Below are 72,089 nucleotides of genomic sequence, written 5' to 3'. Positions count from 1 at the left end.
ATCAGTCCCCCGAGCCGTACCTGACAAGGAAATGGGGGCACCTCGTCTTGACAACCCAGTCAAGAATTACATGTCCTCCATGGTCAAGGGGATGGAATTTCCCCTAATCTGGAATACTTGGTTAACAGGATCCCAAGCATCAAGCATATACTGCAGTAAAGAAATCTGTTCTCTCATGCTAGAGATACGGAAGAACTTCAGCAGGCCACAGTTCCGCAGCGCGTTCACCGTGACCGGGTCATGGAGGGCAATCATGTCCTCCTCTTCATGTTCTCGTTCTCGCCACGTAAGGGACATTTTGTTCAAAGTTCCCTGCAAAGCAAACAAGAGAAGGAGTAAGTTCCTGATTTTGATGAAGAACTGGCGAAAAATCATCAAAAAATGACCTGAAAAACTCAGTTTTCTGAGCCCAACGCAGGCAGAGAGTGTCCCTCCTGCGCTGAAGGTCAGGCTGCCCTAAGGCAGCTTGACATTCAGCGTAGGTTTCGAAAGGGGAACCTGCGCTGAAGTTAGGGCGATTTTGCAAAACCCTTGGGGCTCAGAAACAATGAAAAACAGGCCTAAAACTGGAAAATGAAACCATGAAAAGAAAGAGCTAGGATTTAGCTCCTACCTGGTCTAGACGGCGCCGAAAATCGTCCGCAGAATCTCCCGGAATCAGCTGGTGAAAATCAAGGGGGAAGAGGCACCTCCAGAGCTCCAACAAACCAAATGCAAATGAAATGGTAAATGAGAGGTAAAAACACCTTTTAATGGCTTTTTACGCAGTTTAAAGTAAAATATTAGGGTTATAATCTCATTTTCATGCAAATATTATTCATTTCTAATAAAGTTTGTTGCAGCAATTGAAAATACAGTACTATACTTGAAAAGAGAAAAGCTAGTAATGGTAAAAAATCAAAATTTGACCATATAATCGAGCAGTTTTACCGCGGAATTTATGCTCGTTAAAAAATAGAAAAGCGAGATCTGAGCAGTTTTAATACATAGTTCATGCTCGTTAAAAAATAAACATAAGATTGAGCAAAAATTTCCTCCAGAGTTTAAGCTCATTAGAAAATGAACCTATTCCGGTAAATAACCATTGTGATCGTAAATTTATTAGCCATAAAAAGCCTTGGTCATGTTTGCACCTGCCACCTCCATTCCATTTGGCCGATCGTTCACCCCATATGATTGTTTACCCATTTTGAGGAACAGCTGCAAAGAGTGATTTCACTTAGCCATCCTTGTGACACTGCCGTGATTGGAAAATTCCAACCTGTACCTGGAATCTGCTGCTATCCCTGTTTATCACTCGTTCCTCAAAAGACGAGTCTTCTTTGAGCTCTTTTCTCCTGACTCGTAAAATATGAAAAGTTTGCCGAGTTTTGGCCTTCCAGTTCGTTAAAAGGACCGGAAGAGCTATCCCTCCTCTAGATTTTAATCTTTTTGGACCTGAGGGATTATTGCACAAAAAGGTCGAGCGCTTGTTTTATTCGGCTCGTTAAAGTTATCGAAAAATCATCCCTTCTGTATTGTTTTATACTTTTTCGGACTTAAGGGATTAGATGACGAAAAAGGAATTTTGGAGTTAACTTTCTGTACCTTTTCAGACTCTCTAAAAATGAAAAGGACCGAGTTTTCCTTGTCGTTAGACTCGTTAAAATGATTAAATAGCGACAAACTTGTCTTTAGACGAGAACGAGTTTCCCTATCGCTAGGCTCGTTAAAACATAGCGATGGGCTTGCCCGAAGGGCAAGTTATAGAACAAGCATATGTTATCCTCCTCAAGCTTGACAAAAATAAAGAGGTACTGCTCAGAAATGACTGGGGAAAAATTGGGAGAACCTCAAAGCTTTAATGGTAGCAAGTCGCTCTTGAACATGACACTTTTCCTCCATCACATCGGGTTGGGTTGTTTCATTCACCGGTCTCATCACCATGGTCCTCGCCAAACCATCCACATTTGGGGTAATGCTACTGATCCATCACATCAGTGTCGTTATATGTTCAAGAGATGTTGTTTAGGAAGAGTCAACCGTGTCCCATCCACTACCATACATTATCCTTCATCCACCCATGATCGCCACCCTGAATCATATTTCACAGATTGTTTTCACCTCCACTAAAATCATTAGCTCCGTTCCGTGTCACTGATGTGGGATTCATTAAGGCCCTCCTTTGATGGATCACTTCTTGTCGACTTCAGCTCATTATCCAAGAAGTTGGTCTAGGAACAACCCCCTCAGTACTTTGAAGCTTGCATGTCTCAATGGCAAGTTTCTCACTTCCGGCGACAGGTATACATCAATGACCTTCGACCAGAAGATTTTGCGTGGTGTTCGACGCCAAGTCCTTTATTCACACCACGTGAATTGTACTGCAGTACCTTGAGGGTCATTATCATTATCGGTGATTCCTCTCGCGCTTGTTAACGGTTTACATTATTGACCGGTAATCAAGCGATGTCTTTCCATGTTCGACTTCAGCGCAATTCTCACATGGATTGACTTGTACTTAGAGTGAAGATCGAACGAGTTTGAAGACCCCGGATCTAGTTTCATCCATCCGGGCTGCGATATATATTCAGGAAATATAAAGACATTTGATATGTACATCATTGCAGCAGATGATCATCCTACTCAAAGGATGATAATTTCAGTAGAGAATTAGCAGTCTACCATCAGACGATCGTCTGTTCTATGTACCAAAATGAATTTATAAAGCTGAGCATGGGAATGCCCGCCTCAGCTAGATCATGAAAGCAGAATGAATCATAATGTATTGTATTGTATTTTATTACAGGTCACCTCTCAGCGATTGAATGAACTTCGGATCCTCCTGATAAAGCATTTCACCCGATGAACGACCTCATACTTTAGGGGCAACTGTTATAGACATTTTTATGCCTTACAGCATGAAGCATGAAATGTCAATAATCTAAGGGATCCAAAGTCCCTAAACATGTTGTTCCTACCCCTAGAGGAACAAGGTCAGCAAACCACAGCACTAGATATCAGTTCTCCACCTGAAAACACTCAAAAACAAGCTAATTCTGGATCATGTCAACTGCTCCACTGAGAATCTGCGCTGAATGTCAACTGCTCCACTCTGTACCTGCGCTGAATGTCAACAGTAATGAAGGCTACCTGCGCTGGGCGAGATTGGCCAAGTGGCACAGTCATTCCTCAAGGTGTCAAATGCCCAGGAAGCTTCCAAAATGACACTTGGATCAGGGAATTCGCCTTGTGATGAGTAAGAGGATCTAGATCTCCAGGTGGAAGCAAGAAACTCCAAGTGGACTCAAGAACTAAAGAATAACTAAAGTGGGAGAGGACACTAGTCAGCTTCATGCTAGCCTCAAGCTGACTCATCCTTTCTCCAAAACTCCTATATATAGAGCTCTCTCATGAGGTCTAAGGAGGCTGGAATCTTGTGAATGTAAGGAAGTGTTGTTGGTTTGAGTATAGAACTATTGGGTGATTTGCTTGAAAGAGGTGAAGAGGAGATTTCTTTCTGCTGGGAGGTGTTGCTGGATTGGGCCTCTTATGGTTGTAACACTCTCAGAACTTTACTTCTTCCATTAATAAAGCATTTGAGGTTCTTCTATATGCATGTGTCTCAATGGCGTATTGATACTTTTATATTTGATTTATTCTAATCCTTGAATCAATTATGAATGTATGCTTCTTGTAGTTTTCCCTCTCTTGTTATTTTGCAGGATCTTGGTGTAGCTGGGCCAGTGAAAGAGCAAGATGCTGGGAGCAAGCAGCAAAGAAGGAAGATTGGATCAATCATTAGCGGAAGATAACGGTTAGTGGATCTCTTTCTCCCCTCTCTTACATCTCATAAAGAAGAAATCTTAGATAGCTTTGCATTCGGTTGTTGCTGAGGTACTATCACCCTTAGAGTGGGATAGGGTCATTCCGTATTGGATACTTTTCCCAACAACAGGCGGTAAGTAGTTTCTTGCGCACCCTCAAAGCCATAAATGGTTTTGTATAATTTTGCACAATTAGCCTCCCTGACTGACATGTAGCATAGGGAAACCACCCATATCGCTTGCTCTCAGCCTGATAATGGTCAGATGAAAATCCATGTGATATGGCGCAATGACCGTCGGATCTGTTAAGGCAGATCTATGGTAGAGGTTAATCGAACGTGTTGGTGAGCGGTGTGTGACAACCATCGAATCTGGTATGGAAGATTGATGGTCAGGATTTAAAGAGTGAAAATTCAAACATGAAAAGGAATTTGAGTGGTGATTGGATTATTCAGCTTGCAAAAGACGATTTACCGGCAAAGATCGTTTGAACGAGAATTCACCAGTCCCCTGCTTAGGCATTCGTGCTGAAGGAAAATGGAATGGGATGGTGAGTGAGGTCAAATGAAGAGGAGGGAGAGATCACGCTAATGACCAGAAAAGGGTAGAGTGACGATGAACTCAGTGACCGTGTTTGAATGATAGAACTCCATGAAAACCTAAACCCTGTGTTTTTGGGGTTGTTGTAGGGTTTCTTCCTCACACCGTAGTCCCAGAGGGAGGAGGTGAGGACGAGACACCTATGAGCAACCTTGTGGATATTTTCCTTTATAACCTATTGATTAAATGCAAACATGAATGGAACAAACAAAAAACACAATTATTATGTTCTACCCTACTATAATGGACTACAAATATTCGAGCAAATGAACAGGGAACAGGAAGCCACTTCAGTAAATAAACAAGAAAGCCATGAATATATGCTGGACCAATATAATGACCATGAATCTACTTAACCAAATGAGTAATCAAACATGCATCTATGCTACTGGTGTAATGGGGATGAACTGCAGAAACAAATAAATAGAAATGATGAATCTATACTTTCACTATAATGGGAATGCATCTGATTAAACAAATAGACAAAAAGTAGGAAGCTAAGCTACTTAACAATACAGGAAAGAGGAGCTTTAGCTACTAGGATTGGGCCCTAACCCAAGAGCTTTAGCCCTCTGAGCTAACTCAGCGTTGGCTCAAATCAAAACTCATCTCCATTGTGAATGAAAAACTATATTACATCAGAGCTGTTACAAATCTGCAATTGGACAAAAAGTCTGAATACTGGCTAACTGAATGACTGACTATTAGTTGACTGCCTTAGAAAAACTTATGTCCTAAGTCTCTCTATTTATACATCTGAAGTCTCAACGACTTCCCTCAAAATTATGGAGATACAACTCTCATCTTAATGGTAACATGTCCCATCACTTTCACTAGCTTGGCTACCTTCTAGTAGGGAGGCTGCTTGTACTTCCACTTGCTTAGCTCTCTTTTAGTACTTCAGATTTGGTTGTTTGTACTTTCAGCTAATGGAGGGATAGTCGAATGGATGGGCAGTAAATGAGGACGATTTACCTCCTATAATTCCTCTCCCTTGTCCCATTTGAGTTTTTATCAAGGTCTTTTACCTTAGTTCCTTGCTTTTACCTTTTATCCCTGTATTTCCCTTGCTTTTATCCTTTATTCCTGCATTACATGCACATTAGACCACAAAGCAAAATATCCAACTCTAACTCATTTCATAAGAAAAATATAATCAAAAGTATGCAATTACTTGTGAGAATAGTTGGTTTGACTAAACTAGGAGGTGAATTAAGGCCAATTAAGGTCCATATAATTACTAAATGATGAGACTCATCAGGTATGTACAAAATTTTGCAGTAAATGTTAGTTATTAGTAGCATGCTTCCCTATAACCTGACAGATAGCGCACCAGAGTACAGCACCCACACTCATCCCAACATTATTCTCTGGTTTCACGGGAACAGGACCTCCTCCTATGATATAGTTCTTAAACAGTGGGCAATGGTCCTTATCATGTCTATGCCTCTTACACTTCAAACACCAGATCTAAGCGTGCAACTCTAACTAAGCTTCTTTCCCTTTCTTCAGGCTCTGCAACTCCAAGTATAGACTTTCCAGTTGTGAATGTATCTGTTCTACCCCAAGATTCATATCCTGTATATGCGAGGAATCTAGCCTCATCGCGATCTCCAAGGATTCTACTTGCATTGTTGTCTTTCGTTGTGACAGAGGTATTCTTAAATGTGGCAAGAGTGATGCTATAAACCAATCGTGATGCTGTGAGTTTGATATTATCATATTGGCCTGCCTGGTCAACCACTTCAACCTCTAATCAAAATCCCATGGTGTCTCATCTATCTTCTATCTGATTTCCTTAAATTAAATATTACACCTCTACTTAGGCTTACTGAACTCCTTGTTCAAAGCTATCTGGGTATTTGCCAATGCCTCATTGGGGTTATCAGTGAAATACTTTATATACCATGTTAATGCACGATCCTGTAAGGTTGTAACCAACTATACTTTCTTAATATTGTCATTGGTAATATGTTGTCTTGTCCAAATAGGCCCTGCGACAAACCAAATTTTTTCTAGATCTTCGGTCCTTGTTCTTTTAAAGATAGGCATTTTCATCGTATTCTCTATGTTGAATGGTGGAAATGGAGGTGGAGGGGGTGAAGGCGTAGGTGTATGAGGTGGAGGTGGAGTGTATGGATGAGATATCCTAGGAATAACCTGCGTAATTAACTGAACTACACTTCGTGGTGTAGTCATCACTACCCATTCATCATTGCTTGATGGGTTTCAATGAGCAGACTATAATTTGGGATGGATCCTCCATTCCTTCTGAAGAATATCCCACTTCATGTAGCCCCAAACATCAAGGTAACTACATAACCCTCTTTTCACATAGCAACATTTTAATCCAAGTCTTCAATGATTTCAAATACTTACCTCGGGGTCCTTTAAAGATCCTTCGCTTTGCTTTGCTATAGCTAATATTTCTATCGATCACGAAATAAGTCACAAAAATGCCCAATGTGTGATCAACCCAGTGATCCATAGCCTGTGTGATATTTCTTTCTAATGCTTCCCGACATCGCAATAGTTCATGAGTGCACATTATAGGGCCTTCGAGCCTCCACGTCCCTTGACTATTAGCCAATTTGGACAACCACTCATATATTTCTTTGGGGAAGAAACAAAAGAACGCATCATTCTTGTCTGTGTACAAAAATATCGGCAACCACTGCTCTTTGGATAATTTAGGGCTCCTATTTTCCTAAGGTACAAATACGTGCAATTTTCGATCAATCCACTTATCAATCTCTTTCTTCATAGGGAAGCATTTATCGTACATCTCTCTAATAGATCCCAGTCCCAACAACAGAACCATTTTTTGGCGTAAGGGGGCTTAATCCAGGTTTAGAATTGTTATCGCCAACCAAAAAATCCCCAACTGTTAGCCCTTTCGGCAGCTACCTGCATAGCATAGGCTATAGTATCACCCAAAGCAGTATTGGGGGATGCTAGAACCAGGTTTTACATCCAGGGACATGTGATAAGTGGTTCTTAAGCTCTGACAGTTCAGATCTACCTTCGCAAAAATTGATATCCTTCTAGGGTTTGTTATTGTAACTAGGGTAAAATGGCTTCTAAACCTTCATGAAGGTCTACGATCAGTCTTTTCAGAGCCTAAAAAAGAAAATTATCCACTTTCATCCATCAATAAATAACCCTGGATATGTCTTCGCACAGACCTACCCAATTCATCAAAAATCATAACAGGAATACCCCTTAATACACCTTAACTTTGTGAAAACATAAAATTACTTAAAACATGCATATATAAGATAGATTGAGTAGTTTCACGTAACATTCATACATTATTATATGAAAATATAGTATTGAGCGACATAATATAACATAATTAGAATTGACAATAATACTCGAATGCTCAATAATTCTTCAATGTTCAATCTTTATTCAATTTAGCATTCTAATTATAGACTTCTCCACCTTGCACACTCATTCACAGGAGTCTTCACACTCAGCTATGGACTTACCAAGGCCTCCTATGCACTCAGCTGCATGAGCCTTCCCCTTCTCACCTAAGTGCAGGAAGCAGAGCCTTCCTGCCGTAGCACTTACCCAATCCACCAAAACTCATTCAAAGTTCACAATTCTTCCTTCTCAGTTATCCCTAAGACTTGGTATGACTCTATTAGTGTTAGTCTTTGTAGCCTTCCTTCAGTTATCAAATATGCTCTTACAAAGTGGTCTGAGAGTGTCAAGGTTAAATTTTGTCATTTCAGTAAGTCTTCAAGCAAAATTTGGTCACTAGGCATTAGATCTAGGGTTTGCTTTTATTCCTGTCAAATTTTTTCAAATGTCGGTCCATGTCACTATTCAGCTGAGTGTACCATCATTCAAAGGGTTTTCATTACCATGACAAGTTCCACTGGGTCATTTTACACCTTGTTCATGCTTCAGTTGCGCCTAGGTAAGGTCATTTCCCTCTCCTAGGGTTTTGAAGGCAATTTCTCTCGGACGGTCAAATCATCGGCAAAACTTGTATCCTGATGTTCATACACCTTTCCCTATCCTTAAAGTACCTTATCAAACACTTCCCATCACTGAGATCCCCCAAATTCCTCATTTCCGCACAAACCCTAGTTTCTTGCTACAACCAAGCAATCTTCTAGGTTGGACCTGTGTTTTTCCTTTTTGGACCCCTTCCCCTCACTCAATATTTGAAATTCCACTTTCTGTTGCTTCTTAACATCCCCCCCTACTTCCAATAATTTTCCCAAGAATTTAGAAGCTGCTTATCCCCTTCATTTCGCTTCATTTCAACAAATCTCTTGTTCCACACATCGGGATAAGTTTTACTCCAATGATGTTTCTGAGCAATAAAAGATGAATTTGGGAAAACTAAGAGAGGTGTTTGTCCAGAATAAGCTCAGGAAGAAAAACGTCCTGTACTTTTTACATAGGTATCATGGTTTTAGAGAAATGTCAAAAATACAATTGCCTCGGGAGAATTGATGCACCTCTGAAGTGACCTTGGGAAAATCAAGTTTTCTCCTAGCTCGGTTGGCCAAATGACTTGCTTGATGAGTCAAATGATAACTAGACACAAATATATTTCCAATGAGCTATCATGAACTCAATTTGGAGTTGATAAAGGCATTCAAAAGTTGACTGTAATAGCACTCTGCCTTGAGGCAGCCTCATTTGGCACATTTTGACCAGTCTTGGGAAATTTGATATTTGATAGGGCAAATGAACTCTAAATTGAAAAATTCTGGTTGGGTTGGAAATTAGACTCAACGATCTTTCCAACACGTTATCCATCACTGAATTTGGACACCGGTAAGGCCTCCAAAAGTCACCTGGAAAAAGGCACGGCGCACTGGGAGAAAATTTCCAGTGTAAATTTACACTGGCACGGTGCACTGGGAAGACGCGGCGCATAGAGCTGCCAAGGCTGATTTTTTTTTTTTAATTTCTCCAAGATTGCGCCAAAATGCATGGATTGCCATTGGTACAAGTAGGTTGAACTTCTCTCATGGTTTTTCATCCAATATTGATGGTTGTTGATGGTGTTTGATGAATGGTGAAGTGTGTTAAAGAAAACAAACCCTATCTCTTCAAAATTTGCCAAGGATATTGCTGCTAGGGTTTTGTATTGCAACTAAGTATCCCCTCACCTCATCACTCCCTAATCCCATACTCTCCTTACTTCCCTTATTCCCCAAGTTAACAAACCCCCAAAATTCACTAAGCACATGCTCCCAATTCCCAAATCACTTATTTCTAAGTTCTATTATCCCTATTCCTAAACCCTACCATTCCATATTACTCTCCTTCTCTCATTTCACTTGTAAAATCCTCAAATCCCAATTCCCAAACATAGTCAAGTGACTGTCCTCACCTTCACTTGATTGAACCACATTTTTCCCACACTCCACTATACCCACTCTCCCTATTCATCACAGTCCCTTCCTACTTGGCACATATTTGGCATTGAAATAAAGGGTACCAAATTATCTTTTTCAACAAGTTTCTAAACATACACCTTGCATGGACATTATGGAGACAAACACTGAAACATCATATGAACAAGACATTCATTTCGACCACTGAACTGCATGCACCAAGAAGGCATCAAAAAGGCAAAAGAGGAAAAAAGAGCATGTTCGACTCCAAATATTGGCTGAGGAAATCCTTGGCCCACCATAACGCTTAATGAAGAAGCGCCAGCCCAAATTTCAAGAAATTTGGGGTAGTTTTGGTATTTTTGTAAATTTTTGTGCAAAAAATAGGGTTTTCTCCCTGTGCGCCGCGCCACGTGGTGCACGCTTACGATAGGAGGCTCCAAATGCAAAAAAGTTTATAGTTTTGGATTTTTCATGAAAAATTATGATTTTTTGTGCATGGCCAAGAAGTTTGGGCAAGTTTTGAGTCCTCAGGAGGTCAAAAACACTCTAAAAATGACCTCTCTGCCCCTAATTCCACACACAGAAAGCAGTCTTGGGAGATTGAGGTTTTGGAGGGGCAAATGGGTACCAAATTCAGAAATTCCACTTGAGTTGGAAAGTAGACAAGCAGGGCGTTCCAACAAGCACACTTGGGCTCAATTTTCACTTCAGAAGGTTGCTCAAAAACAGCTCCAAAGTAGCGCGATGCATACAGTTTTTGGCGCGGCGCACAGAGACCCAAAGGCCAAATCACTCCCGCTTCGCGAAATTTCGATTCGCAATTTTCTCCAAGTGGGCCCACTCATTTACAATGCATTTTTACCAGCATCAAAGGCAAAGTTTATAAAACATTTTTGGCTTCTATTCAAGTGGCCAAATGAAGGCGAACAGCCACCCAAAAATTCTACGCTCATATTTCCTTTTTTCCAATTGGTCTACATAGAAAATTGAATGTAACTACTGATGGTTGGCTCTTCATTTCTTGGGTTGATCGACTTTCTCATGGCAAAGCTTATTTATTGTATTGAGAGTCATTTTGTAAAGGGTTGGAATTTCTTGGAAACTGTGGGAGATAAACCCAGTCACTCACTGTACATTTTGACAGAGAATTAATGAAAGATTGCAGCTCTGGTTCATGAGATTCCTGTGGCGTGAATTTAGCAAAATGTATCTTCTTTATGTTTCATATGTATTTCGTTATTTTTCATATTTTCATTCATATTCATTTCCAGTGAAATCTTTCTGAGTAAAAAAGGTAGAATTCAGTGTACTGCTCTACCTTGGCATAGTTTTCACATTCTATGTTTTCTTCTGTTGAAAAGGATTCATGTATTTATGCCCTTTTCACACTCTTAAACAATCTCTCCACTTCATATTATTTCGAATTTAATTGCTAGACTTTCTTCCTATCGTGCCTCACGAAATAATCTGCGTCTTTGAGTTAAATTCTTTTCTCATGCTGTTCCTTGGCCCCACACATCCCAGAAACTCAGTCATTCTTCAAAATACCTCCATCATATTTGTTTACCTAGCCTAAAATCAGTATCCATTTTTGCATCATCTTAGACCCTATTGTTTATTTTCCTGAGCGTGACCCAGAGAGAGCCCTCTCCTGTTCTGGTAGGGCTAGCTACCAGACTGAGAATGGTTTGTGGTTACCCTGAATTTTGCCTTCCTTCAGCCTAAGCAAATTTAGGCCCTAACAGACTCAATTATTTATAGTTTTCTTCCATACAATACCATGGTTCGCATACCATGGGAGAATCTTAAAATCAACCCAAAACAAGGGGCTAAAACCCTTTTGACTCCTATCTAGTTGTGTGCTCCACATCCACATTTCATGGAGACTTTACACTCTTTACAAAAACTTTTACAAAAATGGGGTTAAATAACCTGAAAATTGACCCTTGGGACCCTATCCCAACATATTAGATTCAACTCATATTTTCCATCATAAGTTATTTCATTTTGTTAATGATAAATGGATGCATGCATGTGGTTGATAGTAGGGATGTGTTAATGTGTAGGGAGGGTAACCTTTACCACTTCCATCTTGAGCTCCTTCATCTTTTCTTTCCACTTCCAAATTCTATCCCAAAACTCTGTTCTATAAGTCATTTTTCCTAGTATACCGATACCACTCATCCTAGTCCAAGACAGGCCTATGAGAGGTCCTGAGCTTGGCTAGGGGCTCAAACCAACCTCCCTCCATTTTCTTCAACCTCCATCCACCTATCCATACCCTCAAGACATCATTTCCACATTCAAAAGCCACTCGAATTCCCTTCTGTATCATTACAAGCCCTCTTATAGCATTACAAGCCTCCTGTAGCAATCACCTATAACAAACTTGTAGCATCACTTTACTGCATCAGTTCTGATCACCCACTACAACTTTGACTTATTATAAATGAATAAAGACCCCCATCTATGAGTTTATGATCAAGGGAAGTGCCTAGGGCACTCCAACCCTTCCTTTTCTTCACTACAAAAATACAGTAGAGTTAGTTTCTTTATCATAGGTATGCTGCAATTAGGTTACTGATTTACAAGAAAGTGTGAACCAGGTAGATGGTACATGAAATTCTGATTCGTAGCTTGATGAATTATGCAAGATACATCAATTTCCTTTTTGCAAGAATATTTGATATTTTGATGAATTATGAAAGATAAAATAGCTTTATTTCTGCAAGTAGATTAGCCTTTTTCCTTTCATGAATTGATTAGTTATCATTTACAAGTTGATTCAATGGAATTTCTACTTTCATAGCTAGAAGAAATTTATAATTGTACCTTTATCAGCAAGCCTTCATTCTAATTCAAAAGAAGGAAGGTTCTATATAGCACTTTTGATCTAATGTCATAACTGAGGGTGGCATGAGTGGAATCATAGTTTTTGTGCATATAACACTATCACCTTGAAGTTTTATGAACCCCAGGTTGATAATTTGAGTTGAGGAGGCCTTGAAAGTTGCAACATTCTTGGTGCAATACTAGGGATTACCATAGGCCACTGGTCCAATACTCTCAAAAGTCTCAAAAGGCCCACAATACTGAGGTTCCAACTCATCACATGATCAGTCTTCAAGGATCTCTTCTTGGGATTGATATGCAACACATGCTCTCCAACATGAAAGTCCTTGAATACCCTATGTTTATCTGCATAGCTCTTCCACCTATCCTATGTTTCCTTCCAATTATTTTGATAACTTGAATCTCTTGCATAATCTCTCTCAACATATCCATTCCAATCAACACCTTGCTTACTGGATCACTCCAGCTAATAGGATTATTACAACTCCTCCCATAGAGTGCCTCAAATGGACTCATCATGAAGGATTCTTGATACCCATTATTATAAGAAAAATCCACCAGTGGAAGATACTCCTCCCATTTCCTCTATAGATGCATGTCATACATCCTCAACATATCCTCAAGGATCATGTTAGTTATCTTTATCTATTGTATTGAAGGCTAACTTTGTCCATCAGCCTGCAAACAACTCCTTCCAAAACATGCAAGTAAACTTGGAATCTCTATATTATGACATAGTCCTCTTAGGAACTCCATGCAACCTCAATATCTCCTTAATTAAGACTTGAGCCACTTCCTTTGCTTAATTAGTAATATTACTACAATGAAGTGAGTTACCTTACTCAACCTATCAACCACAACCATGATGGAGTCATGATTCCTTGATGTCCTTAGCAATCCTGTAATGAAATCCATGGAAATAACCTCCCATTTCCATTATGAAATGGTTGGATGCTTGCATTTAACTTTTACCTCTTGATAGTCCAATCACTTAGGAAAAAACTCACCCACCTCTTTCTTCAAGTCAGGCAAATATTAGAACTTCTTAATAGTTGTCAAAGTCTTATGGTATCCTGGGTGGACTAAATATAGCCTGACATGAAACTGTCTCAGAAAATCTTCTTTAGTTCACTATTATAAGGCACATAGACCATGTTACAGACTCTAACCAAGCCATATGTTGTGAGGTGATACTCCCCATCCATATCACCCTTGCCTTTCTTTTTCAATCTCTATTTCAGTTGTTGGTACCTCTCATCATGTTTCCCTACATGTGAGATCATCTCTCTCAAATATGTCCCATCATATCTCGGATTTGAAATATGATTCACCCTTACTCTTGTCCTGAGAGCATCCACAACCCAATTCTCCTTCCCTTTGATATACTTGATTTCAAAGTAAAACTCACTGAGAGTAGCCACCCATCAAGGTTGCCTTGTATTCAAATTAGGTTGGTCAAAAAAGTACCTTAGTCCACTGTGATTACTCATAAAAATTAACTTCTAGCCAAGGAGATAATGTCACCACATATTCAATGAGTGAATGATAGTTTCTAACATAGTACCATGAGTCACATATTTCTTCTCATGCTCATTCATCTTCCATGATTCATAGAAAACCACCTAACCTTATTGCATCATCACTCCGCTAAGTCCTCCCTTCTAGGCATCTATACAAACCACAAAGTCCTTATCAGGATCTACAATCCTCAAAAACTAAAGAGTTGGTAAGTAATTGTTTCAATTGATGAAGGTTAGTTGCACACTCAGTAGTCCATTCAAACTTCTTTCCTTTCCTCTACAAAGATGTAATATGATAGCCAATCTTGGAGAAATTCTTGATAAACCTCATGTAATAACCTTCTAGTCCCATAAATTATCTGACCTCGTTCACATTCTTTAGAGCTTACCACTGCAGTATAACCTTAATATTTTTTGGATCCGCTGCTATCCCTTCCTTGGAAACAACATGTCCTAAGTAATGAATCTAATTTGGAAAGAAACTACACTTGTTGAGCTTGGAATAGAAATTATACTCTCTCAACAATCTCAGCATCAGTTGTAGGTTCTCTACATGATCTTCCTCATTCTTCGAATAGACCAATATATCATCAAAAAGACTATCACAAACTTATCTAGGTAAAGGTGTAACACACTCCTCATCATACACATGAAGGTGAATGGATCATTAGTAATACCAAAAGGAACCACCATATGTCTTCTTCTTTGATGAGCACTTGATCATATCCTGACTCAAATCAATCTTCAAAAATACTGAATATCCCTTTAGATGTTAAACAAATCATAAATCTAAGGAAATGGATACATGTTCTTCATATTCACCTTGTTTTGTTACTTGTAATTAATGCACAATCTAAGAGTATTGTCCTTCTTCTTTATAAACAACACTGATGTACCCCAATGAGATACACTTGTTTGTATGTATCCTTTATTGAGCACATCTTTAAGCTGCAACTTCACTTCTATCAACTCATGAGTGCTCATCTTGTAAGGTGCCTCAAATGTCATTGTTTTTCCTAGCATTAACTTGGTAAAAATTTCCACCTATCTATGAGGACGAAGCTCTAGAATATCTATAGGAAACACATCCTAAAACTGCTATAAGATAGGATACCTCCTCATGGCTTCACCATCCTAATCATACATTCCTTTCTCACTGGGAACATGGACTATAAACAATAAACATCCTTTCTTATGGTTGTGCTTATCTTGCATAGTTGTAACCATTCTCATTGATGTAGGCTTCTTCTTTCCTTGCAAGATTATATTTTCTCCATCATCATCCATGCACTCAATGGCTTTCTCATAAATCTACCTTGTTCCTATAAATAAACATTCAATCCATGCCCAAAAGAATGCTATATTCACCCAAAGGAAGCCAATTCATATTTGTTGATGTAAGCATTCCATCAAGCTCAAATGTACAAGACGTCACCTAATGGTGAACTCTTCTCTTGGTCCGATAGCCATCTACACCAACCAATGTTATGCTTTCACTTCTTTATTCAACCAACAATAATCTACCAAGTCAAGAATAATATAGCTATAATTTGATCGTGTATCAATCAAAATAGAAACAACTCAATCATAAAGCTTACCTTCCATCTCGATATTGAATGCCTAGTGGTTTTCCTACCAGTTATCAACTACTACATAAATTCAAGCAATACTATGACCTACATCCCAAACTATTTTTGTCTCCTTATTATTGTAGATTTGAGGCCTTCCACCTTGATACAATGGACAATCCTTCTTGTGATGATCTCTACCATAGATCCAACACTTCAATGGTTCTCTACCACTACCTTTACTTTGTTGCTCCATAGGTTGAGACCCAATTCCTTTCTCAGTTGCATTGAAATTCTTATGGGGAGCCATATTTTCCTTCTCACCTGCATCTTGAGATCTTCTTGACTTCTTGGGCCATTTTCCTTTAGTATTCTCACCACCCTTCTAGTCATGCTTGAACTCAAGCTTGCGCTTTGATTGTTCAAAGAAATTCTTCAACTCTTTTATGGCTTCCTCCAATGACTTAGGCTCATTAAACTTAATATAGTCTTTGAATGATAATGAAAATCCTTTGATGAACCTTTGGATCTTCTCTTTCTCGTTCCTAAGATAGGGCACATATCTCAACAACTCTAGAAATCTGGTTGTATATTATTCATCTGACATGGAACCTACCTTGAGCTCATAAAATTCCTTTTCCTTCCCATTATAATACCTCTCATATAGATACTTCCTTCTGAAGAGTCTTTCAAATTATTCCCAAGTCAACTTATCTTCCCTGATGCTCCTCACATGCTTAACATGTTCACATAAGATATCTTATTTTCCTTTAAGGCTAAAAGTAGCTATATTGGCCTTCATATTCTATGAGTAATCAAAATTTCTAAAAATTTTCCTCATTCTAGGAAGACATGCTTCTACATATTCTGATTTGGTCATCTCACTATCGAAATTAGGGGACTTGACTTTCTTTAATTCCTCTAAAAAATACCCCTTCTCACTCCTATGATACTAGTAGTGATGGTGATGATGCCTCCTAAAAGGAGAGCTAGAATAAAATTCATGCATATTATCCCTCCTCTCAGGTGTATCCAAGATTCTACCACTATTTATTTTATCATCTCTATCAATCTTGTACCTATTCTGAGACCAACTTCCATCTGCACCATTAGTCCTTTCTTCTTGTCTATCTCTGTGACTGGTCCCTAGCTGTCACTGCTTTTGTAGATCTCAAAGACTTTGAAGAATCACAACATTAACTTCAGCTTTCTTTTCTTGATATTTTGAAATAATTTCCTATGCTTCAATCAACCTCTCATTATCTAATTTAGAACTTATCATCTCTTCCTGCAAACTTCTTAATGTATCTGTCAGATTAGGAGAGAATCCCTCTCCCTAGTGCCCAACAAATTTCTCCCATCCCACTCATTTCTATTCTAGCTTATACAAAGATCCATATGAACTATAATCAACCATTATGTTCCTATTTTACCTTCTATTTCCTGCAACATACCACTGTTAGATAAAATAAAATACATAATCAAATAATTACCTCAATTTACTTCTAGTGGGCCTATGGAATCTGAACAGGTCAATCCAGATTAATATGATACATAATAATAATATCACAAGCATATCAGTTCATACATAAATAATTTTGTAAATACATCATGTACATAGAAATAATAATAGAATAACTCACATGCATTCATGATAAACATATATATAACAAACATGCATGCATAACAATCTAAATTTAACCCGAGGTCTAGTGTTGTGAACCTACTTTGATACCAATCTATAACATCCCACCCCACATTTGCCTATTTTTACAAGCTTACCAAAGTAAGCATGAGCTCATAGTTACTATGCATGACCCAAATTCCAAGATCCAGTTATGGAAATGTTTTCCACATATCCAACTTACTACAACACTCATAGACACATGATCACCTAGATGTTAGATATATTCCACAGGTGACCTTTCTCCTATGCCGAAACCACTTTCTGACCTTGCTTACAGCCCATTCACACACATGAAAGCTAGCCATTTTAGCTATAAGTCTCTAGATGCATGCACAACATGTAGTTGTGGCCAAACATTTCTTATTAAAACAACACAGCCACAAACTTTACTCTAGATTTTTAGGGCTAGCCTACGTACCAACTTCTCAAAACTTTCCAAAACTTTCCTAGCAAGCTTCCCGAGTCCTCATACTTTGTTTCCAAGCTTTGTTCTTTCTCAAACTTGTCCAACACTTGTGAAATATAAATTCAAACACTTTGTGACCAAGATGCCTATAGGTTTGAATACTTGTTTTGTTTACTATTTCACTAGTTTCATCAAAGGATCATCAAGAAGGCTCACTTCCCTCTCATACTAGCTGCATAAACACAAGTTAGCCCATACATACATATAAACTATTCAATAAATTTTCACACAATGAGTAAGATTAAGCATAAGAGCACATAATGAAGCCATGACAAACCAACCATATTTTTGTACCTTAAGAAACCAATTTCCTGGCTGTAGAGAAATTGTGCTTAAGACATTAATAATTATTGTTTGTTGTCACGTATTTTTCACTTTATTGTTTGTTGTATTCTCAAATGAAGGACCTGGAAAACTTGGTCTTTAACCCTTAATACATATGTGACCAAAAATCTCAGAATGCCATCTGTTGCTAGGTATAAATGATGAATGAAGAAAGCTTGAAGTAGAAGTTAAAGATAATATGCTGCTTAACACAGAAACTACTACCTACAACCCTTGGAGAAGTTAAAGATAATATGTTGCCTTACACAGAAACTATTATCTATAACTTAGAAAGGAAGGTGAAAACTTCAAGTATAGGAGTGCTCTTTTAAGGAATTTTAACTTTATCTACATAAGCAAATAAAGACCTGCAACTTCATTACTATACTTGAAAGAAGAAAACATAAGATGACACATGACAGAGAAGTTACAAAATTATACCCAACAATTCATGGAAACTTCTTATTCTTTCATTAGTCAACAATTATATCAATAATACAGTGGCCTAGTCTCCGAGTTCTCCAAAATTTGAAACCCCCTTCTTCGTAACTTTTCCTCTTTTTATACATTGTGAAATAGTTGCTGATCTCTGAAACTATCAAACTACTAAAATTGTTTCTCTAACTATCAGAAGTAACAATTATTACAAAATATTACACAGAGTGTAAAGACATCTCAAAGAATAGAAAATAATTGAACATGACAATGACTGCTGGCTTTTCGGCTCTGTTAATCAGCTCTTGAATTCTTCTGTAGATGCTTTAATAATGATTAATCCACTTTAACCATAATAAACAGTGTTTGACTTTGACTTGTGCATAAATCTAGGCTTACGTATGTATCGGGCACGCTTTAATTTGCCAAAACATAATTGGATTGCACTAATTACCTTCCTTTGAATTTACCTCTAACACTGATTTTTCCCGCAACCTTAGATTATTATGTAACTCAAAAAGAATTAATTCTACTTCATAAATCCATCAGATCTACCTGTTCAATACTCCATTGACTTCGCATCGTAATTTGCAATCGGCGCCTTCAATTGATATATCAATACAAAACTTAATGACAAGCGACATAATGGACACGCCGAAAGAATTAAACATAATATATACCATATCGGGTCCAGCCTATCACAAATCGTAATTGGCATAACCATATACATATACATAAAGCGTTATGCGATATTGTGGACCTGCCGACATTATAAAATGTAACACATATATTTTCGGGTCTAGATTTTCCATCACTCATCGCAATCAGCAAAGGAACCAACACAAATTCAATGAGGCTTTGTGGATCTACCAGGACTTATAAAATGTAACATATAGTTCTTTGGGTCTGGCCCGTCATTGCAAATCGCAATCAGTGATTCCGTAGTGATAACATAAATGCCCATTACATATATATCTATATATATATATATCTATATATATATATATATATATATATATATATATATATATATATATATATATTGGGTCTGGCTCCATATAACCATTTATATAGTGATTTGATTTGTTCGTATAGCGACCTTGGCTACACCAGGGCCAATTCTTTTACACTTCTTTCTTTTTTGATTTCAATATATAATAAACAAAATACTTCATTTCCCTTAGACTCTGCGGATGTAAAGAAAATAAGGGAGCTTCATTAAGGTTGAACCCCTGTAGTGATTTTTAGACCACGCATTGTGATAAAAGTGATAAATAAGATTAAACACAATATAAGCTACAACATCTGGCTCCACTTGGGGATAGTGCTTTTGCCACAGAAGCACTAAGAACCACAGATCAGTGCCTTCTCCTCATGCATGGAGTCATACATTGCTTCACCAAACTTAACTGTGTAAAAATTTGTACAGTGAACCCATGCCAATATCTATAGTGATAGGATGCTTGTGCTTTGATAGCAAAGTATTGAAAATTGTAGATCAGTAGCCTTAGTTGGGCATGGAGTCCAAAACTGTGAAAACCTTGAAATTTGACAAACTAAAATTTAACATTCCTGAAGTCTGAAACCTCTGGAAACCAGTTGGAAAGTCACCCTTATTCATCAACTAAGATTAAACTGAGGAACTGCAACTGGAAACCAAATGTTCAACACCTTCCCCAAGTCAACAGCCACATCATTGGGGTTAGAAAGCCTTTCAAGGGGAACAAGTCCCTTCGGCAAAATATTATCCTTTAATTTAAAAATATTTTCATTAGTTATTAAATCTTTTAAACCACTGATTTCTGCAACTTCTGTTGTTTCTTCTTTATCCTAATCAATTTCTGTGCCTTGATACTCGTCAACTATAGTAAAAAATTCTTTAATCCGTTGATCATCTTCAAAATCTTGCCAATTTTTAACATTATCAGGAACAGAGGGTGTGTGTCTCATCCCTACCTCATATCTTAGTCTTGGATTAATAGCAGGCTTGAAACTACTAGTAGCCACAGCCAATGAATCTGCTAATCTATTCTCATTTCTTGGAATAAATTGAATGTTAAAATCTTCAAAAAAATTCTCAATCAAATCCCATACCTCATTTCTGTATGCCCTATGCCTAGGGTTCTTTGTTTGAAAATGATCCTTTATTTTCTTAATAATCAACTTTGAATGTCCAAAACCAGAAATTGACTTAACTCCCATTTGTTTAGCTGTTTGTAGAGAAATAATCAAGGACTCATATTCTGCTACATCGTTTGTTGCCTAAAACTATAATTTAAAGGAACAAAGGAACATGTTACCTCTATGTGCAAATAGAAGAAAACCAACACCTATTCCTTCCTTGGAATAAGCTCCATCAAAGAAGAATTTCCACACTCCTCTAGTTTATAGCTCTATAATTACATTGGCTGAAGAAAGCTACTCTTGATTATCTTCAGCCAGCACTGCATTATCATGCAACATGAAACAAGCAAAGTCATCCTTCTCCTGGCTATATACACGTGAATTACCTGCTCCATTTTCTGTAATTGTTTTTACAAATCTAGTTTCTCTATACAATATCCTCTCTTCCCCACCAAAAGTCAGTATAACAGCATATGTAAAATCTAGTTTCAAAACACCACCCAATTTAGCCCCCTAGGACCTAGATAGAATCATCCCAAATCTAACAGGGATATCTGTTACTAATACATACATGACCAAGCTTCTAGTTGGAATTTGAGCTAGTGACACTGCCAAATCCTTAATGACCCCAAGACACTTGACTTTATTCGAATCAAAAGAATACAAGTCCCTAGAGGGTTTGGTAACTTCTAGATTTAGTTTCTTCATTACTAACAAAGGCATAAGATTGTATGAAGCTCCTGAATCAAACATACAATTATGTAAGAGGAATTCATGGACCAATAAGGAAATATGAAAGGGAGGTATTGAAGGGTCTACTTCCTCTACATGTGGACCAAAAACCACTGCTGGTTTGTCTTCATGTAGATTTACAGTGTCATTTATAATCTCATTTTCTTTGAAATTAACAAACTCAACAATCTCCTTTTGATAAATAGGTATTTTTGTCAATTTTGTAGAGGAACCTGAATTCATACCTTTTCCAACTCCTTAGTAAGACTAAACAAGTGACCCTATTTAACAGTCCTTTTGTTATCCTCTTCACCTTTTTTTATGATTTGGATTACTTGAGGAATTGAAACAAGTTTCTCCAAAGGAATTTTTCTAGTTTGATCTTGAGAAGACTCACCTTGAAGTAACTGTGTCTTTCCATTTGCATTCTGTTGTTGCTTTCCTTTATTCACTTGTTTTACAGACCGATATTCTTATGGAGTTGCCTTTGGTGAGGAAGTTGAAACTTGCTTCTCACTTTCATTTTGTTGATTTCTTGATCTCTTCCTCAATCTCAAGTCATATTTCTTATGTAGTTCAGCCTGCATAAAATTAGAGAATTGCTTCCAATATTCATCAATTTTATTTTCATCATGAATGGCATATGTTTCAGCATATTCATACTCTTCTCCTTCGATACCAAGTTCATCTTCATCTACTGCATATAATGTAGAAATTTGATCTTCAAGTGTTACAGAGAAAAGTGTCTACACAGAACTGCTTATCCCACTAAGGTGTGGTAGCTACCTTAGAAACAAACAAAGTAAATCTACTTTCGGTTTTCCTTTATGAAATATAGATGAGAGAAGAACAAAGGAGACCAACCTCTATCTTGCACTTATCTCCTAGTTCGATGCCTCTCTCTCCTGATAGTCCTTCGCTACTTGCTTCCTTGTACGCCCAGCTTCATAGACTACCTGTAGGATCAAAGTAGCATAACACTATACAAGAACATGGATCTATAATCATAAACAATCTAGGATCAGATGTAAATTGACCATACAAATGCATAAAACATAAATGACACAAGAGTATGGAGGAAAACTTGAATAGCTTTTATTGATAATCAATAAAGAGCCAAGGGAGTTACAACTAGTTGTTCTGACCCAGCATCATCCTCTCAGCAAGTAAGCCCTTATTCACCTCATACAAAGCTTAGATCACAAAACACTATGATGTTGTCTCAAGAAACCATCAGCAATTCCTTACAAGATGTAAAATTCCAGCCTCCAACCTCCTGGATCTCTGGGATGAGAGATCTATATATAGATATTTGCAGAGGTATGAATCAGCTCTGGGTTTTTGATTAGTGTCTTCTCTCTGATAGTTCTTGACTCCAATTGGAGATCTCATTGATATCTTACTCATCCTTGGGCGATTCTGAGAGGCAAGTGTCCCAGGAGAAGTTTCTGGAAGATTCCATGATCATCCACCTCGCAAACTGTCTCCGCCACTTGTCTTTTCTCGTCCATCGCACCCCATAGAAGGGATTTTTGAAATGCAACACACTTCCCGTGTGTACAAGGTGAGATGCATCGCACCCTGGCCATGGAGCAAGTGAAATGATCCAGTTTTGACCAGTTCTGAGTAGTTTTCCATGGAAAACTTCTGGGAGAAGCTGTAATCAGTTGACCTTGTTCTTTTAGGGGTTGGAACAACAGCTTTAGGGACTTAGGAGCCCTTGGTTTATGGACATTTATGCTTGGGGTTGTAGTGCCCAAAAATGTCTATAACAGTTGCCCCCTAAAGCATGAGGTCGTTAATATTTTTGATGTCAGGTGAAATATATCATGAGGATCCCAAGTTCTTTCAAGCTGGAAGGAGACCTATAATAAGATACAATACAATACATTATCTTCATAATATTTTCATGATTTAGCTGAGGCGGGCATTCCCATGCTCAGCTTTATAAATTCATCTTTTATGTACATGAGATAGACAATTGTCTGAGTGTAGACTGATGATTCTGGTAGAGCCATCATCACTTAGATTGGATGATTATCTGTGCAGCAATGATGTACATTTGATGTCTTTATTTTCCTGAATATATATCACAGCCCGGATGGATGAAACTAGATCTGGGGTCTTCAATATCGTTCGATCTTCACTCAAAGTACAATTCGATCCATGTGAGAGATGTTCTAGAGTCGAACATGGAAAGACATCGCCTGATTACCAGCCGATGATGTAAGCTGTTAATAGGCACGAGAGGAATCACCGATAATGATGATGACCCTCAAGGTACTACAGTACAATTCATGTGGTGTGAATAAAGGAATTGGCGTCGAACACCACGCAAAATCTTTCGGTTGAAGGCCATTGATGTAGACCTGTCGCCGGAAGTGAGAAACTTGCCATTGAGGCATGCAAGCTTCAAAGTACTGAAAGGGGTATTCCTAGATCGACTTCTTGGATAATTAGCTAATGTCGACAAGAAGCGATCCGTCATAGGAGGGCCTTAATGAATCCCACATCAATGACACGGAATGAAGCAAATGATTTTAATGGAGGTGAAAACGATCTGGTGATATAATGTTCATGGCGGTGGTCATGAAAGAATGGAGCGTAAATGTATTGCAGTGGGTGAGACACAGGTGAATTCTCTGAGTGACTTCTCTTGAACATATCAGCGACACTGACATGATGGATTGGTAGCATTATCCCCAAATGTGGATGGTGTGATGGAACCATGGTGATGTGACCAGTGAATGGAACAACCCAACCCGACTAGGATGCAGAGTGAAAGTGTCATGTTCAAGAGCAACTTGCTACCAACAAAGTTTCTTCAAGTTTTCTTCCCAATTTTTCCCCAGTCATTTCTGACCAATACCTCTTTATGTTTTTCAAGCTTGAGGAGGATAGCATATGCTTGTTATATAATTTGCCCTTCGGGCAAACCCATCACTATGTTTTAACGAGCCTAGCGATAGTGAAACTCGTTCTTGTCTGTTATGGACAAGTTTGTCACTATTAGGTTTTAACGAGTTTAACGACAAAGATAACTCGGTCCTTTTCAATTTTAGAGAGTCTAAAAAGGGATGAAAAGGAAACTCCAAAAATCCTTTTTCGTCATCTAATCCCTTAAGTCCGAAAAAGTATAAAACAATACAAAAGGGATGAATTTTCGATACTTTTAATGAGCCGAACAAAACAAGCGCTCGATCTTTTTGTGTAATAATCCCTCAGGTCCAAAAAAATTAAAATCTAAAGGAGGGATAGCACTTCCGGTCCCTTTAATGAGCTGGAGAGGCCAATGGCTCGGCAATCTTTTCATATTTTACGAGTTAGTTGAAAAGAGCTTAAAGGAGACTCGTCTTTGAGGAACGAGTGATAAAATCGGGTAGAAGCTGATTCCAGGTAAGGTTTGGAATTTTCCAATCATGACAGTGTTACAAGGATGGCTAATAGGATCATTCTTCGTAGCTGTTCCTCAAAAGGGGTAAACAATCAAATGGAGGTGAATGATCGGCCAATACAGAGTGGAGGTGATGATGGGAACACGACCAAGGCCTTAAAGGCTGAAGTACTACATTCACGATGGTTATTTACTGGGAATTGGTTCATTTTTTATTGAGCTTAAACACTGGGGGAAACATTTGCTCATTGCTTATGCTTATTTTTTAACGAGCATGAAGTCCGTGTTAAAACTGCTCAAGGCGGGTTTATTTTTTAACGAGCTTGAACTCTGCGGTAACACTGCTCGTGGCGGGTTTATTTTTTAACGATATTGAACCCTGCAGTAACACTACTCGTGATAAGTTTGCATGCCCCCAGCATAATAACACAAATCAAGGTGCATGCCACCCAAGCTTCATTGCATTCAACTCGGTGGTTGGAATGAAGGTTTACCTTTAAGATTTGGAAAGGGGATTTGTTTCATTTTTTAATGAGGTTGACACACTAAAAGAACTATCCTCATGACTCCTTGTTTCATTTTTAACGAGGTCGACACGAGATAAGAACCATCCTCGAAATCCACTGTATTTACAGTATTTGATAGAAAATAAAAAACTGATGGATGATTAAGGTTGCTGGAATAATCTTCGTGGTAATCCGGAAGATGGGAGCGATGGTGGTAATCTTCCCATGGTGCCTCTCCTATCATCATTGATTGAATGATTCCTTCGTTTGTAGAATGTACATGCGACCAAGGATCTGAAGAGGTGCCATATTCCTTAGACCTATCTATCCAAACACTCAATGAGCATTGATTTGGGTTTGCCCCCCAAGCCAAGAAAATTGATTGCTACAATATTTCTAAAATGGCGATGATCCATGCTGACAAAATGTTTAGGAATCTTCTGAATCCATTAGATATAGAAGATTTCATATTGCAGGTTTCCACTGTGGCCATTTCCGCCAGATTACTCTAAGGCGGTAGGGAAAAAGTACCCATTAAGGCAGGGTCTTTTAGGAGACCTACTCCGATATTTTGAAGCGAATGATCGCTTCCATGGATCATTGGAATGCTTCCCGTAACTTGTGAACTGTTGGGGAGAAATGTTTGTTGGTCGACGATTGTAATTCCTCCTTGAAAGGGAAATGCAATCTTCCTGAAGTATGTCGACACAACTGCGGCCATGGCATATATCCAGGGCCTTCCCAGTAGGATGTTGTAATCGAGGTTTCCGTCGATTACTTCAACATCAATTTCTACTGTTTTTCCCCCTAGTTCAACTTGCAAGTTGCTTAAAATCTCGTATGGAGTGTATGAGCGTCCATCAAATGCTTTTAACATCGTTGACGATCTCGATAAGGGTGGTGAGCCTAAATTTTTCCAGCAACTCATCGACATAATACATGTAGATGCCCCCTCATCAATAATTGTTCGATGAACAGTTTTTTTGAGGGCTTTCACTTGAATAAGGAAAGCAAGTTGAGCTGGTAACTAAGGGTCATATCCTTTGTGATTTAAGGATACAAGATTGGAATCCATTGGGTCAATCCCACCTATTACTGATAATAGATCCTGCTTTTGGGATAGGCAATTTTGCGGTACCTCAAGTGTCGACATAGCGGACGGCGATTGGGCCAGGTCCTCTACTATATTATAATTCTGTGCTACTTTGGAACGAGGATTAAATGTCGATTTGTGTACTACTCCCTTTGGCGGCTTTATCATTGGTTCAGGAATGATGGGTGGCACAACTTTGGTCAAAGTTGTTGTCGAACTACTAGGTTGTTCATTAGCCTTGTTATTTGACAGCTGTGGATTCCCGTAATCTTTATTCCTTGTCAAAGCATCATTTTGCTGCTTTGAGATAGACAACATAAGCACTTGGGATCGGGAAGAATTTTTATTAGCAACAAGTTTGGTTCTCGGGTTTGGAAACGGATCAGTCAATACCGCTGAGGTTTTTGAACTCTTAAAGAGTTTCTTAACTTCAGCTTTATGAGGACAATCTCTCGTCTGATGATCCTCATTACATATCTGACAACCCACAGGCGGTTTCCTTTGCCCAGAGGGGTTTGCAGAAGGTTTTTCAAGAGATGACTCATCTTGCTTCTTTTTTCTCCCTTTCTTTTTCTTCTTGCCTCCTGGTTGCTTCAGTTGTATGCCCTTATCAGTTGACACGACATTTACCTCCGAGGCAATAAGTTTTTCATTTTCATTTTGATCAGAAATCTTACGGGCTTTCTTTGATGTAGCCTTTTTCGATTTCGTGTTTGTCGTACCAATCACGCCATCGCCGGCATGAGAGTCATTGTTCGATTTAGGATGAGGAGGTACGGAAAATTCCGGTTTGGGAGCGTCAGGGATTTTATCGTAGAGCGTGCCAGACTGAGTATAAATCAAGTCTAAATATTGTGCACGAGCAATTACTTTCTCTTCAATGACAACTCCTCCTTTTGCCACATCTTCTGTAATGGAAGGTAATAATGACTTAATAAACCATTCAGCTAAAATCTGTTCAGGAACATACGTTTCTACCATTCTATGACGACGTCACCACTCATGAATATGATCACATATGTGAGTGGCTGTTGTTTGCTTGAAATTGGTAAGAAGTTCTGTTCTTGTTTCGTACCTTATCGGTAACTGAAAATGGGTTAAAAAGGTTGTGGCTAGGGTACTGAAGTTGTCAAACAAAGCTCTGGGTAACTCGATATACCATTTTGCTGCCGGACCAGTTAACTTCCTCTGGAAAAGGTGAAGCCTAATTGAATCATCGTTTAGGGTGTTTGATGAACACCACAGATGAAATGTCATCACATGATTCGACGGGTCTTCATCCGAATTTCCATTAAATTTAGGAATATCTGAAGGAATTTTATGTGGAATCGCCGACCATCAAGGGGCATAAGCAATTGGATCATTCTTCAGCCAGTTTATATCTGGTAATTCTAAGGTTGCTACAAAGGGCAACTGTTGATTCAGGTTAGGCGAAGCATACCCAGGATAATATGGAATCGCCTGAGCAGTGGGTCTTTGCATACCAGCATAATGTATTTGATGCTGGCAACTTTGACAAGGTTGATGGGCATAACCATTATAATATGGTTGTTGATAACCGCTTTGGAAATGCGGTTGCCCATTACTTACAAAGACTTGTTGCTCAGGTCCTTGATATGATTGCTGGAATGGCGGTTGTTGAGATTGAACCAGCCATGGTTGTTGGACCATTTGTTGTTGCCCAATACTGGATGATTGACCAAGATGAGGAGTCATAGTACTTGTTTGAGCCTGAGTCGCTCCAGATAAGGAGGCACTAACCTGAGGTTGTGATTGAGTTGTCGAGACAAGAGGCTGTTGTATTGCAACCTGAGAAACTTGGGTTTGTCATACAACAGGTAGCGCTTGTACTTGCAACGCAGTCACCGTTACAGGTATAGTGGGAATATTCGACACAGGGTGGACTGGCTGCATCGAATATACAACCCTTGGCTTTTGAGGCAGTATTGGTACCGAACCGCTGGATGTAATTCCAGTTTGACCTAAACTTTGTTGTAAACTCTCATATGGTTGTTCTCCGGGAGGGAACAATGAAAAAGCATACTACCCTCCATATGGTGGCAATCTAATACTTAAAGGGCAGATTGGCCTTTGAAAACACATTGGATCAATTTGTTGAGTTTCGACATAAGAAATACCAGATGATAATCCAGATGAAGAAATAGGAACTGACCATGTCACCGAAACAGTCCCTGATTGGACTCCGGCTTGTTGTTGATAACTTGCCGGGACAGATGGTATACCGGTGAACATCGTTGGAGTAGCAGCAGGAGGCTCTGCCGCTGCTGCGTTAGATGACACAGTCCTGGATGTCGACGGTTGTTCAGACATATCTAGTCTATACAAAAGATTTCCTAGTTATTCTACAAGAACTTGCGATGAAGGGAGACTAACTTCTAAGACCAATGAGGGAACAGTGATGTTATTCCGATTAAAATAGATTTTAGATGCTTTGACACAACTTGTTTTTTCAATTTTTAAGAGTCGAGAAAAAACAAAAGATGACTCTAGTCGCCTTAGATTTTTAATGAGCCTGAAGTGACAAGTGCTCAGATGGACCTTTTCAGTTAAGGAGTCTGAAAAGGAACGAAAGGGACTGCTCTGGAAATCTAGGCAGAGGGATTACCAAACCAATCGCAAAACTGCAGAATACTTTTTACAGTACGACAGTCAATCTTCCCGAATGTTGTGTTCAGTGCATTGCGATCGAGAGGGCGGCAGACATGGCTTCCTATGGATAAAGGATTAAGCTTATTGTGGTCTCCCAAAATATACTCGATGGTACGTGGGAGCACAAGTCCTTACTGGCACTTATCGTCTCAAAGTGGAGGAATCACCCAACCAACAGTGAGAACAACAGTTACCAGGCTTTACGACGCCGGAATACGTCTCTAGCCTAGACTTCTAGATGTTGTGCGTTAGGTTCCAAAGCATTGTTAGATTCATTAAATTTATTTTATAGTTGATCTTGCTTAAGAAATTTGCCTTTCAGGTTCACCGCGTGATGTAGATATACAATTCCTAAAATGCAATCTAAGATGATAAACAGTCTTTTATCTTCTTTGTGCAATGAAAATCCTAGCTACTAAGGAAAGAGAGACAGTATTCTTTCACAAAGAGCAAAGAGCACACACTATATACACTGTACTAAATCAAACCAATCAAACAGTCTAAATGCAAATGCACATACATGTATTTGTTTTCGGCTTTCTTAGTATGTGAATGATAAAAAGAAAGCTAATGCGCAAATCTGAATTAATTTTCAAGCGACAATTACTAACAAGTTTCTTTTCAAAATAAAAATTCAAGACAATCACAAAACTTTACGATTTAGAAATGAATACTTGCTTTTGACACTAGAAAAACTTACAAATTCAGACCAAATACAATAGTAATAGGGTAATCGACTATCAAGAGCAACCAAACTCTCTCCTATGACTGAAAACGACACTTGAGACACTTGCAAATCAAGAAATGGCAATACAATTACATTACTTTTTGCAAAGGAGAACTGAAAATGACTCAACAAATACACAAAAGCATTTACAGTTCTTTTGCACAATGGAGGCGGAATATCAACAAGGAAAGGGGTTTCAAACAGAGATATACTGATTACAAACAGCAAAACTCATGAATAGAACTAAAAAGAATGAACACAGAAACCAAAACTGAGGAACAATGCCTAGTCTGATCAGCGCACCTGTAACACAGTGAACTTGAAATGCAGCGCACCTACTACACTCGGGAAGTGCGCTGAATTTCAGATTCACAGAACAAAGCCTGCACTGGGCCAGAGACGAGACTTTGCTTGGGTTCCGGGTCACAGTTTGCAGTTCAGTTCAGGGGTTTTGGCCGAGCAAATGGTAATCAGTAAATCAACAACAAGGGTAGATCTAAGGAGGTTCCAAGAGCTACCACGAGGGCAATTAGAGAGTTTGTAAATCAGTTGTTTAATTCATAAACAAATCCCGGAGATTGACTGAATCAGCATTTATCTACTTTTCATTTGCATAGCAAATGCAATTCGAAAGCTACCTGGCTCGACTTCAGGCTCCGTCTGTAAGTTTATAAAATAAACAACAAGGAAGATAAACAAACAACCTAGTCGCTCCCCAGCGGAGTCGCCATTTTGTTACAGGGAAAAGTGTCTACACATAACTGCTTATCCCACTAAGGTGTGGTAGCTACCTTAGAAACAAACAAAGTAAAGCTACTTTCGTTTTTCCTTTATGAAATATAGATGAGAGAAGAACAAAGGAGACCAACCTCTGCCTTGCACTTATCTCCTAGTTCGATGCCTCTCTCTCCTGATAGTCCTTCGCTACTTGCTTCCTTGTACGCCCAGCTTCACAGACTACCTGTAGGATCAAAGTATCATAACACTATACAAGAACATGGATCTATAATCATAAAAAATCTAGGATCAGATGTAAATTGACCATACAAATGCATAAAACATAAATGACACAAGAGTATGGAGGAAAACTTGAATAGCTTTTAATGATAATCAAGAAAGAGCCAAGGGAGTTACAACCAGTTGTTCTGACCCAGCATCATCCTCTCAGCAAGTAAGCCCTTATTCACCTCATACAAAGCTTAGATCACCCAACACTATGATGTTGTCTCAAGAAACCAACATCAATTCCTTACAAGATGTAAAATTCCAGCCTCCAACCTCCTGGATCTTTGGGATGAGAGATCTATATATAGATATTTGCAGAGGTGTGAGTCAGCTCTGGGTTTTTTATTAGTGTCTTCTCTCTGATAGTTCTTGACTCCAATTGGAGATCTCATTGATCTCTTACTCATCCTTGGGTGATTCTGAGAGGCAAGTGTCCCAGGAGAAGTTTCTGGAAGATTCCATGATCATCCACCTCGCAAACTGTCTCTGCCACTTGTCTTTTCTCGTCCATCGCACCCCATAGAAGGGATTTTTGAAATGCAATGCACTTCCCATGTGTACAAGGTGAGATGCATCACACCATGGCCATGGAGCAAGTGAAATGATCCAGTTTTGACCAGTTCTGAGTAGCTTTTCATGGAGAACTTATGGGAGAAGCTGTAATCAGTTGACCTTGTTCTTTTAGGGGTTGGAACAACACCTTTAGGGACTTAGGAGCCCTTGGTTTATGGACATTTATGCTTGGGTTTGTAGTGCCTAAAAATGTCTATAACATCATGATGCTCTTGTTTTTCAATAGGATCTGCATGTATATATAATGGTGCTTGAATTTGATCTTCATCTTTTCTTCCTCTCTGCAAAATTTGTAAAGTTTGTCTTCTGTATTAGGGATTAAAGCTCTTATTATACAGTGTTTATTTCTGAGAATTTTTATTTTCTAACTCTAACTTATTTAACTTATCTGACAAAGTTTTAATTACATTACACATATCCTCTAATGCTTGACTTTGAGAGGATTCTATCTTTGCCTTTCCCTTGTCTTGGATAGGCTGTGTTTTTGGTGCTTTTCCTACAACCACTAGATTTGCTTCTATCTCTAATGCATCGGTTTGGATCTGATCAAGGTTTGGAGATCTTATTTCCCTTAATGTGAAACCAAAATTTGATTCAAAAGCCCCTGCAAAAGTTATTTTTGCAGCAGCAACGGGAGGCTTAATCTCCACTAGAAGACTATTGTACAATTTGTTAAACATTGTGACAAATTCGACCAAAGTTTCATCAGACTTCTTCTTTATGGCATTAAACTTTGTTAATGAATACCCATGGTCTCTTTTTTCTCCCCATTTTTGGATGAATAAAAGTTCCATATCTTCCCAAGAAGGAATAGAATTATTAGGATGTCCTTTAAACCATTTCCTTGCTTCTCCATCCAAGGACTAAACAAAAAGACTTAGAATAACATCTAAATGTTCAATGTTTAGGCTCCCTACAAAATTGCAAAATACTGATACATGATTCTCCGCTACTTATTCATCTTCCCCTATAAAACGAGGAAGAGTTGTGAGGTAATCCTATGGCATTTTATTAAACGGTTGTGGCAGTTGAAGGGGTTCATACCTATTCATCAAGAATGTAGGTACTTCCATGTTTATTGAACCTTGATTACCAACAGATGTGGAACCTAACTGAGAAGTAAATGGAGTGTGTAGAGGTGGTAATGTGGCTATTGGTTCAAGTTGAATAATTATAGCAGGTAAAGTAACGGACTCTAAAGATTTCTCTTGACAGTTAGGTTCTTGAAATAAAGATGATGAAAAAGATGACTCTTTATCATATGAATGTTTGGATAAGTTGCTGCCTGATGTAGACAATGTAGGAATTGGTGTAATTGGGATCTTAGACTTTCCAACCCTCCTAGAAACTAGCCTTTCAAGATCTGAAAGGGCTTGAACCTTCTGTTGTGAAGTGTCTGATCTTGTATGGGGTCTTCTTGAAGCCAAAGTTATTTCTTTGATTCAAAACAACCAAGTATTTCCTCCTCACTAAACAAGCAGAGGAAAATATTGAAAAACCCAGGGAAAAGTGTTCTTGTCTTCTCTTCCTCGGCAGTGGCACCAATTAATGTTGTACCTTAAGAAACCAATTTCTTGGCTGTAAAGAAATTGTGCTTAAGACATTAATAATTATTATTTGTTGTCACTTATTTTTCACTTTATTGTTTGTTGTATTCTCAAATAAAGGACCTAGAAAACTTGGTCTTCAACCCTTAATACATATGTGACAGGAAAATATCAGAATTCCATTTGTTGTTAGGTATAAATGATGAATGAAGAAAGATTGAAGGAGAAGTTAAAGATAATATGTTTCTTAACACAGAAACTACTATCTGTCACCCTTGGAGAAGTTAAAGATAATATGCTGCCTTACACAGAAACTATTATCTATAACTTAGAAAGGAAGGTGAAAACTTCAAGTATAGGAGCGCTCTTTTAAGGAATTTTAACTTTATCTGCATAAGCAAATAAAGACCCGCAGCTTCATTACTATACTTGAAAGAAGAAAACACAAGATGACACATGACAGAGAAGTTACAAAATTATACCCAATAATTAATGGAAACTTTTGATTCTTTCATTAATAAATAGTTATATCAAGAATACAGTGGCCTAGTCTCTGGGTTCTCCAAAATTCGAACCCCCCTTCTCTGTAAATTTTCCTCTTTTTATACATTGTGAAATAGTTGATGATCTCTGAAACTGTAAAACTACTAAAACAATTTCTCTAACTATCTGAAGTAAAAATTATTACAAAATATTACACAAAGGGTAAAGACATCTCAAAGAACATAAAATAATAGCAAATAACCAAACATGATAATGACTGCTATCTTTTCAGCTCTGTTAATTGGCTCTTGAATTCTTCTGTAGATGCTTTAATAATGATTAATCCACTTTAACCATAATAAACAGTGTTTGACTTTGACTTGTACATAAATCTGGGCTTATGCATGTATCGGGCGTGCTATAATATTACCAAAACGCAATTGAATGCACTAATTACCTTCCTTTGAATTTTCCTCTAACACTGATTTTTCCCGCAACCTTTGATTATTATGGAACTCAAAAAGAATTAATTCTGCTTCATAAATCCATTGGATCAACCTGTTCAATACTCCATTGACTTCGTATCACAAATTGCAATCGGTGCCTTCAATTGATATATCAATACAAAACTTAACGGCATGCGACATAATGGACGCACTGGAATAATTAAACACAATATATACCATATCGGTTCCAGCTTATGGAAAATCATAATTGGCATAACCATACACATATACATAAAGCGTTATGCGATATCGTGGACCTACCGACATTATAAAACGTAATCCATATATTTTTAGGTCTAGATTTTCCATCACTCATCGCAATCGGCAAAGGAACCAACACATATCCGAGGATGCTTTGTGGACCCATCGGGACTTATAAAATGCAACATATAGTTATTCGGGTCCAGCCCATCATCGCAAATCGCAATTGATGATTCCGTGGTGATAAATTAAATGCCCATTACATTTTTTGCGATTGCGATTAACTGCATCACTAACACACACACACACACACACACACAGATATATACATATATATGTATATATATATGTATATATATATGTATATATATATATATATATATATATATATATATATATATGTATATATATATATGTATATATGTATATATATATATGTATATATGTATATATATATATATATGTATATATACAGATATATATATACATATATATATATATATATATATATATATATATATATATATATATATATATATATATATATCTATATATATATATATATATATATATATATATATATATATATATATATATATATATATATATATATATATATATATATATATATATATATACATATATATCAGGTCTGGCTCCATATAACCATTTATATAGCGATTTGATTTGTTCGTAAAGTGACCTTGGCTACATCGGGGCCGATTCTTTTACACTTCTTTCTTTTGTGATTTTGATATATAATAAACAAAATACTTCATTTCCCTTAGACTCTGCAGATGTAAAGAAAATAAGGGAGCTTCATTAAGGTTGAACCCCTGCAGTGATTTTTAGACAATGCATTGTGATAAAAGTAAGCTTAAACACAATACAAGCTACAACACATATAATCACACAATAAACCAAAATTTGTGCTTATTTAACTCATTAAAGAATAACAGATAATAACATATGCATAGTTCCAACAAGGTTAGGACTTCCACGTACCACCCAACCATAGATTAGGCTAACCCAAATGTTTCTTTCAACCAATCACCCCTATGAAAAATTCTAAGCATGAATTTGGGATCAAATGAGAGAAACCAAAACAAAACCAAAAATGGAATCCAGAGGAAAGCCACCTCCACCCTCAAGCCACAGTGATTTCACCTAAATCATTCTAGAAGTCTCCAAACCAATTCAATCTTGGATTCCTTTGAATTTCTTTACCATACCCAAAGGATTTTTCTTGTCTCCACCCACCTATCAAGAGCTTCCCAAAGAAAACCATCTCCAACCTCAACCCCTGGGATTTTCCTAAGACCACCTCAACAAGATCCAAAATTTACTAGTAATCCAAAGCTCAACCAAACAGGGAACCCACTATATCATGGCTATCCAGGAAATTGAAAATGGAAAGGTTGTATATGATTGTCAATCTAGGAAAATCCCATGCCAATGATAGCTAAAATGACAAATAAACAAATGCATAAATTGTGCATCATAATCCCATCAAGATAATTAGCATACACATTGTTACCTGCAAATCCATAATTGTTTTTTCCCTTGCTTATTGTTGTCCAAATACTCTTTTGGCTGCCCTCGAATTCCTCTTATGCTCCTTGATTTTGTTTCGTGTCTCTCTTTTCTGTCCAAGTTATTTTCTCATCTCCTTTGTTGTGGTTTTCTCTCTTTTTTTTTCCCAAAAGTTCATGAATGAATGTCTCTCCATTTTATTTTTCTTTCCTTTTCATTGTCCTTAATTTTCCCTTGCATTCATATTTTTCATTTTCCTTTATATATTTTGCATTCTTTCCACATGTTCCATTGCTATCCTGTTATAAATAATTTTCCTTTTATTGTCATTTTCCTCTTGTTATTGCAAACACCAATTTCCATAGCCAATAATAACCATTAGAGGATCATAATGTAATGTTTTCTCTTCATTCAGCTTGGAATACATGTCCCATGACCTTAGCTTCATTTTGGCTTTTATAATGTCCTTTTATTTACATGGAAACTTAACCCAAGGTTGTTAGAACTATTCCACAAACCCTCAAGATCGATGGATATACCAAAATGTAAAAGGTAGCAATATTCAATGATTCAGGTAGTACCCATAACTTCATTAATTATAAATTAGTTTAGCTTCTTAATTTATTTGCATATCCAATAACAAAATTTCAAGTGATGATTGTAGATGGAGGTACCATAAATTGTTCATGGAAATTCCATATTATTAATCTGAATATGGGGGAGTATTTTTTCGTTAGTCTCATGATTGCAAACCAAATGGGTGGTATTGATGTTGTATTATGGGCCCAATTGTTACAATCATTGAGAACAATGGCCCTTGATTTTCAAGATCTTTTCATAATATTTTTCTCAAAATGAAAGGAAATTGAACTTAGAGGTATTCAAGGGAAAAAACGGTAGTGATAAGATCTAATAGCATGAAAAAATTGTTAAAAAAGGGACACGAAGGTTTAATTTCACAATTGTGTTCATTAGGTGTTCAAACATATATATCCTCTGGTCTAGTGGATGTCCAAAAATTTAATAATAATTCTAAGTTGTTTGGAGAAATGTCTAAGGGTCTTCCACCTATCCGAGATCATTACCATGTTATTCATTTGCAACCTAGAAGTGCACCGCATAACATTAGGCCTTATACATATGTAATTGCAAAAAAAAGTGAAATTTAGTGTATGGTTCAAGAAATGTTAGAGGTGGTTATCATTTGAACCTAACTAGAGTGATTTCTCTTCAATAGAGGTGATGGTTATAAAAAAATATGTTTCATGGTGTACGTGTCTAGATTAGAAACAAATAAACAAAATGAATATCAGAAATAAGTTTCCTATCCATGTCATTGATGAATTTTTAGATGAATTGCATGGAGAATTTCTTTTTATGAAGTTGGACGTTCATTTTAGATATCATAAAACCATAATGAGGAAAGAATGCATTTGCAAAAAATCATTTACAACACATGAAAGTCATTGTGAGTCTTTGGTTATTCCATTTTGACTTAAAAATGCACCTTCAACATTTCAATGCTTGATGAGTTTTATTTCCAAACCCTTCCTTAGAAGATTTGTTTTTGTATTTTCTTATGACATACTAATCTACAACAGATATTGGTAATAGCATGTAAAACATGTTGACAGGGTCTTGACACTATTGGAGGAGAAACAACTACATGCAAATCCATCCAAGTATGCCTTTGGGGTTGAAGAAGTGGAATCTTTGGGTCATACCATATCATGTCAGGGTGTTATGGTGGATTCTAACAAAATCAAATATATGAGGGAATGATCAATCCCCAATACCTTGAAAAAAATAAGAGGATTCTTAGGGTTGACGAGATATTACCTGTTTCACAAGAATTATGGTCAAATAATAACACCTCTAACTAATTTATTCAAGAAGGAATCATTTTCTTGGACTAAAGAAGCAACAAAATATTTTGAAGAACTTAAAGAGGCTACATGTACAACTCCCATTTTGGAGACACCTTACTTCTCAAAAATATTCATTGTGGAGTGTGATTCCTCATGCCATGGCATTCATGTAGTTTTAATGCAAGAAGAAAGATCCATTTCCTTGGAAAGTAGTGAACTTAAAGGAAATAATTTACTTAAACCCATCTATGAAAAGGAAGTGCTGTCCATACTACATGAAGCTAAGAAATAATGTCCATACCTAATAGGAAAACACTTCAATCTAGAAATAGATCGTGATGATATAAAGTACTTCTTAGATCAAATACTATATTTAGAAGAGAAACAAAAATTGGTCACAAAGGTGTTGGTTTATCATAATTTGAAATTATCTAAAAAAAGGGAAAGAAATATTGCAGTAGATGCACTCTCAAGGAAAAAGGAAGACACAAATAATTTACTATGCACTATTTCCATTCCACAATCTGACTGGGTGGAAGAAGCAAGGATTTAATGGTAACAAGATGAGAAGATATGCAAGAACATTCAACAACTATTTGAGGAACCGGATGCAGTTGAAAATATTAGGAAGAAAAATCATTTTTATGGTATCAATATTGCTTATACTTATGTAATAATTCTCAACTAAAATAGAAGGTTCTTTCGGAATTACGCACTTCTCCTATAGGAGGACATTTAGGGTTCTTGAAGACATACTATAGGACCAAGAAAAAAAGAGTTTTAAGGCCTTAAAGTAGGTGTGAAAAATTTTGTGGCAGAATGTGTTGTATGCCCACAAATTAAGGGAGAGACTATCAATACCAAATGGTTCCTTTAACCATTAGACATACCAAACCAACATTGAGAAGAAGTTTCAATAGATTTTATTACAAATTTATCCAGATATGAAGGAAGGTGTATCACTATCATACCGATAGATATAATGACAAATTATGCCCACTTTTTCTCTCTTTCTCATCATTTTAAAGCAATTATTGTGGCAGAAGAATTCATGTAAGAAATCCAAAAGTTAGAGATCCAATTTTCATTGGAAATTTTTGGACTAAATTATTTTCCATTTGGGTAAGAATAGCTAAAATCTCATCTTATCATCTTCAATCTAATTGGAAAAATAAGATTGTGAATAAATTTTGAGAAGGACATCTATGTTTCTTTTCATATGATAAATAGACACAATGGGTCAAATGATTTCCCTTGAAAGAATAGTGGTACAACACATCGTTCCATACCTCATCAAAAATTGTCACCATTTATGGCACTTTATGGATATCATCATTACATCACCATTGAAAAGGACTATAAAGGATGAATAAGTTGAGGACCATATATGGCACCAAAAATATGTCCTCTAACTATTGAAGGAAAACTTTGTTATGGCACAAACAACAAGAAAATCAACATTGCAGTGAAATGGAATTTGAAGTGCAGGATTGGGTATTTGTGAGACTACAACCATATAAAAAAAATATCTCTCAAGAAATAAGATAATAACAATAAATTAACATCGAGGTATTATGGCACCTATAAGGTGTTGCATAGGATTTGAAGTATGGATTAAAAATTGAAATCGCCTCCATGTTCACATGTACATCTAGTCTTCCATGTTTCTTACTTAAAGAAGGTAATAATCAATAAGATCCCAATCCAAAATATTCTACTAGATATTAATGAAGAATGTAAAATAATAATAGAACCAAAAAATAATTTACAAATAAGGATCAAGAAACTAAGAAATCAAGAAATTACTAAGTACCTAATGAAATGGGAGAATCTATTAGTGGAAGAAGTGACATGGTCTTGAGAACTAGAGAAGGTATGTAATTACCACTTATTTTGTCATCCTTTCTGTAAATTCATAACTTATTTACATTATGAAATAGGTATATGGTGAAAGATTATGATAAAGTTTAGAATATTTGTGTGCAAGATAAAATGACTAATAATTACCCTTTTCCTATACAGAAAAAGAGGAAAACAGAAAATCGACATTCCAAAGGAAAAGACAAGATGAAATCAATTGTTGTCCCTTTGATAGGGAACTGCATCCAAACAAGGCAATCCAAATTGGAGCATACAAGCCAGGAAAAGGAAGAGGAGATACCAAATCGGCGCAAGAGAACGAGAAGATAACTGAAAGCTAACAATATGGTGAATCCCTCAGGATCCTTTGATCCTAAGGGATCACTACCTTAGCGATTCTCTATATCATTGATATCTCCGCTTGGCTGTTATAAGAAGGGACAACATTGCTAGCCCAAGGGACGGACTATTGTTGTTTTTATGAAATTCACTATTGTAACTGAAGCTTTGATCATCGACTCTCTTTAAATGAGAGATTACTATAACTCTGTTTTGATGCTTAATATATAAACTTTGTTGCCATTCCATCTTTGATTATGGAGTAATCATAACCAGTGCATCACTGGAGGCTAAGGGCCCGACCCTGGTGGTTCACTTGATTCCTGTACCATTAATTCTCGATGCCAATTCGTGTGTGTTTTTATTTCTTTTATCTACTTTGTTCAGTAATCTGTTGTTCCTTATTATTTCATGTATTAGCTCTGTTATATTTCATTCCTATTTGAATAATAAGGTTATTCTCTGCACAAGAATGTTATGCTACTCGTTCTAAAGTTATATTGTATTATTGTTCCTTTAACAAATTGATATTATTGTATAACATTGATGTTCCTTACAGATAACCGTTACTGTTCGATTACAAGTAATAGTGTTGTGTATTTGTAAATCAGTATTATTGTGTATTTATCTACGGTTTACTCACAAGTGTGATTTTTGTTCATTAGGATTGTTGTTCCACGATGATTGCAATTGCTGTTTCTTCACAACCGTGATTAATAATTGTTATGCTGAAACTCGGATTACTGTTTCTTCAACAGATAAGTGTTGTGTGTAATATTCAATTTGGTTTGCTGTGCATTTACATTTGGTTGAGGTTGTTGTTCAATATTTCATAGCTTGCTTTAGTTTGTTGTCCCATTTCCATTTGTTGTTCCAATCACTTTTGAGTGAAGATTGCAATTACTGGTTCATTTTCGTAGGATAAAGCTTTGTTGTTCAATCGAGTTAAATAGATTAGTCACTGTTCCATTTCCTGTTATTTGAATTATCATTGCTTCGATGTGCACAAAACGATTTGAAACTATAGTGAACATTGACAGTTGTTGTCTAGTTCCCAATTTGGTGATATTTTCCTTAAATTTCTTCTCAATTACATCAGTTTACAAAGGGAGGAGTTATTATTACTGCACCCTTGACTGATAAATTGCTGTAGTTTTCTGAGTGAATGATTTAAGTCTCAGAGTGTTAAGTTTCCTTTTAAAAGTAGATTTTATTCCAAGCATCCATTTACTCTTGTATTTAAAGCACTATACTATTAGCATTACTCTGACAAATGAGCACCTCAAACTGAGTACACTCTTTGAGATAACAAATCGTACCTAGATTGATAATTAATGTAGGGTAAATAGAGGTGAAAAAGGACCCTTTTTACTGCTCGACATTTTGGCACTGTTGCCAAGGAAGAGTGTAGCCATTTGTTACTCTTCAGAGTAGTGTAAGTGCCTACAAGGAGATAATTGGGTTTTAAAAATGGAAGGTAAGAACTAGCATATGAAGCATGTAACATCCCTTCCCCCCTGCCCACTTTCCTGCAGATTTGTTGTTGTTTTGGGTAGAAATCAGTATTTGATTTCTATGCATAACTAAGCAGAAAAAGCCTGAAAATAATTCGAAACGACTACCCAAGCCTAATAAAGCTAAGGGGCTAGTGACCTTTGGTCGATCGATCTTTATAGACAAAATCCTTAAGAAAGTAGAATCTCAGCCTTCATTACAATCTAGAAAAGTTGCTTCTAGACAACCTACTAGTTCCCTTCAGGCCACAAGATCACCATCTGTAGCCTTTTTTGAGGTGCATAGCCAAACTAAGGAGCAAGATTTTCAAGAAATTGAGAATTCTAGCCCAAAATCATTGCAAGAAGGGAACCTTAGCAACCTCTACGAAGGAAGAGGAGAAACAGGGGAAACTAAAGAACCAAGATCTCCTCTTGGAATAATTCAGCCATTAAGTAGTCCAGATAAGGGAAGTGCTGCAAAAATCATTCATAGCAAAGTTGAAGAACCTCAAGAGCCAAAATCCCCCCAGACATTAGGAACTCTCATCATCCCAGACAAAGGAAGTGTTGTTAAGGCCATTCCTATTAAGACCATCCCTGCTCTGTATAGCCAACCTAGGAATACCCTCCTAGAAATCTCAGAAGGCTATTGTCACATATTTGTCCAAATGGCACAGAACCAGTCAAACACCCAAACCTCCACATTGCAATATCCCATTGTAGATAATGCAGTCAATGCACCTATGAAGGCAATTCCTCTTCAACATATCCCTACACTTCATGGCCTAACATCGAAAGTCCCAGATACATTTTTGTTTGAATTCGATGTGTTGTGCAGAGGATATGACTATACCACCGACCCCCAAAAGCTGAAACTATTTCCCTCTACCTTAAAAGGAGCTTCTTACGATGGTTCATGGGGTTGGGTGGAGGTGTTATAAATGAATGGGATCAGATGAAAGGTGCTTTCCTGAAGAAATATCAAGAATTTTGTAGATCCAGAGAGTTAAAAGATGAAATATTTCAGATGATAGCTACACCTAATGAAACGTTAGAAGAATATGTTGAACATTTTCAGTATAATCTTCAAAGATCTCCTTATGCATCATTACCCTTACCTGATAATGTATTAAAAACAACATTAATTAAAGTTATAAAGGAACAATGGATTGAAACACTGAATATTATGGGAAAAGGAGACATCTATCAAGAATATTTTTCTAACATCATTGATTTATGTATTATGAGCTCACGAGGAAGCAAAAGGCTAAAACCAACAGAACATGATAGGTTTACAAGGGACAACAAGATCTCTGCAGAAGGAGTAACTTGTGTAGAAATTGGAAATTTATTAGAAAATTTCAAAACTGACATATTGTGGACTCTGACAACATAGCTCGATATTATGCAAGCCAAGTAGAAACAAGCAGAGGCAGAGCAAAATCTGGCAATCTTCTGTCCCAGATGCAGAAAGAAACACAGCCACAAAGAGTGCCCATTAGATATGATTCAAGTTTGTTCCATTTGTACAAAATACCACTCTACAGAAAGCTACCCCTCACTTCCTAGTTTGAAAGTGGCATACAAAGAAGTGGAAGAAGAACTAGAACCGACGTACCTACTTATTCAGTGTCATCAATGGTAGCCGCGACAATCAGGTATGTTCCCCAATCCAGCTTCTTCTTTTCAGCGTCCACAATATCATGCTCAACAATATAATACAATGTGGCAAAGTCAACCTCCCTTCTCAAATTGGCCACAACAATGATTTCCTTCATCATCACCGTGGTTGAATCAAACAAGCCAAGCCAATTGGCCAAATTTTCCCTATTCTCCACCATATTGGCAAAATAATGCGTATCCAACACAATGGTCCCCTCCTACCTCGCAAAGTCAAGCCTAGCAAAGACACTGGAAAAGACCAATGAATCAGCCAATAGGAACCATTCCACTCCCTCGACCTACACTGCCAGCACTGCAACAAAACCCCCAGTCCAATTTAAGATCGCAACTCCTAGCCCAACCCAACCCAAACGCAAATAGCAGACCAGTCCAATCTATTCAAATAACTGAAAAACCAGAGCTAGAAATCGATCTAAGGGAGTGCAATGACCTTCAATTGAGGTCTGGGCACATTATAGAAATCGAGGGAGATAAAACTGTTCAAGTTGAAAATAAGTGACCTATAGAACAACCATCATAAGAATAAGATGTGATCAGACAATAAACTCATAGTCAAACAACCACATCTTCTCCCCCATTCCCAAAACGATTAATTATATCGTGTCCTATAGAACATCTTGACTTTGATATTCTGGGAGAAATAAGGAATTTGTACATAAAAATCCCACTCCTCCAAGCTATCCAAGATATCCCAATATATGCAAAGACAATCAAAGAGCTATGTATAAAAAAACCAAGGAGGAGAATAACAAATAACCCAACAGTCCAAGTAGTTGGCACCTTATCTGACCTGTTATCCGGAAGAGAAGCACCTGTCAAATATGAAGACCCAGGAAATCCAATAGTGATAGTACAAATCAATGGGAAAAACTTTTCAAATTATTTAGTTGATCTAGGGGCTGCAATTAATATCTTAACAACAACCACTTGTAAAAAACTAGGCATTACATCAGTAGAACCGACTTCCTATTTATTGGAACTGGCTGATCGATTAGTGGTTAGGCTGAAAGGCACACTACATGGTGTCATTGTATCCATTGATTCCAGGGAATATCCTGCCGACTTTCTGAAAATAAACCCCAAAAACCGACTTGATGGACATCCATTAATTTTAGGCAGACCTTGGCTTGCAACCACTGATGCTTACATTGGCTGCCGACAAGGCAGTATGACCATAACTAGAGTGAGTAACATCAAGAATCTAGCCCTATACCCTCCCACCCAGCCAAGTGTGATGATAATAAAAACTAACAAACATCCTATATCATACCTTACCAAATACTTTAGATCCCCATTAACTATAGAAGATGCCCTCGATTTCAAAGATCAAACAGAGGATGATGTTATTAACAACTTTATTAACCAACTTGTATCCAGATTCCACATACAATGTCACATGATAGAGGAAACATTTGATAATGAATTAGAAGAAGATCCTCTCAAAGACACTCATTGTTAAACAATACCTACTACCTCTGTTTCAAAAAGCAAAACTGTAGAGATTGAGCCAGGAAAAACTTTAAACACTAATAGTAACCTGACTCCCAAACAAGAAAAGAAGTTGATCCAACTACTGAGAAAATACAAGGAAGCATTTTCATGGAATTATCCAAACATGAAGGGAATTGATCCCTAGTTATGTACACACCACATTTATACAGAAAAGGATGCAAGACCTATTCGCCAACCCCAAAGAAGACTTAACCCTCATCTAAAAGACATTGTGAAAGATGAACTACAAAAATTTTTAGATGTAAACTTTATTTATCCTATCTCTGATAGCAAATGGGTCTCTATGGTTGTAGTGGTGCCAAAGAAGAATGGAAAGGGGAGGATTTGTGTAGATTACAGAGAACTATATAAAGCAACACAAAAATACCACTTTCCCCTTCCATTCATTGACCAAGTATTAGATACATTAGTAGGAAAGAAATTATTTTCTTTCTTGGATGGCTTTAGTGGATACAATCAAATTCATATTGCTCCTGAAGACCAAGACAAAACTACTTTTACTTGTCCTTGGGGAATGATTTCCTACAGAGTTTTACCCTTTAGCCTATGCAATTCCCCTGCCACATTTCAAAGGGTTGTCCTCAGCATCTTTTCAGATTTAATAAATGAAGGGATCAAAGTATACATGGATGATTTCACACCATATGGAGATGATTTTGACCCAGCACTAGACACATTGGAAAAGGTGCTGCAATGATGTATCACTACCAGGCTCAACCTGAGCCATGAAAAATGCTATATGTTGATGATTGAAGGAGTCATCCTAGGTCATTATATCTCAGCAACTGGAATACAAGTAGATCCAGCCAAAATTCAAATAATTTTGTTAATACCTACTCCTACCACACAGACAGAGGTACGCAGTTTTCTTGGATTTTCTGGTTATTATAGGAGATTTATAAGACATTTTTTTCACATTGCTACACCTCTATACGCATTGACAGGGAATTTTGACTTTTTTTGGATAGATAAATGTGACCGTGCTTTTGACGATCTAAAAAAGCTTGTGTCAACAACCCCAGTACTCAGAGGTCCAAATTGGGACCTGCCATTCCAAATTTCATCAAATGCTTCAGACACAGCTATTGGAGCAGTCCTTGGGTAGGAAGAAGACAAAAAACCATATGCAATTTATTATATTAGCAACAATTTGTCTCCTGCTGAGTTGAACTATACTGTTATTGAAAATTAATTTTTAGCTATAATACATGTTGTAAATAAATTTAGGCATTATATCACTGGATATCTTATTGTTTTATATACAGATCACTCTACCATAAAATATTTAGTAAATAAACCAATCACAAATGGTAGAGTAATAAGATCGCTGATTTTATAGCAGGAATTCAACATCACAATAAATGACTGACCTGGAAAAGAAAGTCCTGTAGCTGAATTTCTCTCACGAATGCCAAAACCAGTGGACGCAGCAGCAATCAAAGATCAATTTCCAGATGAACATTTGTTCGTTGTTACTGTCAAAACACCCTGTTATGCTGATGTTGCAAATTATTTAGCAGTAGGCAAATTACCAAAACATCTAACTTCCAATGAACGAAAGAAGATTGTCCAGCGTAGTACCTGATTTTATTGGATTGGGGGCTACCTATTTCATACAGGAGCAGATATGCACATCAGAAGATGCATCCATGAAGATGAAATTTTTGACATTTTGAAAACCTGTCACAACGGACTGTGTGGTAGACATTTTGCAGATCGAAGAACCGGTCACAAATTTCTGAAAACATGGTATTATTGGCCCACAATGTTCACATATGCAAAGAAATTTGTTCAAGCTTGTGACAGTTGCCAAAGAGTAGGATGCCCTGGACAATCCGATGAAATGCCTCTGAACCCACAGCTAGTCATTGAACCATTTGAACGTTGGGCGCTCGATTTTGTTGGTCCGATCAATCCATCATCAACCTAGAAAACGTATATTTTGGTAGCAACAGAATATGTCACCAAATGGGTTGAAGCAGAGGCATTGTCAAGAGCTATAGAGGATTTTGTCATTCAGTTCATGTTCCACATATTTGTGCGATATGACCTCCCAAGAGACATAATCACAGATGGAGGACCATAGTTTGCTGGTAATAAAATTTCTGCAACACTAAAAAACTACCATATTTAGCATAAAATTACCTCTCCATACCACCCACAGGCGAATGGCCAAGTAGAAAGCACGAATAAAGTAATAGAAGAAATACTGAAAAAAACCATTGCGTCGCATAGACGCGATTTGGCTACAAGATTGCTGGATGCCTTGTGGGCATACAGAACAACATGAGAAGCACTACTAGTTATTCACCATATCAGCTAGTATTTGGAAAGGAACCCATCTTTCCAATAGAATTCAAAATACAGACCTTCAGAACAGCACAAGAAGTCGGTCTAGATTTAAACGAGGCGCAGATTAATAGACTACAGCATATTAATGAGTTGGATGAAATCAAGCTCTCCACTCTTCAACATACTGCATTAGTCCAACAACAGAGAGCCAAATGGCACGACCCCCTCATAAAAAAGAAAGTCTTTGATGAAGGAGATTGGGTGCTCCTATATGATTCAAGGTTTCAGGATTTTCCGAGGAAACTTCAGACTCACTGCCTAGTGTTATAGACATTTTTGTGCCTTACAGCAGGAAGCATGAAATGTCAATAATCTAAGGGATCCAAAGTCCCTAAACATGTTGTTCCTACCCCTAGAGGAACAAGGTCAGCAAACCACAGCACTAGATATCAGTTCTCCACCTGAAAACACTCAAAAACAAGCTAATTTTGGATCATGTCAACTGCTCCACTAAGCATCTGCGCTGAATGTCAACTGCTCCACTCTGTACCTGCGCTGAATGTCAACAGTAATGAAGGCTACCTGCGCTGGGCGAGATTGGCCAAGTGGCACAGTCATTCCTCAAGGTGTCAAATGCCCAGGAAGCTTCCAAAATGACACTTGGATCAGGGAATTCGCCTTGTGATGAGTAAGAGGATCTAGATCTCCAAGTGGAAGCAAGAAACTCCAAGTGGACTCAAGAACTGAAGAATAACTGAAGTGGGAGAGGACACTAGTTAGCTTCATGCCAGCCTCAAGCTGACTCATGCTTTCTCCAAAACTCCTATATATAGAGCTCTCTCATGAGGTCTAACGGGGCGGTAATCTTGTGAATGTAAGGAAGTGCTGTTGGTTTGAGTATAGAACTATTAGGTGATTTGCTTGAAGGAGGTGAAGAGGAGATTTCTTTCTGCTGGGAGGTGTTGCTGGATTGGGCCTCTTATGGTTGTAACACTCTTAGAACTTTACTTCTTCCATTAATAAAGCATTTGAGGTTCTTCTATATGCATGTGTCTCAATGGCGTATTGATACTTGTATATTTAATTTATTCTAATCCTTGAATCAATTATGAATGTATGCTTCTTGTAGTTTTCCCTCTCTTGTTATTTTGCAGGATCTTGGTGTAGCTGGGCCAGTGAAAGAGCAAGAAGCTGGGAGCAAGCAGCAAAGAAGGAAGATTGGATCAATCATTAGTGGAAGATAACGGTTAGTGGATCTCTTTCTCCCCTCTCTTACATCTCATAAAGAAGAAATCTTAGATAGCTTTGCATTCGGTTGTTGCTGAGGTACTATCACCCTTAGAGTGGGATAGGGTCATTCCGTATTGGATACTTTTCCCAACAACACCTGGGATCATATGAAATCCAGAAGGTACATGATAATGGCACCATTACTTTAACCACCATTGATGGATTTGGACATACCTTTAAGGCAAATGGCCACTGAGTTTGATTGTACTGCAAACCACTCACTCGGGAATCCTTCTACTAGCAACTCCAGGAAGACTCGGACATGCAGATTCTGGTTGGGGAAGAGAACTCTTCCTCACCTTTGGTTCATTAAGTGATTTGATTGCTTTTAAATTTTGTACATAATTCTTTTGTTTTATTTGTGTAAATTATTTTCTTTACATATTTCTGTATTTCTGCAACTTTTTCATTTTGTTATTCCTTTCGGATGAAACAACATTTTCACCATTCTATTGTTCCTTTTCGAAGGAACAGAACTTCTGCATTTTGTTGTTCCTTTCCGAAGGCACAACATTTTCATCGCTTTGCTGTTCCTTTTTGAAGGAACAACACTTTTTCATTTTGTTGTTCCTTTCTGAAGGAACAACAGTTCTACCATTCTACTGTTCCTTTTCGAAGGAACAACATTTTCACCATTTCTTGTTCCTTTCCGAAGGAACAACATTTTTTCATTCTTCTATTGCTTTTTGAAGGAACAACATTTTTGTCATTTTGTTGTTCCTTTCCGAAGGAACAACACTTTCACGTCTTGCTGTTCCTTTCCGAAGGAACAACACTTCCTCCTTTTTGTTGTTCCTTTTCAAAGGAACAACACTTTTACGTTTCGTTGTTCCTTTCCGAAGGAACAACACTTCTACATTTTTGTTGTTCCTTTTCGAAGGAAGAACACTTTTGTTTTTTGTTGTTCCTTTCCGAAGGAACAACACTTTCATTTTCTGTTGTTCCTTTCCGAGGTAACAACACTTTCATTTTCTATGTTTCCTTTCCGAAGGAACAACACTTTCATTTTTCTAATGTTCCTTTCCGAAGGAACATCACTTTCATTTTTCTGCTGTTCCTTTCCGAAGGAATAGCATTTTCACATTTTTTTGTTTGCGCTTGTTTTTTTTGTTGTTCCAATTAAGGGACAGTTGTTGTTCCTCTCAATGAACAACAATTTCGAGCATATTTTTCCTTTTTCTTGTGCTTTTTGTACAGTAGTTGTTCTATCTTGAGGAAAACATTTTTAGAGTGCATTTTCTTCTTCGTGTGTTTTACCATTTAGATCATTTTTGTTAGTCATGGTCATTTAAAGCACAGCTATACATTTATGCAACGAATACAAAAACTAGAGGATACTGAAATCAACAAATTACATAAAAATCATTATCTTTAGAAGAAATTTCTTTGAATTGATAAGAGAAAAGAGGAAAGGACACAACTATTGATCACCTTGCTGTCATTATTCTACTAATACCGATATGATTGATTATTTTTATCATGATGGTTCTTCCTAAATCCCCATAATTCTCTTTGATCATTATTATTGAATAAGAATAAGGGCATATTTTTCTATTGAGATGTTAAGACTTCTTCCACCATCCCTACTATTAAGGAGTCTTGAACCACCCTCTGTATATAAATATGAAAAGTGCTATATAAAAGAAAAAAGAAGAATTTTTTCTTTTGTATGATTTCTAACATGGTTTGTCAGATGAAGGATAGGGGGTCACATCAAGAGCCAACCTACCATGATCATAAGGAAGAAAGTGAAGTGGCATTCCCACTATGGCCACCACACCAAGGATATGATCCAAGAGGCACATCAGAAAAAATAAAAAGTCCTTGGAACATGAGGTCTCATCACGAGCCGGTTTGCCCACCTTTCACTCCTTCATGCTGAATGGCATTATGATTTACCTGGTTACCAAGCCAGCATAATGGCCTCCATTCTGACATTGCACGACACTTTCCTAGGCATACACAAAGGATTGTGGTTCCAGTGGTCAAATAAACAACTCTGTCAAGGTTATGGAAACCTGTAGGCAATAGAGCTCTGTTGATGGTATTGAAGTCATATTTCTTATACACCAATAGCAATTATCAAGCCCTTCTTATTATATCTTTATAAATGGTTCAAATGAGATTATGTATATAACCCTTTCAAACCTTTGATACATAAAAATCAATTACAAATCAATTATGACAGTAAAAGTTGATAATGATCGCATAAGACCTTTTATGCATGTCAGCTGTCCTATCCTCCAATTCTCACATCATATCACGACATTTCCTTATTTATTAAGCGATTCTATTATATGCCTCAATTTTGGTAATCCACTCATCATTGTAAACATGGAATTTATGTATACTCTATTCCCTTATGACTCTTTACTATGGCAGTTCAGCACGCTTCTCCTTCATTTGACAGCCGAGGACGACCTATCACATTGCAGGGGGGCACAAGTGATCCCCATAATTCACTAGCATACATGTCAGCTTATCATTTAGAGACTTATGACTTGGGAATAGCAAAGCTTAACGGTATTTTGTTTCCCAATATGCATGGCTTGTTGTTCCAAAGCTATTTCCATGTTTTGCTCTGCAAAAGTTAGTAGTAAGTTTGAAATTCGAATAGCTTGTTGTTCCATCATCTTCTCTGTGTTTGCTAACGGTGAGCTAAAAATTTGAACAACCTACTATTCCATTGCCATCTTTGTGTTTTTTTATAGTGTGTTAAGCATGGGAGGAAGATCAATTCACAGTGAGCCACAGGTGTTGATGGTCTCTGATGCTGCACGAGAGATCCTAGTGAGGGCAGGATGGATAGTTTATCTTAACTGTCTACAACAATCCAACGACACAGTGGAAATTGAGTTTTTACAGAACTTGCAAGAACATCATTCCATGGTGAGAAGGAAACATATAGCAGTCACTGACGACATAATTATATAGGTTTCAGGACTGCCAACCACTAGACCTGTGTGGACTCTAAAAAAGGTGAGATTGTGAGATGCCATGAAAATCTTCCAGGATGAAGGGCAAAACCTGACTGTAAAAGGGAAGGGATTTTTACCGAAAACCTTGGGAGAGCCATGGGTGGAATTGGCAAGAATTATCCAGAGCTTCATCACTTGTGACGGCAGGAAAGACATGGTAAGACCATGCCATCTTAAACTTTTAGCTGTGTTAAAGCAAAAATGCATTGTGAATTTGCCTGCGTTTTTAAATTTTTTATTACACGATGTTGCCTGAAGCATGAAGAAATCTCGCCATATAGAGTCAGTGGTAAGCCACCATGGGTTAATACGACTGATAGTCAGCTACAGTCTTGCTCAATAGCAGAGTAGTTAGGAAGCACTGATTTTCACAATATACGAGGGACTGGCTTTGCCAGCACCAAAACAAAAACATGTTTCTAGTACATCGAGCAAACCACTGAAACGAAGAAAATTAGTTAGATTGGCATGGATTAGAGGAATGCTGGGAAATTCCCAGGGGAACATTAGTCAACTGGTGGAAATACATGATTCAGGAGATGAGCAACCCCCATAATTGGAAGGAGGGGAGAACGAAAAAGAATTGGAGGAAAATGATGAAGGAGAACTGGAGGAAGAGACTAAACAATCCAGTCAGGAAGAAGAAGAGGAAATGAAGCAACGCAGTGGAAGTCCACTGTAAAACCCACTGTAAGAAGATGAATTGGCCTAGATTCTGGCCAATATGGGCAAATATGTCCAATCTCATAGCCCACTTAACCCCCACACCGAAGAAGGACCGCAGGAGCACTCTGTTCATGATAAAAGTGCATCTAAAGAACTGTGTGACAAAGAAGAAGAAGAATAGGATCACTCTTCCCATGATGAGAGTGTATCTGGAGAGAAGAGTGACGAGAATGAAGAAGAGGAAAAATCTATTCCTAGTCAAAATACACCAGAATAATTCCACGATGAAGAAGGGGTAGAAGAAGAAGTTACCCAGGAAACAACAAAGCAAGCTAGGGTTTCTACCCTTGAACAACCCAATCAGTAGAACACTAAAGAAGCACCCCAAGAAGAAAATAAGGAAATTGGTTAAGGCAAAGGTACAATACTGAAGGTACAAAGCCCATGCTTGAGTAAACAAACAGTTGTTCCTTCCAAGAAAATAGAGGAAATTAAAAGATTATGAAAGGAACAGCAGAGACTGCTTAACGTGATCAAGCAACTTCAACAACAGATAAGGGTTTTGAAAATGGGGAAGAAATCAAAAGGAACCTCTGTGGTAAAGCATGCGAGCAAAATCCCTTAAGGAAAAGATCAAGTTGAATCAAGTCCAACCTGCCATTCAAAACCGAAAGGAATATCATCTGGCTATTGCCCATGTCGAAGTAAAAATAGAGAAAATATCGGCCTGTGATAAGGAAATTCAAATAGAGGCACCATCCTCTAAGGAAACTCGAACCTAAAGATCAGATGTTATGATAAGAAGATCCAAGTAGATCTCCCACCTACAACTATTATGTCGGATAATGACCCAAGGACAGTAACTTTGTGAAAAGATTTGGCACAAGCCCATCAAAAAATAGAGAAACTTACAGAGTAGACTGTCTCTCGAGAAAAGTATGAGAAATTACAACAGCAGATGAATAACATTAATGCATCAAAAATCCAGGCCTTTGAAGGATGGCGAAAAGCAGAAGAAAGAGTCAAAAAGGTAACCCATAGACTAGACATAGTCATCAAACAAATGGATACCTTATGCTCTCTGTATACTGACGTGCTAGCATGTAGGGCACCTACTAGGAACTATGCTTTGTTTTTAATGGAAAGATATTTACAATTGAAAATTAAAGTTGTTAAAGCAAGAGTACCTATAGAGATAAAAACCATTGATGACTTCATAAACTGTTGTAAGCATTACAGGGTGAAAGTTCAGTGATTGTTATATGAATTTTATTTACACAATCTTGTATTAGATGGAGAAACAGAGCAGAACCCTAGCCATTTTGTCTGTGATGTCCAACTACAGGCATTTATTTCTTTTGGTGTTAATCAAATAAAGTGGCTTAAAGCCTACAATGTCTTTCAAAGACAAGAGAATGGTTTAGATTTATGGGTGAGGTGTGAACCTAGAGATCCACTGCAATTATGGAATAAACATAGGAGCCTAATGAGAACTCAGGGAGTGATCGAAGCATTGGGACCTATTCACACAGCAGTCGTTGAGCAAGGAATAGAATACTTCTTTACCATCAAAGACCTTGCCATAACAACATCCAAATTCTGATACCAGACTTCTAATCGGAACATCCAAAACAGGAAACCATTCAATTATGAGAACTTTAAGCTAGCTACTGACCGCTTGGGTATCTATGGTGACCTCATTTTGAGAGAAGGCCCGTCTTGGTTAGGCTGTAGTTCTGAAGTCCAGTCATTTGGCACCTTGCACCAAGATATCAAGCCTTATATGAAATGCCTGAAGGTCAGACATGACATCCTTTTGAATTCCTAGCTAGGCATCATGGCTATAGACCACCTAATGAGATCCCCTCTCCAGCCTATTCCCTAACTGTCTTGCATATCAATTACAATGTTTTCATGAGGGCATGAAAAAGGGTAAGCAAGGGGATGTGTGTGTTGAGCACTAGAGAAGGTATGTAATTACCATTTATTTTGTCATCCTTTCTTTAAATTCATAACTTCTTTACATTATGAAATAGGTATATGGTGAAAGATTATGATAAAGTTTACAAGATTTGTGTGCAACGTAAAATGACTAATAATTACCCTTTTCCTATGCAGAAAAAGAGGAAAATGGGAAATCTCCATTCCAAAGGAAAATACAAGACGAAATCAACTGATGTCCCTTTGACAGGGAACCACATCCAAACGAGGCAATCTAGATTGGAGCGTACAAGCCAGGAAAATGAAGAGAATATACCAAATCGATGCAAGAGACCGAGAAGATAACTGAGAGCTAAAAATATGGTGAATCCCTCAAGATCCTTTGATCCTAAGGGATCGATACCTTAATGATTCTTTGTATCGTTGATATCTCCGCTCGGATGCTATAAGAAGGGACAACATTGCTAGCCCAAGGGGCAGACTATTGATGTTTTTATGAAATTCACTATTGTAATTGAAACTTTGATCGTCGACTCTATTTAAAAGAGCGATTACTATAACTCTATTTTTATGCTTAATATATAAAATCTATTGTCATTCCATCTTTGATTTTGGAGTAATCATAAGCAGTGCATCCCTGGAGGCTAAGGGCCCGACCCTGGTGGATGACTTGCTTCATGTACCATTAATTCTCGATTCCAAGTCGTGTGTGGTTTGATTTCTTTTATCTTCCTTGTTTAGTAATCTTTTGTTCATTACTATTTCATGTATTAGCTTTATTATATTTCATTCCTATTTGAATAGTAAGGTTATTCTCTGCACAAGAATTTTATGCTACTCATTCTAAAGTTATATCGTATTGTTGTTCCTTTAACAAACTGATATTATTGTATAACATTGTTGTTCCTTACAGATTATCATTACTGTTCGATTACAAGTAAAAGTGCTGTGTATTTGTAAATTGGTATTATTGTGTATTTATCTATAGTTTACTCCCAGGTGTGATTGTTGTTCATTGGGACTACTGTTCCACCATGATCACAATTATTGTTTCTTCACAACTGTGATTAATAATTGTTATGTCGAAACTCAGATTATTGTTTCTTCAACAGAGAAGTGTTGTGTGTAATATTCAATTTGGTTTGCTGTGTATTTACATTTGATTCAGGTTGTTGTTCAATATTTCATAGCTTCCTTTAGTTTGTTGTCCCATTTCCGTTTGCTGTTCAAATCATTTCTGAGTGAAGATTGCAATTACTGCTTCATTTTCGTAGGTTAAAGCTTTGTTGTTCAATTGAGTTAAATAGATTAGTTGTTGTTCCATTTCCTGTTATTTGAATTATCATTGCTTTGATGTGCACAGAACGATCTGAAACTATAGTGAACATTGACAGTTGTTGTCCAGTTCCCAGGTTGATGATCTTTTCCTTAAATTTCTTCTCAATTACATCAGTTTACAAAGGGAGGAGTTATTATTACTGCACCCTTGACTGATAAATTGCTGTAGTTTTCTGAGTGAATGATTTAAGTCTCAGAGTGTTAAGTTTCTTTTTGAAAGTAGATTTTATTCCAAGCATCTGTTTACTCTTCTATTTAAAGCACTATATTACTAGCATTACTCTGACAAATGACCACCCCGAACTGAGTACACTCTTTGAGATAACAAATCATTCCTAGATTAATAATTAATGTAGGGTAAATAGAGGTGAAAAAGACCCTTTTTACTACTCGACACATGGGAAGATGTTTTCTTCATGCAGAAACACCCAAGGATAGTCATGTTTTGAGGATAACACTTATTTGAAGTGCAAGGCCATTATAAGCCCTATATATACCCCGTGTTAATCCTAAAACCCCTTGTTAATCCTTAGATATTGAGCGATTACATTTCTATTGTTATATTCTTATGTAGGGTAGAACCCCTCATGGTCTCGTTTTATTATAATTGTTCCATCTATTGCATAAACATACACACGCACATACATATAGACACACATAAGAGATACCTAGTCTTAGGATCATCATATTGTAGTTTACATTGTATCCTTTGTAAAAGGAGGTTACCCCTCAAAGAGGACTATAATTATTTGTTTCTTATAATTTTTAAGGTGAAAGGATCATAACAGTAGTCCTTTTTTCCACATAGGCTCCATGTAAATTCGACATGGTTTATTGCAGTGGCATCCAAATATAGGTTTTATAGTAAATCATTTTTTTACTTTTTTAGATGCGTCGACTTCCACTCCTTAACATAATGTAGTTTTTTTCTCTAGGACTTAATGGTTTGGAGTGTTAGTTTAAATATATTAGTATATTTCATATATCCTAAAACATTTATGTGAGGGTTCCTCCCACACATAGTTCCACCAATTATGGGTTCCACCATCTTGGCCATCCAACATCTAACATTTTAGAAAAAAATGTATATATAATTTCCCAAATGTCTAGTTTTCCACCCTTAATATACTTCAATGTTTGTCTCAATCACTTGATAGATTGTAGTTCTTGTATGATATGCTTAAGATATTTCATATCCTCATATAGCATCTATGTTTTTGGGAAATGGACTTTACAAGGCTTTTCTAGATGTTTGGATGTCCGAAACAACCCCACTTCCTGTTAACTACTTTACAAAATCCATATTTACGCCTCCACCAATTTCCACCTTTGATAAATCTCGATGTCTGATTTTCACACTTAATGGATTCAAATACTCATCTGCTACACTTGAAATATTATGGTACTTAGCAAGATATTTAATTTTTGTTCCTTTTGTGCATTTTTTAGGCATGGTCATGGCTCTTATCGAGCCATATGACCAGGGTATGGGGCCAAAAAGATAATTCCAAAATTTCCAAAACTTATGCTAAGTAATACCAAAAGTTTTAATACTTTTGCTAAGATTTCAAGCTTGTTTCAAAGGACCAAAACTAACTCTAACAAGGTAATAAATTTCCTAGAGACTTTTGAAGGTTTGAAAAACTTCTATAACTTGTACAATTATTCTAAAATGTTACCCAAAACTAGACTGCTCCTCCCAAAGAAGACAAATAGATGGCTCATGTCCAAATCCATAGCTTCACCCTATTGAATGAGACCCTGCTCACTCCTTTTGGACTAAAACTTCACACTTCAACTCCAAACTCTTACAAATAGAGAGGCAAACATTCTAGGTTATCTCTAAAGGAAACAAAGTTTCTAATCATGGGGATAGAACACAACTATTCCATCCCAAAACTGACCTATTAAATTTCATTCATATTACATATATACAAAGAGCCTCAAAGATCCTTTTAACATTTGATTTCTTTTCCACAACATAATATACTTCAAAAAAATTATAGGAAAATATACTTAAAAGATACTTTGAGCTCATCATTCATACATATGTAGTAACCTGGAATTACAACATCCATGAAGCTTGGTAAAATAAGATAATTTAATTAAAGAGGAAATGAATACAGTTATCTATATCACTTTAAACTTTACTGGAAATTAAAGAAAGGAGAGACACTCACGATACAACCATAGGACCAACTACACTACAATTTTCTTGCAACTAGGAACCCCTTAGTTAGATCCAATGCACTAGGAGTAAGACTCACTTAGGGATCAACAAGGTTCAAATCAAGGTAGAATACACGAATCCCATTCTCCTTCGCATTATATAAATCGTTTTGTTGTCATTCAAACTCTGAGTCGAGGTTTATTAATGCTCATAATATTGTCACAATGATTCTACATAGCACAAAACATAGTCATTCTCTAAGCCAATAGTTCCTCAATACTTCCTCTTTCGTAGTTCCTTTCATTCTCAATTCAAATTAATTAATTATAAATTCTCTCGATCCTCTAACTTAGGATAAAGGCTTGAATACTAACTCCTTTACCCAACTAGGTAAATTCATAACTCTAAGTATGTTGTTGTGACTCAAAAGGATTATTGTCACCTTCTATTCAAAGTCACACTATTGCCACCCATGTGTGGTTTGGTTTCTCTTACGTTTTCATATGGTGTCTCATATTCATATGCAATTATCTTCTTGGTATCTCTGTTCCTGACCACACTCGCACATTCTATGAAAATACTCACTACGAAAACACACACTTCTTTACTCTTTTTACACCACACAACAATTCCCTTGCGTGATAATTTGGGATCTCTTTCTTGGGCTATGTGATCAATTCATTAGTCTCTAGAATGGGTATGTATCCCATACCTCTAGATTATTTTAGTAAAACTCCCAATTCCTTCTCATAACTACTTAATTACGTATTTCAACTATCAAATTTGAAATTTAGGAAATAAATAAAACTATACATTAAAATTAGGATAAATAGGAAACTTCCCAATTCACCCATACAACATCGTATCAGGCATCAAGGTTTGTGTGGGCTCCACTCCTTTTTATATTTTGGAAATATATTATATAAAATTCATATTATATTAGATAATTTTTTCTTAAGATATCAATATAGGCCATTTCTAGTGTTATAGGTCTTAATTAGATATTACAAAACTAGGGGTTTAAATAGGGGTGTTAGAATCTCATCCCCCTTAAAGGAACACCATCCTTAGAATTCTATTATTAATTTCAAGGACTATTTATAGTATAAAAAATTGGGAATACCATATTCATGGCATCCTCCAACTCCCACATAACCTCATATACCATATTCATGGCATCGTCCAACTCCCACATCACCTCATTTACACTAAAGTCCTTTCATTGCATCTTGACCTACATGATGGTTCAATTCCAAAGGATTTTCCTTCCTATCTAAGATGCAATCAAGCTATAGATGGAATTCTCGTTTTGGTTTCACCTAAATCAAAATACAAGGATTTGTGTGGGCCAAATAATGTAGATACATATATCAAAATCTATTAATAAAAAAACACATCACTAGTTGTAGATGAAAGCGATGATAATAAAGGGGGATATGATTCCACAAGAAACGAATGAAAATGCAAGGATAAGGGGCTAAAAGGGGACAAATAAAAAATATTAATATTTTATAATAACCAAAGCATGTTTCCTTATATTATTCTAAAGGCATATCAAATTTTGGATTAGTTAGCAAAAGTACTTATGTAGACTTCGTTGAGAGCCACATGGTGAGTTGGGAACATGTATACTTATGCCTTAGTTGTTGGTTGTTTCTAATCATTTTGTTGGTTTATTATCCATTAATTGAAGGAAAATAATGATTGATATATGGAATACCATGCATGTAACAAAGTGTTAACAATTCCTATTATGTGAATTATGTGGGAAATACCCATGTGTATGATTAATTGTTATTGAGGACTTCATTACAATTGAAATTATTGGATCCATTAACTCATATATTTCATCGTTGGTTTGCACCAAGGTCTTGGAGGGAATAAGGATAAACTAAGGGACTACATGGTAGAGAAGGTTATAATATTCCATGGGTTGTGAAGACAAAAGGGAAAATAGAATTAGGTGATTGGAATTTCTATCTGAGTAATTTACTATGAAAATATTGGGTGTTGGGTTGTGTGTGAGGACTATAGCTAGCCATTGGAGTTAGTTTTTCCTTAGGGAATTAGAGCCCCAACTTGAGAGTAGCATGTAGCAAAGATATTTAGTGAAATAGTGCCTATGGTTGGAAGGAATGCATAATTTCTATGACCATTTGGTGTAATATTTTCTTAAAAGATAATTGCTCTTGTTTATTATCATTATGATTATTTTATGATGTAAATAATATGGTTATAAATTCTATTATATTTAATGAACAATTTTCATTTAAAAACGTATATGCTTTCATTATTATTACATGATCATTGTTCTAATCTTGTGTTATTTCATCATAGAAATAGACAAGACTTATTATGGTATTCGAACTATGTTTAAATGGTGGGAAATTAAGGAATTTATAAGAACTCCACCATCCTAGTAGGTGCAAGAAAGCTTGGGTATGTTATGACTACCCAAGGTGTTATAAGGATATATAGAAGCCACTCTGCCAAGTTAAATGATTCACCAAGCTATCTAACTGTCTAGTATGCATCATCTAGATTTTTGGAATACTACCTTAGTCTATTTTGCACACCTAAACCAATTGAGCATGGGTGCCTAGCACCATCTTATTGTGAAGGCATTAAATATCCCCCAATAACTATTGTCATCCCAACAATTCCCAATGAATAGTTGTAGAATTGCAATGATATTTCCCTACTTATCCTCATATTTTCAGAGATCCATTAATTAGGGAAATTTTGAGCTAAAAAATGGGCCTCAAAACACAATTGTACAACCAAAATCAAATTTATAAGAACCAATAGGATTCAAGATGCTGATGTCAACCATGGGGGACGATTGACCATTTTTGGAGTGAAAAAAAGGAAAAAACTACTTTTTCAACTCGTATTTTCAAGTTATCTCCCGACAGTTTTACTTGAATTTCGAGTGGGAGCACTCATTGCATATGGAGTTTAATTCCTCATATAAGGAGTACACATGTCACATAGTTTAAATGGACCTTGCTACATGAAAAATGAGAAATGCATGAAAAACACTATTACAATCACGTTTTCCATGTATTTTTCATTTTTTGTGTAGCAGGGTCCATCGAAAGTATGCTACATGGGAACTCCCTGGAAGAGGAATTAAATTTCATATCTAAATAGTGCTCCTACTTGAAGTTTGAGTGAAACTATAGGGAGATAAGTTGAAAATACGAGTGGAAAAAATAGGTGTTTTCTTTTTTCCCATAAAATTTGATGATGTATTCTAATCTTATTTTATTATTTCCACTATTATTTTATAATATTTTTGAGGCCCATTTTAGACCTCAAAATTTCTCTAATAGTTCCCCGTCACCTACTATCCTCTTTGAACTTGTCTTTATATATGAAAAAATTTTCCTTCCTTTTCTTAACAAGATGGGAAATCCTATGCACCAAAATATGGTGCACTTCTAATTATATTTTTCCTATGATCAATGTATGGGATTAGGATGACCCTGTTATGCTAGGATTAACTTCATCAATCCTAATATAATTTTTGGCTAACTTACATGGAAAATCGGATTGTTATATCTCATGTGTTCTAGCATCTCCATCCTAAATGTAAAATTATTTATCTTCTCGAGCACCTTAAATGGTCCTTAAAAGAACTGCAACACACTAGACATGGTGTAAATTGTTTTCTAGCCAACTTGGGTGATGATTGTCATGAACTTTAAACTATGTTTGTAACATCCTTGAGTTGATTTTCCATGTAAACAAAATAAGACCAAAGTGAAAGGATGTGTATTCCAAGTTGAACGGTGGGAAAACATTATAGTGGGAATCACTTGTGGTTTAATAATGGTTATGGAAATTGGCAAAGGAAGTATCAATGGAAAAGAGAAAATAATTGCCTTTTAATTAAGGAAATAAAGGAAAATAGGTGAAAAGGAAGATGAAGAGACACAAATGCGCATGCAAGGGAATTTAGATAGAAATTAGAGGTAAATGAAGAAAAAAGGAAAGGAAGAGGTTGGACATCAATACTAAAAAGGTGTCAGAGAATCAATTCATAACTTTTTCTCATCTTTTGATCAAGATCAACTAAGGAGAGAGAACAAGCACTTGGACACGAAAGAAAAGGAAGGCGATGATGTGTAAGAGGAAGTTTGGACAAAAGTAAGTAAGGGTGGAAAATAGTTGTGGATTTGCATGTAACATTGTGCAACTGTGTTTTGGCATGCATGGATCAAAATTCATGGTACATGCATTTGGTTATTTGATTATGTTTGTTTTCCTTAGCATGGAATTTTCCTGGATTGACAGTGGTTTAAGCCTTGCCTTGTCATTTCCTAGGTAGACATGTTTTTGTGGGTTCCTTGTTTTGGTTTAAGCTTGGGATGGTTGGTAGACTTGGATCTTGTTTGAGGTGGTCTTGTGAAAATTCCCAAGGGTCAAGGGTGGAGATGGGATTTCTCCTAAAAATGTTGATGGATCGGTGGATATAGGAAAATTCCTTTGGACCTAGGAAGGAAGTTGGATGCATCCATGCTTGTTTTGGTGTTAGTTATTTCTAGGTTGGTTTAGATGAAATATGTGTTGTAGATGGTTGAGGTAGTTTGGCCTATGGAAGCCCTAGTTTGTTCTATTTTGGTTTAACCCATATTATCCCATATTCATCCTTGGAATATGGGACAAGGGTGATTGAATGAAAGAGATATCTGGTTCAACCCAATCTATGGTTAGCTGGTACATCGAAGTCCCTGACTAGGTTGGATTTTTCATATGTTAATATAAGGTATTTTCTGTTGAAAATAGCAACAAGAAATGATAAAAATAGAATCCAAGAATTCCAATTTTAATTTGTCCTTGAATTAAAATTGTGAATTAAAATCGAATTTAGTCTCACCAGATACTTAAAAATAATCAATTAATTCATTATGGATTAATTAGTTGGAGAAATTCAAGTTAGAAGTCTTTCTGCAGTCATGCAACAGTTATCCCTTAAATTAAGGAGATTATCCCTTAATTAAGGAGATAAGATTGAGTTATATTTGAGTTGTAATTAGTTAGCTCAATTTACTGACTTAAGTCCAGTTAAATTAGTTCAAAACTATTTCAGGAACTAATTGTGAGTTATCAGTCAATTGATGCATGCATGCACTCAACTAGTGTACTCCAGATAACTGAAGATTTCCTCATCAGAAACTCTTGCATGTCTACTCTGAGAAAGACCCAGTTGATATTAAAGACAAGGATAGTGTACTATCAGTTGCATGTGTTTTCCTATAAATGAAACTCATGCATGTAGTCAAGGTAAGGTTCCTTGGAGGATTGTGCAGTTCATACAGGGTGTGAGATCAATGTGAGAGATGAGTTTTCCACTTGGTTGGAGAAGATCATCCCAGAGGAATAGCGCAAGGAAATAGGAGCTTGGAGGGCAAAGAGGAAGGCTTGTGAGAAGCTTTGATTACCTATGAGCATCTAGGAGGATTATACTGAGAGCTAGCTAGCTGTGAGAGCTAAAGTTTTGTATAATTCTAATGTATTTCCACCTTCTATGATAATACAGATAGTAGGGTTTTTAGCTGGGGCATTTCCCAAAGTATTTTCATATGTATTGTGCATTGATTCTTCTTCTTATGGTTATATGTGTTCAACTCGATCTTGCTCAATCTTTAAGCTTCCGCAAATTGATAGTAGAAGTAGGTTATAGTATTTTGCTTTGGTTATATTGCATTATCGGGTTAATCTACAGTCATATTTTCTACATGATCTTAGAGCGATATTTGTAGAGAATTCGAAGAATTTCTACATGGTATCAGAGCGAGGTTTATCGGAGCAGTGAACAATATATGGAGAAGAGAATTCGAAGTTTGAAGTTTGGGGTTGCAGGTACAAATCGGATTCTTATCATACTTCAAGGTTGGCCAATGGCATTCAATGGCTTGAGACTCGAGTATGCCTTAGGAGGTAGCTTGAATTACATAGCATGTAAAGATCGCATGGAGGTTGTATTAGAAGACAATGGCTTGAAGTATTTCATTGATCAAGAAATCCCAAAGCTAGCTTCAACTAATGCACAAGAATTGGTTGAGTGGAAGAAGTGTGTGGTGAAGGTGAGACAGATCATCCTTGAGGGAGTTCGAGACCATATTGTCTCGAGTCTCCATGGGAAGGATACTCCATTTTCAATGTGGAAGAAATTGAAGGACCTCTACCAGAACAGTAGCAACCAGAGGAAATTGGCACTCAAGGATAAGCTTCGAAGAATCAAGATGGAAAACGGCGATACTATTTCCACATACCTGAACAATCTCACCACTCGTAGAGATGAGCTTAGTAGTGTCGGAATAACTACTGTAGATGATGATATGGTGAGCCTCACTCTCCTTAGCCTTCCAAAGAGCTGGAATAGCTACCAGGACTCTGTGAATGGAAGGGAGAAACTATCAAATTGGGAACGACTGTGGTCATATTTGATGTAGGAGGAGATTAGGAGGAGCACACGAGATGGTTATTCATCCAAGGATGATGATGAAGAAAATCTGGCCTTAGTGAGTAAGGCAAGGAAAGGAAAGGGGAAGGCTTCCCATTCCAAATCAAATTCTTCTCATGGATGGAAGATGGGTGACAAGTCTAAAGTGAGATGCTTTAGTTGTCATGAGAATGGACATTATGCGACTAATTGCCCATCGAGGAAGTCCATGAAGGGATCCTCGGAAGGATCAAAAGGTGAGGCATTAGCCTCTCAGTTCAAAATGGGCTTTACCCTCATCGCATGCATGGTGTTATCGATGATGGGTTGTGTTTTGTATCTTGACAGTGGAGACTCATTCCACATGACTGGTGATAAAAGTTTATTCAGTGCCTTGGAGGAGAAAGACCTCAAGATGTGCATAGAGATGGGTGACGACGGAAGGTATAGTGTTTCAGGAGTGGACACAGTTTCTTTTTAGAGGGAGCATGGAGCTCTTATCACCTTGACAAATGTGAAGTATGTGCCTGGACTGAAGAAGAACATGGTATCAGTCGGAATGTTGGAGGACAAAGACTATGATGTTGTCTTCAGTAAAGGAAAGGTGTTCCTTAGACACATCACCACGAGACAGGTGAAATAGATCCATTCATGAGTTAAGGACCTGTATGCTCTTGAGGTTCAAGATGCATGTAAGGCATTAAGGAGCAAGGCAAATGTTAGAGACTTGGTGGTTGAGAGGGAGAGTAAATTACCTCTCAACATGCAGTCCCAGAAGAAGGCTCAGACAATTGTGGAGGAGCCACAATTAGAGAAGGCAAAGGAATCACATGCAACCATACCTCCAGGTGTGAGGTGGGAAGATGTGAACTGATAGTCTCAAAAAGGTTGAAATTGGGTAGGGTCCATTGAGAGGTTTTATCTCATGGATCGTACCTTGCTATGGGAGCCCAAAGTACATAGTAGTGGGAGGAATCAATGGGATTGATGCAGTTAGAGATCAAAGTGACAGAGGCTAGAGTAGTCAGATACTAAAGAGTCTAGAGAAGGATTGAAAATAGTGTAGAAAGGTAGAGTCGGCCGAAGTGCAAAGTTTTCAGTTGACAGAGGCAATAATAGTCAGAGACTTTGATGACATATGCATCATACTGATTCAGGATGGATGTTTTTTTGTTTCTAGAGTTGCTGGAGCAACAACACTAGCGAGAAGTGTTGCATGCATAACATTTCAAAGGTTCACGATCAGGATCAAGTTGAATTCCTTTCTTGTTGAGTGGGAGTGTTGAAAAGAGCAATAAGAAATGATAAAAATAGAATCCAGGAATTCCAATTTTAATTTGTTCTTGAATTAAAATTGTGAATTAAAATCGAATTTAGTCTCACCAGCTGCTTGGAAATAATTAATTAATTCATTATGAATTAATTAGTTGGATACATTCAAGTTATAAGTCTTTTTGCAATCATGCAACAGTTATCCCTTAAATTGAGGAGATTATCCCTTAATTAATAAGATAATATTGAGTTATATTTGAGTTGTAATTAGTTAGCTCAGTTTACTGAGTTAAGTCCAGTTAAATTAGTTCCAAACTATTTGAGGAACTAATGTGAATTATCAGTCAATTGATGCATGCATGCACTCAACCAGTGTACTCCAGATAACTGAAGATTCCCTCATTAGAAACTCATACATGTCTACCCTAAGAAATACCTAGTTGAGATTAAAGACAAGGACAATGTACTATCAGTTGCATGTGTTTTCCTATAAATGAAACTCATGCATGGAGTAAAGGTAAGTTTCCTTGGAGGATTGTGTAGTTCATACAAGGTGTGAGATCAGTGTGAGAGATCAGTTTTCCACTTCATTGTAGAAGATCATCCCAAAGGAATGGAGCAAGGAAATAGGAGCTTGGAGGGTAGAGAGGAAGGCTTGTGAGAAGCTTTGATTGCCTGTGAGCATCCAGGAGGATTGTACTAAGAGCTGGCTAGTTGTGAGAGCTAAAGTTTTGTATAATTCTGATGTATTTCCACCTTGTATGATAATACAGATAGTAGGGTTTTTAGCTGAGGCTTTCCCCAAAGTATTTTCATCTGTATTGTGCATTGATTCTTCTTCTTTTGGTTATATGTGTTCATCTCGATCTTTCTCAATCTTTAAGCTTTCGCAAATGATAGTAGAAGTAGGTTATGGTATTTTGCTTTGGTTATATTGCATTATCAGGTTAATCTATAGTAATATTTTCTACATGATCTTAGAGCGAGATTTGTACATAATTTTCAAAATTTCTACATTTCCTTATTATGATTTATTAGCACTTGCACTAGTTATTATTTTGATCTTATGGTTGATTTTTCGTGGATTCTATTTCGGTTATAATCTCGTTATATGCTTGGTTAGATGATGTGCCCTTACTATAGATCTTGGTCATGATTCGAGAAGCTATGTAATGGTTTATGAACGCATGGGATGAAATGTTTTGTTGCACCTAAATGAGAGGGAATTGGACCTTCTTGATGATTCTGTGATGTAGCTAAGAAGTTTATGATTAGATATGCATTCATCACCTATTTCTTCTATGTTTATCATATGTTTGATGAAATGCGGATCATGTATTAGGGATGTCTAGATCAAGATATTACTCAAGATTTGAATGGCTGTCATTGATATCATATTATTTATGTTTCTGTAAAGTTACAGGTAGTTCTTGTCAGTGGCCTAAAGGCTAGCCTAAAAAAGTGGCATAGATCTCGCCACTACATGCATAGAACTAGGGGTTTTGGGTCATGACAATGCAGAGACAGGCTTGTGGGTGGGTTATATCCTTCCAACCACATGGATGTTATGTTATGGGTGTGTTTTTGGAGTTAATCTAGAGAAAATGAGTTCCAACTCAGGGATTGACCACCTAGGGTGGTTGTTAGGCTCCTGAGTAGTTTGTAGTCTCTTAGGGATGTCAGTATGTGTTCCAGTTTATAGGCCCCACTTCCATAACTAGAACTTAGAGTTCAGGTCATATCATAGTGACACTCAACTTATTTTTACCATACAAATCTTGTGAAAGTGGGTAAAAGTGGGAGGGTGTGTTGCTATGTTTCTCTTATTCCATGATCTATGCAATGCTTCATCCTCTTGACTACCTTCCTCAAATAAATGTATGCCTACTCCACTTAGTATTTACATCCTTTAATGAACCCAAGGTTTATGGGTTTCATCTATAATAACTTTGTAGCACTATTTCGGGTGCCAACAACTATTTCCCATTATTCAACTCAAACAAACTATATATAGTATTTTCGATCATTTGCATGTTGTAACTAAATTACGTTGCGTCCAACAATTTTAGCTAGTTTGATTAGTTGGCAAGAACAAAATGCCTTAAGTAATATTCCAAAGGGACATTTTATGTTATATCTACCCACTTATCTATTAATGGGAACTTGAAATAATCAACAAAATAGTTTCAACATGTTTAAACAACTCTGTCCAAAACTACCCTATGAATGTCACATCCTTTTGTAATAGACCCTATTACTTCACTATATTTTTCAAAACATATTTATAACCTTTCTATAAGTATTTATGCTCAAATGGACAACTAGGAAACCCACTTAGCTTTTCCTAGAACCTCGTGAAGATTGACCAAGGGATCTAGTAAACTATGGTCAGATTTATTCAACAATGCAAGCCATAATTTGAAATTAACAAAGCGAAGGTGAGAGATAACCTATTTATCCTTTCGCATAGATCAGTTGGAGAAATTAGTGTGGTTGACAAGTGTTCCAGTTCAACTCCAATGGTAGATCTTGTACTAAAAGTGAAGAAAGATTATCTTCACAACTTATAAACCTTATCAATTCAAAGCATTAACAAATGAGCATCAAACATTATTAGATACATTAGTAAGAGACCATAATCCAAATCATTGTAAAATAGGCATGAGATGCATAAGTATTATACAATAATTTGGAATAAACCATGGTAGATCTATAAATTAAGTAAATGAAGGAAGATTAAAACCATAAGTAGTTGCAGCATGACCTCCTCCATCTCTTAGCTCTTCAAACTCTCTGTCTCTCTTAAGCACGATCTCGACAACATAAAAATACATGAATTTGGTTCCCTTTCTCAATGAACAAGCCTCAAATATATGAATACATTAGAGGAAAATTCAGCCTAAAAGTGGTCTCCTAAGCAAAAATAATGAAATAATCACTAAAACAATAAAACAAGAGTGATAAAATTTTGAAGAGAACAAAAGAAAACTATTTTTTTTAATTGTATTTTTGGCTTATCTCCTTATAGGTTTACTCAAATTTCATGTGTAGACACTCATTGGATGTGGAATTAAATTAGACATCCAACAGGTACCCATCATTCATACTTTCGAGAAGACCCACATTGATAAAAAATGAAGATACATTAAAAAAAAATGTGTTGAAAATGATTTTTTAATGTATCTTCATTTTTTGATCAATGTGGTCCTTCTCCAAAGTATGCATAATGGATACTTCTTGGATGTGGAATTTAATTCTGCATCCAATGAGAGTCTACACTTGAAATTTGAGTAAACCTATAAGGAGATAAGCCAAAAATACAATTAAAAATTTAGTTTTTCTTCTTTTCCCTCCAAAATATTCACATGTACCTATTTTTGAATTTAAAGGATTTTGATTGGTTTACATATCATGACATGGAAATTAGATGAAAATTTCATGGGAACTTTAAGGCTGAAATTTCATCTAATGGGGAGGTTGAAAAAATTACCAAATCCTTCCTTCAATGCATTTTGGGCAGAGGAAATAGGATGGAATATGTTTCCTTAGCTTTGTTGTTTTATCCCAATTTACGAGCTTTGTCTAGGATAGGAAACATCTTTGGATGAGTTTGAGGTGATATTATGCCACCTTCCAGAGTTTAGTTGAGTGAATAATAGAGTCGTAATGAGTTAACTCATGATTGTTTATTATGGCTACATGAAGGTATGGTAACATGGGCTTTGTGAGGATACAGAGTGTCACCAACTAGGGTAACACAAGTTAGTGGACTATGGCCCATGTTATAATGCTCTGATTTGGTCTTGTAGGGTGCGTTATAGTATCAAAAGGCCTGATAAAAGGTTGTATTCCAAGAAAAAACATGACTTTATCCTCTGAGTTGATCAGGAGGTATTTTTCTGTATAACAGATGCCCCCTAAAGTGTGAGGTTAAAGAATAAGGTGACATCCGAAATACTTTATAACATAGTCGATGAGAGAGAGATTCATAGTTAAAAAAGGAAGGAGGCCTATAAATAATAAACATATGTCAAATACATAATCATGTCCTGAGTTAGGCATTCCCATGCTTAGTAGCTAAACCAAAATGATATCATGTGGACGCATGACAAAGCGTGTCCACTAATAATCACAATGTAGATTAATGTCATAGTGATCAATTTGATAAAAGTTGTCTCGAGAAACAATATTTGCAACTTGGGAGAGGAAACAAGGTTGAGTGGTGCAAGACTCTACCCAAGGTCTTCGTCGTCGTCTCGAATAACATAATTCTACACATATGAATAAATGAGTTGAAGTCAAACATGTGAGAAATCATTTGATTACCAGTCATGAAAATCATTAATAGACATGAGGATGGCCACCAATAAGGATGATGGTATCTAATATGTGCAGTATAATAAAATGAATGTGAATAAGGTGGTTGATGTCAAACATTCATAGAATCGTTTAATTCGGAGCCAATAATGAAAACCCTCAATCACACACATGGAAACCTTCCACTGAGGACTGCAATCTCTGTGGTATTGTGATTTTTCTAAATCCACTTCCCAGATGATGTGTTGGATTCAACCAGAAGGGATCTGTCAAAGGTAGGAAATGAGGAGTCCTACATTAATTCATGAAAAATGGGACAAAAATGATTGAGTTTAAAGATAATAGAAAACAATAGGATGAACTGACTTGGGGAAATAAGGGATATAAGAAAATGGTTGAAAAGTTTAAGAAAGAGTAGACTATCCCTTGAACAATAGAAGGAATGGCACCAAAGAGATGAGGAAGCTTAGACGCAAGAACACCAGGAGGAGTAGGACATGAATATGTAGGGAGATCAAGGTATCAAGAAGAAACTCTTAATACGGTAGGGTTCATAGACAAGTTGAAAAAAGAGGAATATGTGGGGTAAGTGTCATTTTCAAGGGATGGATAGTAGAATACTAACAAAATTTTCAATCAATATAGATAGTAGTAACAATTGTTTGTTCCATTTTTTCCCAATTTTCTTAGATTTAATGAGTCCAAAAAGCATAAACTTGGTGGTCTCTTCACATTTAGAGAGTCTAAAAAGAGCTTAAAGAACACTCCAAAATATATCTTTGTGATGGTTGGTGATTGGGTGCAACAAAGGTCTAATAGTATAACGAACAAAGTTCCTCTTATGTAGTTACTCCATTGAGTCTAGATAAAGTGGTAAAGATAAGCTCAATAGGTGTTCACCTCATTTTTTTACGAGTATGAGGGGAACAAAGTAAACTTGATAGCCTTCATAAAGTTTGAAATGAGTCAAACAAAGATAACTTGTGGTATATGTTTCAGTTAGGGAGCGAAAAAAAGATAGAAAAAGAATGGCTCAAATATTATTTGTATGAGGTTTACGACCCCGAAGAAGTTAATTTGGGGTTTTTTCATTGTCAGGAGCAAAAAAAGGTCCCTAAAAATAAGGCTCGTTTAAGGTGTATAATTATCAATTATGCTACAAATATCACTTCAAAATGCATTGAAACATATAAAACATATTACAAAATAGGTACTAGGATTGATAGTAAAGAAAATAAGGAAAAATTGCTTGAACATGACCAAACCTAGGGTTTAGGCATACCTCCAATGTCTATAAATAGGATTTGAACTCCTCATTTGCACCGATTGAGTCTGGGAGAGTTATTTGCAAAGAAAAAGAAGAAGATCTTCTGAGGCACATTGTAAATAGTCCAAGTGACCATTTTATCTCCCTTCAGTTCTAGGTAAGAGCTTGAACCTGACAGATTCATATAACTGAGTTTATTTCAGTTTTTATTCATCAAATTTGCATTTTAAGAAATCCCTAACTCATTTGGCTAGGTAACGCAAGTGGTTAGTAGGATCAATCATCTTAACATGTGCTTCCAAAGAGGAAGGCCCACATTAACATGTTTTGATAGTGTATAAGAGTCCATGTTAGCACAGGTAAGCAAATAAAATTTTTGATCTATTGTTTCTAAAGCTCGATGAATAGGATAAAAACTGATGTAAGGGTTTGATTATGTAGGATAACTCTGACAAGATGAGTTTATGGAGAGAAAGGGTCCATGATCTAGAGGAATTGTAAATTCTTAATGATTTGGAATTCTTGGCAACTCTAAGGAGATGTGGTTTGCTAAAATTTATTTGCCTTGATCTAATGAAGGCCCAAGACAATATTTTGGCTAGGACCATTCAAATGTGGGATGAACACCAAGGGTTCTTGAAAGTATGGGACCAAGAGCCGAGAATAAAAAGAGACGATATCTACTTCCTCATAGTTTTATCATGCATATGTTCATGAGTAAAACTAACAGGAGGAAGGGTTGATCCGAGAACCACATGTGATTTTATCATTAGATATTGCAAACAATGTACATCGAAGGTATGTAGCATGACTTTTTCTAGAAGGGTGCATTATAGTCTGAATGGTCTTGATAAAGGGGTCTATTTCAAGAGAATGCATGATCTTCTCCTTTGAGATGATGATGAGGTATTTTCATGTATAACAAACATCATCCATTGCATAAGGCAGCTTCATTGAAATTGAGATTGCATACCTAGAAAATCATTCCACCACAACCATTATCCCATTATAACCTCATGAAATGCATAGTTGAGTGATAATTCCAATGAGAGAGACATTTTTCCAAGGTCTCTCTAGCACTAGAAAGGTTGGAGTGGACTTTCCAATGTTCTAGTGTCTACTTTGTCTTGCTAGAAAATGAGAAAGGCTTATATTTACTCATGAAAATCTCATCTCATATATTACCAATAGTAACCTCATTCTACAAATGAAAATTTCCTTTGTTTTCCTAAATGGTTTGTCAAATGTGCATCATGGAACTCCCTTGAGAGTTCCTTTTCGAGATTAAACACTTATGCAAATACATGTGATCAAAAAAATATAGAAATCCACTGTCCACCCAAAAATACATTGATTTAATTTCCTTTATGTATTTAAAAATGTTAAAAGTAGTGGGATCCTCCTCTAACCTTATGTTGATTTTCTCTTTCAAATATTCTATGACTTTCCCTTGATTTTCATGGGAATCGAAAAAAGTTCCTTGGCTTCCTTAACCACTGTAGGTTGTTATTTTTTAACGCTAAACACAATGTTCCTAACTAATACCCAATTATCATGTAAAACTCTTCTAAAAATCCTTTCAACTATTTATGTTCAGATCGCAAATTAGACTTAGTTGCAAAGAAAC

Source organism: Pinus tabuliformis, chromosome 9 (assembly GCF_031772625.1).
Source record: "Pinus tabuliformis cultivar Carrire ecotype Pingquan chromosome 9, CPIR1, whole genome shotgun sequence".
NCBI classification, from domain to species: Eukaryota; Viridiplantae; Streptophyta; class Pinopsida; order Pinales; family Pinaceae; genus Pinus; species Pinus tabuliformis.
Note: the sequence above shows the minus strand (reverse complement) of the source record.